Genomic DNA, 71,466 nt, shown 5'->3' on the forward strand with positions numbered 1-71,466 from the left:
CAACTATTTTCAAAACTTCAATTTCTGTAAAATATTACGAAGCAGGAAGGCTTGTGTTCTGCATTTAGTTTATAAAAGTTCTTCTTTGTTGGCCACCCCTCGCTACCTCTTTGCTCCATGATGGCCCCCCCAAAAATAATATTCTGGTTACACCCCTGGTTCCAGAACATGGTTGAACATGGTTTTCATTTTGGACCTAAGGCTTAGGTTTGGACCTAGCTTTAGGCTAAGGCTGAAAGGAAACTACCGTGAAAGAAAGACAAAGCACGCAGGTCAAGTTTGTCCATTGACGATAAAAATTATTAACATACATATTTAAACATACAAAAACAAATATTACAAGGCAGAAGGATGATGGAAGGCCCAAATCATTCCAACGATAACCACAATAGCCTGATACCACATATAGCAAAATGAGCTGAAACACGTCTGAGATGTCAGCCTGTTGGCTAATTAAAGTAGCGTCCCGCTAACATGATCACAGTCACACTTTTAATTAAAAAAAAACAACATCTGCACAGCTTCAGAGACTTACAGATCAATGGGGGATTTTTTTCTATACATGAACAGAAGTAATAATCGTTGTTATCTGCCTGCTAACTAGCTACGTCACGGAGTACACCCACGCACACTGAAGGTTTTACATACGCCGCCATCTTCTGTTCCTCAGTCCAACAAAGGCACCAGAATGTCCCCAAACAGTTCAGCAGTTATTCCATTTTAAATATCTAATTTATATAAAGTTTGAAGATTATTAGAAATAGAGGAAAACATTTAAAAGACAGGAAGTTATAAACAATTAAGCTAGCATTACGCTCAGTTTTGTTGGCTTTGAAGAGTCTTATTAGAAGATTAAATAGTTTTATAGGGATATTCCAATCTAATAAATACTGATTTAGTCTCTCAAAAACTTAAAATATCACTTCATCAAAGAGCAGGATTCTACGCAAGATGGTTAGCAAATGGCTACAAAACCTAGCTTAGGTAGAATTCTTCTGTATTTTTAGCTTTATGCTAATTGCCATGTGGTTAAAATGATAACTAATGGCTTTTATAATCACTGAAGCTATAAGTTTTCATTATAAAGGTTACAGGTTTTAAACGATTTAAATGTTATTCAGAGCAAAACAAAACAAATATGTTAAAGAAAATTTTTGACCAGCTTAATAAAAACCCTCCACCCAGTCTTTTCTATGTTAGCACACAATATTTTATACAAAGCACAGTTAGCAAATAGCTCGCTAGCTTAACCTAGCTTAAATAGAATACCTCCGCACTTTTAACCAAAGGCTAGTTCATGACGGAGTATAAGGGCCAGGCTAGAGATTGTTGTTTTGTTTTTTTAAATTCAAAAATAAAGTCGTAACATTACGAGAATAAAGTCGAAATTAAGGGAATAAAGTCGCAACAACAACAAAGTCATAAGATTATGAGAACAAAGTTGTAAAATTACGAGAATAAAGTCAGAATATTACAAAAATAAGGTTATATTTTATGACAATTCTTCCCAGAATCCCTTTCTTCCCTAAAATGAGGAATGTGGAGCATCGTATGAAGTTCTACTTTAGCATCGGTTTGATAAATCAGGAAATCTTTTAGCAGCAGCATCAAACTGGGCAGGATGTCAAAGTGGACTCTGGTTGCTGATTGGTGGGGCTGGTCGGCCGTCATCTGCTGGGCGGAGCTCCAAGCTTTCTTTCTGAAATGGGTTACTGTATGATGACTTTATTCTCGTAATGTTACAACTTTATTCTTGTAATATTACGACTTTAGCATATGCTAACAGCTGTTAGCATGTGGCTAACAGCTACACGATACTCTAAATCTACATCATGTTTGTTTTATTACAGAATCAACCATTAACTAGTGTCTGCTGAGAGTGATCTGAACATGATTCTAAATAAAGAAATATAATTAACCTCAAGGAGGATATTTTTAACACTTAAAAACACTAAAGCTCCGATTATACATTAAGCCGCGTAAAGCTGAAGTAGCACTGAGAGAACCACTAAGCTAACTTGCAAAATGCTAATTTGTGTTTAATACCACTCATTGTTTTAAAATGTTCTGATTTGGTTTAAACCGTATGACTCAAAGCTCCATCCTCTCAAGGCAAAGCTGATAGTTAGCATGTGGCTAATTAGCTTAAGTTAGCTTGTAGCTAGTCATTTTAGCTATTTAAGTTCCAAAAGCTAAAACCAAAATAATTTTAATAATCTAATATATTTCATTTTTTTCCTAATTCCATCAGTTAACCTGAATAAATAAAACCTTTGGAAACATTTTTTTTCAGATAAGCAATGAAAATCACAGAACACAGCAACATTTAATACATGCTAATTACCAACATACATTTGCTAAGTAGCAAGCTTGTTAGCATATGCTAAATATTCATTAAACTAAAACATTTGCAGTTACTGCTTAATTTTTAAATTTCCACCAATAAGCAGGATGAAGAGCTCGTTTCTCCGCAGCTTTTTGTAACCGTGATGCTAAATGCTAGAATGTTTTAAACATTAAAGGGAAAGAAATACTGTATTTAAAAGCAATTAGTTTCTTATGGAAAATAACATCAATATGGGAAAAGTTAAAAGTTCCATAGATGTTTCTTCTATTTTCTTCCATTATGTTATGCTTCAGGGATGTGATGATGCTCCTGTTTGCTATTTGCATCTATGTTTTCATATACCTTTATATTTAAATATTTTTTTAAATAAATGTTACTGTGAGATTGGGATATCCCTATATTCTACTTGGTGGAAAGATTGAAAAATATCACCTTAAAAATAAAAGATTTCAATCGGAACAGAAAACATGTTTATGGAAAACCTTCAGTCTGGACTAAATTATTAAAAAAACCCAGAAGCACATTAGTGGAAAAAAAAAATCTAAACCTTTAATGGCCTTTAATTTCTTTTGTTTACTGAGAACCTTGTTCTTCCTCTTTACATGCTGCAAATAAGAGCCTAATGAACATTTGAGGTTTACACTCCTTTAGTCGACAAATTTTATCTTTTGACTGAAACAAAAAAAAAACGCACTTTTAGAGCCAAAAAACAAAAAACAGGGACGGAACCATGATGCGACTTCCAACGTTAAACGTCTTAAACAGGAAGTGTCGCCTGCTTTTAGCTCTGATGCTCGTTTGTCTTTATTTGAATTTCCGGTGACTTCTGAAGCCCAAAATGTTCCAGAAACAACGTGGATGTTCTCCTCCTTTCCTCCTCTGGTGGATCTCTGAAGCTCCACGCCAGTCGGCTTCACTAACGATCTTCCATCTTTTCTTCTAAACGGCCCTCAGTAAGCAGGGGAGCTGAAATAAACTACGGAAAGACGGCAAACAGGCAAATTCCCGGCCTCCTTTCTCAACCCTATGATCCTTCATCGACGACTTAGAAAAGACAAACACCATTAAATTTAAAGGCTTGAGTGAAATCACAAGAAAAAAGCTGTCCCATCATTTTGAACATTAAACAAATCCACAACAAGAAGGAGACTTTGTTTTTTTTTTTGGCATCAATCAAAAGCAAAGATAAAAAATAAAAACAAAAAGCCACGTTTTTCTTCACAGTTTTTACCTGCAGACGTCTTCAAGACAGGAAGTTGTTGACTTTTTTTCTGAAGCTGAATACTTGTGACACTGAGCTTGAGTAGGTAGCGCGCTATGTGATGGAAAACGTTTGTCTGGTTTTATCTGTACAACGTCTGGATGTTTCTCTCTTCCACCAGCTGCTGTTCCACACCCACTCAGGATCCTCCACAGTTGTTGGCATCCCTGGTAAAGGTGCGGCGGGGGCCTTTAAATTAAGGCTTAGGGAGTGTTTTCTCTTCCATCGTCACTGATACTCCTGGGACCTTAACTGGTCAACTTCCTGTACGCTGAGCGTTTCTCCAATAAAACCTCCAGGTGGGTCTGGTATGAAAAAAACTAAACCTCAGTGTGAAGCTTGGAGGAAGATCTGTGATGCTGTGGGCCGCTTTCCAAAGGAGCATTGGTTAAGGAAAGAAAAAAATCAAAATGTGGAGGCCTTCCCCAGAAAACGGAGAACGGGTCGGAACAGCATCGCAGCTATTGGGAGCCATTTTGATCCGGTACGACACAGCGCTGCTAGCAGGGCCGTCGCTAAGTGTGGAGGCAGATGTTTACAGATGTTTTGGCCGTTCAGCTTCCGGTTCTTTATCCATGCATCACAGGAGCCTAAATCATTCAATCATAAAAATAACTTTAAAAAAAAAGCTAAATTTACACAACAAGCCATGTTAGCCAAAAGTTTACATTTCTTTCTGATTTCGTTGTAATTTTTCAACTTTGAAAAGAAGGACAAAGGTTTGCTTATGTAATATTTTCTGACATTTTTTTTCTATGTAATAATACTGACCCATAGTAAGATTTTTTTTTTTTTTTACATTTTTAAGTATTTTTCAGTTTTGTTTCTGGTAGAAATGGGCTTCCATATTTCTGTCCTGATTAGAGGTGATCGTAAAAGCTGCGTTAAAAACAGTAAAACTCCTCCTTCATGTCGGGGATCCAGTCTGTGCTGCTTCTTCTTCTTCTCTTTAAGTGATCAGGGATTTTTTTTTTAAATCAGGCTCCGCCCCTCGGCAGCCTCTAGCTACATTTTTTCTGCTCATTTTCTCTCTGGAGTTTCAAACGTTTTCTCCGGAAATGCTCCAGGATCTTGATGTTTTAGAAGTCGGCTACAATCGACCGAATCGGTTTATCCAACTATTCGGGTGGGAAAATTACGATTTTCCATCTAACTGAACGCCTTCACTAATATTTAAAACAAATGATTTAAAAGAATCCGTCTGATGATCCTGGAAGGTATTCCGGTCTAACACCAATCAACCAATTAAAGATGAACCTGGGTGACGTGATCGTTTCCTCCTGAGGGCTTCAGGCGGCTCCGCCTTCAAACCGTCCCGTTCCCGTTGGGAAGAATCTGAGCGTTTGTGTCGGGGATGGTCGGAGGAACGTGTGCTGGGTTAAATGCTTCAGACGCATCGACGTCAGCTGCAGTTTTTTCTTTTCCGCTGCGTCGAGGCGGCGCTGTCGGGACGTGCGCTGTCTTTAGGAAGTCTTGACCAGGTCGTAGACGTAAATGAGGAAGTCGTCGTCGAACTTGATGAAGTAGACGGACGGCTTGGCCTCCACCTGGTGGATGACCATGCCTGTTCGTTTGCCGCCGTCCTCTTTGGCGTACTCCACCTGTTTGCCCACCAAGCTGTCCACCACCTCGCCGGGCTCCCTCTCCGCCGGGACGCTGTCGTCTGCAGACGGAAACCAGACGTTAGCCTGTTAGCCGTTAACTGGGACAGCGGCGAATACGAGCGAACTCACTGGAGTCGGGCATGATGCGCAGGTCTCCCTCCTTGTAGTCGTCCAGCAGCTGGTACATGTATAGAACCGGGTCCTTTTCGTAGGTGATGTAGAACCAGGTGGTCATGATGGGGGCCCGGGCCAGAACCATCCCCCTCCACTCCTCCTTCGGACCCTCCTCCGTCTCGAACATGTGCTCCACAGCCTTCCCGATCATGGCGTCGGCCAGGCTGACGTCCGTCAGGCGGGACTTGGCTGCGGACATCAAGGTCTGTTAGTGCCAAACGTCCCCTGGGGGCCCCGTTCACTTCAGCTCATCATAAAATTAATTCACCAAAAGCAACTATTGAGCAGAGTGAAAATGGTTTAGATTAAAATTTCTAATGTCAGTTTTTCTTTTTTTGCAATAAAATAAAATAAAAATTCACATACATTTAAATAACTATAAATAAATATTGGTTTATATTCATTTCAAATATTTTTTCTGCATCCATGATAACTTTTATAAATCTGTTTTTCAAAGCATAATCAACTACTTTGGGATTTAGTTCAATATACAAAAGAATCTGGATTTAAAATATATTAATAAATAAATGAGAAAAACTTTTGGCATGTTAAAAAATAATCAAAGCATGTTTATCTAAAAATAATATTTATATTGGGTGATCATTTATATTTATATTAAATGAACTTTTTATACTTCATTTATGTTTATTTAAAACATGATAATCGTGTTAAACTAATTCTATATGAAATAATGATATAAATAATATTGATATAAATAAAGTAGCTCCTCAGGAAACTGTGTGTAGCGTTTAGCCACCAGGGGGCGGTAGACCTGTAACTGCCTGCTTAAACCCCTGAAGGAAACATGAAGAAGTTTTGTTCCACTATTCATGAAGGTCGTGTCGCGTGTTGCTACCCGATCCGTTCCAGAAGCACGATCCGTCCTGCGAACGCGCTAACAGAATAATATGATCCTGAACGCAGAAAAACTACGTAATAACCATACTGAAAAAAATACTTATTTATATACTTAAAACATTGAAGAATGCTAAACTACATCGTATAGAAAATACTGAAGACTTTCCTGGAAGTAATGGAAATGTTTTCCATTCTCGCCATTGTACTGCGTGATGTCATCATCGGACACGCTCAGAGCATCACAGTAACGTTCCAAAGAATGTTTAAGTGTTTTGCTTTTTAGCTTTTAGAAGATGCGATATTTACGCAAACACAAAAATATTCAAAGGGAATCCCGCGCCGGAAAAATACAAAAGAAAACCGAAGTACTGCGTACCCGGAAGTTATTCTGTTGGAGCGCGTGCGGGACGGATCCTGCTTCCGGGACGAATCGGGTAGCAATGGTACTACCCGATCCGTCCCATCCGCTCATCATCATCATCATCCAGATAGACATCCGGGTCGCCCTGCATTTTACTTTGTATAAAAGACCTAAATAAAATGTTTCCCTCCTTGAAAATAGTACGCGTACTAAACTATAACGTGTTAAAGGTTAATAATGTATTTCCTGAGAAAATAAAAGCCTTAAAATCCTTTCTGTTTTATCCTCTGTTCCCGATCTGTACAGGAAATGGGATGCTACGCTACTTCCTGGAGCTAACTTTATCGGCTGTGGATTTAAACAAATCTAGTCTTTGAGTTTTATGTTTTCCTTCCATGTTAACATTATGCTATATAGCGCGTAATCTAAAGAAAGAAACAACTAGAATGCAGATAAAGATGGTTTAATCTAGGGGTGTAAATAATAATCGTTTTGTATCGATGCATCGATCCAAAAGCAGACGATCCGATGCATCGACACGTCCGCAAGATAATCGATTCATGTTTTTTTTTTCCTCCGGTCTATTTTTATCCATTTGCTCCTGGGCGTAATTCTCCCTCCCGTACTGCGGTGCCGCTAAACCTATTTTGCCCTCCTACCGCGCTTCCTGGTTATACTCTTACAGCAGTGTGTTGCAGTGAGCTTGATGCAGACATTTTTAAATTATGCTCAATATTGAAGCGTGGTCTGTGCTACACGCTGTGGGTCTAGAAAGGGCCGAGGCGATGAGGAAGTGGCGGCGAGTTTAGACCGACGACGGAGGGACATGAGGGCCAAAAAGAGCGGAGATCCAGCTGGAAAAAGGGTCCCAGCGTTCTCGCACACCTCGCTCTTCTAGCGGGCCAAACTTCACGAGTTGTTTTCCGCAATTTCGGTCATAAAAACAAAACAAGCCGGCCTCCTGTCTGGTGCACTGTTTGCAATCAGCTACAATCTGGGAGAGGAGCAGCGGAGCGTCTCTCAAGGGGGCGGTGACGTCGACACTCTGCAGCCTTCTTCTTCTTCTTTTTTTTAATGGCGGTTGGCAAACAACTTATAGGTGCATTACCGCCACCTTCCAGAATGGAGTATGGACCAGACAAACTATTATATTCTCCCTAAAATACCCGTTCTTCTTAGAAAATTAAAAATACTCCCAAAAACTACATCCCCAGATGACCTTTGAAACAATTCCCTTATATGTAGTTTATTTTTATTCCTGTCTAACTCTCTACACAACATCTCTCTTTCCTGAGTATATTTATTACATTATAAAAAAATATGTTGGACAGTTTCTCTGGAGCCGAGGTATTGCATTGAAATCATTACACTGATATTGTGCAGTATTTTTTGATGCAACTTTTCTACTTCTGTTATTTGCTGTTGTTTCTAAAGAAAATGAATAATGATATTACAGCTTTCATTGATTTATTTCAAACTTGAAACTTTGTTTAGCCTGTAAGGTGTAAAAAAAAAAATAATAATAATAAAGGAAAAATTTAACCGATTAATCGAATCGAATCGTGGTCTATTCTTTGAGAATCGAAAATAATCGAATCGTTGGGTCAGGAAATCGATACTGAATCGAATCGCCATGATGGATGTGATTTACACCCCGAGTTTAATCAGATGTACTGCTCTGATCGTGATCCATGATGACGTCAGAGAAGCTGTTTGATGGAGAAAATCTAAAAAGCATCAAAATTGTCTCACTAAAGTCATAAAACATTTTTCTAAAGACGTGTATTAGCATTATTTAGTGAGTCAAGGATAGAAATATATATTCGCATCAGAGCTTTTAGAATTGTATTTATTTCGATCTCTACACGTCTTGCATTTTGGATGTCTATATATACACTATATTGCCAAAAGTATTTGCTCACCTGCCTTGACTCACATATGAGCTTAAGTGACATCCCGTTCCTAATCCATAGGGTTCAATATGACGTCGGTCCACCCTTTGCAGCTAGAACAGCTTCAACTCTTCTGGGAAGGCTGTCCACAAGGTTTAGGAGTGTGTTTATGGGAATTTTTGACCATTCTTCCAGAAGCGCATTTGTGAGGTCGCACACTGATGTTGGACGAGAAGGCCTGGCTCTCAGTCTCCGCTCTAATTCATCCCAAAGGTGTTCTATCGGGTTGAGGTCAGGACTCTGTGCAGGCCAGTCAAGTTCATCCACACCAGACTCTGTCATCCATGTCTTTATGGACCTTGCTTTGTGCACTGGTGCACAGTCATGTTGGAAGAGGAAGGGGCCAGCTCCAAACTGTTCCCACAAAGTTGGGAGCATGGAATTGTCCAAAATGTCTTGGTATGCTGAAGCATTCAGAGTTCCTTTCACTGGAACTAAGGGGCCAAGCCCAGCTCCTGAAAAACAACCCCACACCATAATCCCCCCTCCACCAAACTTTACACTTGGCACAATGCAGTCAGACAAGTACCGTTCTCCTGGCAACCGCCAAACCCAGACCCGTCCATCAGATTGCCAGATGGAGAAGCGCGATTCGTCACTCCAGAGAACGCGTCTCCACTGCTCTAGAGTCCAGTGGCGGCGTGCTTTACACCACCGCATCCGACGCTTTGCATTGCACTTGGTGATGTATGGCTTGGATGCAGCTGCTCGCCCATGGAAACCCATTCCATGAAGCTCTCTGCGCACTGTTCTTGAGCTACATGAAGTTTGGAGGTCTGTAGTGATTGACTCTGCAGAAAGTTGGCGACCTCTTCGCACTATGCGCGTCAGCATCCGCTGACCCCGCTCCGTCAGTTTACGTGGCCTACCACTTCGTGGCTGAGTTGCTGTCGTTCCCAAACACTTCCATTTTCTTATAATACAGCTGACAGTTGACTGTGGAATATTTAGGAGCGAGGAAATTTCACGACTGGATTTGTTGCACAGGTGGCATCCTATCACAGTTCCACGCTGGAATTCACTGAGCTCCTGAGAGCGACCCATTCTTTCACAAATGTTTGTAAAAACAGTCTGCATGCCTAGGTGCTTGAATTTATACACCTGTGGCCATGGAAGTGATTGGAACACCTGATTCCAATAATTTGGATGGGTGAGCAAATACTTTTGGCAATATAGTGTATATTAATTTTTTTAATAATATTGGAGTAAATTTCTCCCAGTAACTAGCAGCACTGCCCTGTCTCTGAATGAACCAGCCTCCCTCTAAGTTCTGGTTCTGGTATCAGACCAGTTTGGACCAGCAGGTCTAGAATCCTGCAGTTCCTGGTAAACATTCAATCCACCATCAGAGAACCAGAAACATGTCTGACCAGCTAACAGCTGTTAGCTTAGTTAGCTCTGGTGTTTAAGGGGAGCTCAGACTGACGAGAAGCGGCGCTCTGGGTCACATGACCCATTCAGAGACGGGTCGACCCTCTGAGGTCACAGAGGAGCATCGATACGCAGCAGGAGATGAAGATGGAGCTCAAGGATCATTGGATGGATTAAACTAATACTGGGGTCAAAGGTCACACAGCATCGCTCTCAGGAAATATTTCCATCTCATCTATTCTGCACTCATCTGTCATCATACAGTAAAACCGTTTGGTGACTCTGAGCTTCAGCTGTCGGAGCGTCGTTTTCCGGATCACGGCTCCTCCTCACCGAGTCTGTCGGGAAGAACTTCCAGGCCCTGAACACGCTCATCCTTATGGAGCTCCAGACCGTAAACGCAGTCGAATCCGTCGTACTTGATCAGGTAGAGCGACGGGTTCACAGGAACCTGGAGGGAACAAACATCCAGTTACCTCCTCTAGAGCTGCTGCTCCTCCGTTCTCCATGTTTTCCCTCCAGTCTGGGAACGTCCCCCCCCCCCTCAGTGAATGAAAACTATTTCTAAAGCAGAGCAGAGCTTATGCGGCAGCACCCTGCGGTCACCTGATCCAGCACCGTTCCCTTCCACACCACGTGCCCCCCGCCCTCCTTCCAGATGTGCTGGATCCTGCAGCCGACGATGTTGCGCCGCGGCTGGGACAGAACTTTGGTGGGCGGGCCCAAACTGCTCTTATGCTTCCTGCAGACACAGAAAAGGCGGTTAAGGCCCCAGAAGGGCCGACTCCTCCCCACGGCGGGAACAGGAGGGGGGAAATACTCACTTGTGTGGATTCTTCTTCTTCATCATGTTTGCAGAAACACCTGCATGCCCTGAGAAGATAAACAAACACATGGCGTCAAACAGAGCAGCGGCAGGCTGGACGTCAGGTTCTGGTTCAGTGGATCAGGTTCTACCGGCCCAGTTAGGAACCACTGGGAAGAAGACCGTCTCCATGGGAACCAGCAGAGTGAAGTGGATGAAAGCAGCCAGTCTGACGGTACCTGCATCGGCCGTGTCTCTGTGTCCCGGAGGGCTCTTCATTCATCTGGAGGCAGAGGGGCAGCCGGGCTGCCTCACCACAGAACTACAGCCAGAACCGGGTCTCCAGGTCTGGAAATACACGGAGAAATGGATCCATTCATTAATGGATGGATGAATGGATTCAATGATGAAACTGCTGAATTTAGGCTGTGCTTTGGAGGCACAGTGATTAGCGCACACGACCCATGTATGGAGGCCTTAGCCCTCGATGCGGCCGCCCCGGGTTCGAATCCCGCCTGTGGTCCTTTCCCGTATGTCTCTCCCCCTCTCTCATACCCCCTTTCCTGTCAGCCTACTGTCGAAAAAACGGGCCGCTAGTGCCGTAAAAAAAAAAAAGTACTGAATTTATGTAATGACCTGATGACCTCACAGCTTGGATCACTCAACCTCATCATCCTCAGCTCTCGCACTGTTCCAGTTCACAGCAGACAGAGAACGGACAAAGTCCCTGGATGTTGTTCTGGCCCCTCCCTCTTTACCCAGCATGCATCAGAGCAGACTTGTTCTCCAGACTGACAGCTGTCCCAGCATGCACTGCGGCAGCAGCAGCTTCCAGGTTAGCGCTCACAGAGCTCAGAGTATTAAGTTAAAAGTTCTCTTTTCTGTTGCTGTTGTTCAATAAAAGTACTTTTTAAGATCATTTACTTATGTAGTGCCTAATTTAAAAAAAAATTAATTCCAGTTGAGAGGACCGTGGCAACCAGCGGAGCTCCAAGGTTAACTGCAGCCAGGGCTAGCGTTAGCCTGTCTGCAGCATCCAGGGCTAACGCTAGCCCGTCTGCGGCGGCCGGGGCAAACGCTAGCCCGTCTGCGGCGGCCGGGGCTAACATTAGCCCGTCTGCAGCAGCCCTCACTCTGCATAGCCATGTGTGAAGGACCGCTGGCTCTGATGGAGGTTTGATTGTTTTATTTTTTTAAATGTTCATCTGATTTGTGTTTATCTGACTGTGTTCATTATTATTCCTCCACTAAATGAAAAAAGTCATCATTTATTATTATCTAGAGACTATTAATAACAGGAGGTGAAATGCAGCTCCAGACGAGCTTTGAATGTGGTGATGTCATCAGTACGCTTCAGTTCCAGTTGACCCAGGTTTATTCTGCTCCCGTTCTCCCAGAGTCCAGACTTTCCTGGGTTCTGGTCAAGAACGGACTTGGTGAGAACACGAGTCCGTACTGGTGTTCTAGTGAATTGAGAAACGTTATCAAGCACGGTGGTGATGTCATCATGGTTTGAATCCCTGCCATCATTGAATTGACTGATCTGCTGTCTAACCAATTAAAATAACCCTCCAATAAAACGAAGCGTGAGAAAATTCTACCCGATCTCAGGACCTCAGGATCGGTGATGCAGCCGTTCGCCTTTCCGCTCCTGAAAAAACCAGAATGAAACCTGGAAAAAAACAGAGCAGAAGAAAATGTCTTAGTTAGGCTTTAATGCCTCAGATTTTATATCTGCAGGTTTAGCAGCTGGATAATCATTTCCACTGCCACTAAAAAGCCCAGATAAACTTCTATAGATCTACTTTAAGGGGCTTCATGCTTCTGCAGAAAGTTTTGACATCAATGAAGTTAGAACTTTTACTTTTCCTGGTCCTTGTATCATGACTCCTGTTCTGAAAAATGACCCTGAAACAATAAATGTGTTTGGTTTGTCAGGCTAACTTTGATGGCTGATGTGTGGCTCTGACCCACAGAACCAGAACCAGAACACGCCTCCAAAGGCTCCACATTCATAATTGATCAGCGGAGCAGTGAGAAGGCGTCCGCTGCATTATTCATCTGCAGCTGCAGCGTTATGTAACATCTGCCTGCTCCACTCAGAGGAGCCCAGCAGAACCAAAAGGCTCGACCCGACGGAACCGGAACTCTGTAACAGGAACCAGGAAGAAAAATGAGGCAGAAACCTGACAGCTCCCAGAAGCTCTGAACTGTTTTTCCTTCCCAGTTAGAGAAGATTCTCAGACCTCAGAACATTCCGGACCAACTAGAACCTCAGAACATTCCGGACCAACTAGAACCTCAGAACATTCCGGACCAACTAGAACCTCAGAGACATTCCGGACCAACCAGAACCTCAGAACATTCCGGACCAACCAGAACCTCAGAACATTCCGGAACAACTAGAACCTCAGAGACATTCCGGACCAACTAGAACCTCAGAACATTCCGGAACAACTAGAACCTCAGAACATTCCGGAACAACTAGAACCTCAGAACATTCCGGACCAACTAGAACCTCAGAGACATTCCGGACCAACCAGAACCTCAGAACATTCCGGAGAAACTAGAACCTCAGAGACATTCCGGACCAACTAGAACCTCAGAGACATTCCGGACCAACCAGAACCTCAGAACATTCTGGACCAACCAGAACCTCAGAGACATTCCGGACCAACCAGAACCTCAGAACATTCCGGACCAACCAGAACCTCAGAGACATTCCGGACCAACCAGAACCTCAGAGACATTCCGGACCAACTAGAACCTCAGAACATTCCGGACCAACTAGAACCTCAGAGACATTCCGGACCAACCAGAACCTCAGAACATTCCGGACCAACCAGAACCTCAGAACATTCCGGACCAACCAGAACCTCAGAGACATTCCGGACCAACCAGAACCTCAGAGACATTCCGGACCAACTAGAACCTCAGAACATTCTGGACCAACCAGAACCTCAGAACATTCTGGACCAACCAGAACCTCAGAACATTCCGGACCAACCAGAACCTCAGAGACATTCCGGACCAACCAGAACCTCAGAGACATTCCGGATCAACCAGAACCTCAGAGACATTCCGGACCAACCAGAACCTCAGAGACATTCCGGACCAACCAGAACCTCAGAACATTCCGGACCAACCGGAACCTCAGAGACATTCCGGACCAACCGGAACCTCAGAACATTCCGGATCAACCAGAACCTCAGAGACATTCCGGACCAACTAGAACCTCAGAGACATTCCGGACCAACCAGAACCTCAGAACATTCCGGACCAACTAGAACCTCAGAACATTCCGGACCAACCAGAACCTCAGAGACATTCCGGACCAACTAGAACCTCAGAGACATTCCGGACCAACCAGAACCTCAGAGACATTCCGGACCAACCAGAACCTCAGAGAAATTCCGGACCAACCAGAACCTCAGAACATTCCGGACCAACCAGAACCTCAGAGACATTTTGGACCAACTAGAACCTCAGAACATTCCGGACCAACTAGAACCTCAGAACATTCCGGACCAACCAGAACCTCAGAGACATTCCGGACCAACCAGAACCTCAGAGACATTCCGGATCAACCAGAACCTCAGAGACATTCCGGACCAACCAGAACCTCAGAGACATTCCGGATCAACCAGAACCTAAGAGACATTCCGGACCAACCAGAACCTCAGAGACATTCCGGACCAACCAGAACCTCAGAGACATTCCGGACCAACCAGAACCTCAGAGACATTCCGGACCAACCAGAACCTCAGAACATTCCGGATCAACCAGAACCTCAGAGACATTCCGGATCAACCAGAACCTCAGAGACATTCCGGATCAACCAGAACCTAAGAGACATTCCGGACCAACCAGAACCTCAGAGACATTCCGGACCAACTAGAACCTCAGAACATTCCGGACCAACCAGAACCTCAGAGACATTCCGGACCAACCAGAACCTCAGAGACATTCCGGATCAACCAGAACCTAAGAGACATTCCGGACCAACCAGAACCTCAGAACATTCCGGACCAACCAGAACCTCAGAGACATTTTGGACCAACTAGAATCTCAGAACATTCCGGACCAACTAGAACCTCAGAACATTCCGGACCAACCAGAACCTCAGAGACATTCCGGACCAACCAGAACCTCAGAGACATTCCGGACCAACCAGAACCTCAGAGACATTCCGGACCAACCAGAACCTCAGAGACATTCCGGACCAACTAGAACCTCAGAACATTCCGGACCAACTAGAACCTCAGAACATTCCGGACCAACCAGAACCTCAGAACATTCCGGACCAACTAGAACCTCAGAACATTCCGGACCAACCAGAACCTCAGAGACATTCCGGAACAACCAGAACCTCAGAGACATTCCGGACCAACCAGAACCTCAGAGACATTCCGGACCAACTAGAACCTCAGAACATTCCGGACCAACCAGAACCTCAGAGACATTCCGGACCAACCAGAACCTCAGAGACATTCCGGACCAACTAGAACCTCAGAGACATTCCGGACCAACCAGAACCTGTGAGACATTTTGGACCAACTAATTAATAATCAATCTATTAGAAAATAACGATTAGCTGCAGCCCTCACTAGTTTCCCTTCAGACTCAGCAGCTGCAACAAGCTGAAAACTTTTCCTGATCCAAAGAGTCGATCGCAGGATTTAATTCACTTCTGTCCAGCGGCCTCACAGCAGGAGGTCCGTCAGCATCATTCCTGCTCTCTGACATCACCTTTCTTAACAGACTCCCTATAGCAGCTGTTTATGCTTCATTTAAAGCCCATGTTGGGTTACGGTGGTGGCAGCATTATGCTGCGGGCCTCTTTTACACTTTTACTGGAGTAAAAAGCTGAAGTTGATCCTCTAACTTCTAGAAAAGTGTTATACTGGAGGAATAAACATGAATACTTCTGACACCTCTGGAAAAAAATAAGATTAATAAATTGAATTAGAGAAAAAAATGGCATCCTGATGGAGCAGCCGACTAAAGGAAAACATTTCTATATGAAAAACTCCTGTTTTAATTTCTCTGAAATGACATCTTAACCAGGGGTGGATTTAGTAAATGTGGGGCCCTAGGCAAAGACAGGCAGGGGGCCCAAAAACATCAAACAGCCCCATTCTCCAGATAGAGAAATGTTAATAGAATAGACATCCATTATCTGTTCTAGGTTGTGTCCCTCTCTTCTTGTCCCTTTTCTTCTTGTTTTCCTCTCTATGTTTTGTACTCAGCTGACTTTTCATGCTGTCTCTAAAGGAATGAAAGATTTTTTCCAAGCACTAAGCTCACTTAGCTGATTGCTCCTTCCTGTGTTTCCAAAAAGGCCAAAGTAAATAACCCAGTCCTTCTTTTCACTGTAGACAAGCCATGATCTGCTTATCTGTTCTCCATTTTTCATTTGGATGAAATAATAGCTGCATGAATCATGACAGCAGACAAGATAGAGGAGAGCAGGAGGCGGGGTTACCAATCTACTCGCTCTGGAGAGCAGAGTTCGCTGCTTTTAGATGTTGTCTCCAAAGTCTCCAGTAGCAGAAAAAAGTCTCTAGATTTGGCGCTAGGAGCTTTTTAGAAATCAAAGTGCTAGAGGGGTCTGAAAAGTGGCTAAATATAGCGACTAAAGCGCTAAGTTGGCAACACTGCTCTTTGCATGGTTTGTTTTCTGTCTGTTTGGACCTTTCTGAACATGTGCAGCAAATGGACTGATCCAATATGGTGGACACTGAAGGGGGGGGCTGAGACACTTAATATTATCAGCGTTCTGATGGCATTTTAGCCAAAGGATTTTTATCAAAAACATAATTAATGTGCAGAAATAAGGAATAGTTTTATTAAACATACATGGAAACAGAGTTTTATGGGGCCCCCAGGAACTTGGGGCCCCAGGCAGCTGCCTAGTATTGCCTAATGGTAAATCCCCTCCTAATCATAACCTGAAGAGAAACTGAGTTTATTTTTTTTTATAAATGAGGACCTAATCTTCAAAGTAACAGAAAAGGCATCAAATATTTCAGTCTGATTTTTTCTTCCATCATATGGTGCGTTTATAAACAGGAATCAAAACCGGATTTTCCAGTTTCTGACAGATGCAGGTTTCCTTCAGTCAATCTTTAGTTTTCAGGCAGGTATTTTTGAAAATGAGCAACTATGAACTTGAACTTCCTCTCAGCTGATGTTTGGGTTCTGATCAGACCTGGACCTAGAGCTAGACCTGGAACCGGACCCAGCTGCAGGTTCTGGTCCTGGTCTCCATGGTGATCAGTCAGCCAACCTGTCCATTCTGCTGCATTTCAATGTGACAATGCACCAAAAGGCTCCAGTCTGAGACCTTCAGGGGAAACTGGATTTCACTGCATCCGCTCCGGATTCTGAAAGAACGCGGCGGCTGCTCTGACTGTTGATCCGCCTGTTTCTGTTCAGTTTGTCATTTTCTCATGAAGGTTCTGCGGTGAGAAAACCAGAAAGAGGCTCTGCAGCGTCAGCCATGTTGCTCGCCTTTTCCTTTTTTCTTTACAGTCCTTTACAAACACATGGGGGGGGGGGGGGGGTCACAGACCGCTGGACTACAGCGGTCCAGTCCGGGGGGTCTAACCGGGGCCAGGGCTGTCCCAGACAGGGGACACAGCCGGGGACTGGGTTCGGTCTCTAGCTGTCTGGCGCTGCTGCCTCTACCGCCCCTCCCCCTCGGCGGGAGAACGCAGCCTACAAAACGAACGCTCCGCGTGCTGTCGCTGGTTGTTTACCTGCAAGCTAACCGGACAGGTGCGCGCGCCTTTCTGTCTTACCGTGAAAATGCCTAACGGACCGGGGCGGGAGAACGGAGGGTTCCTGCGGGTCTGTCCACTGAGCCGCTCCGATTCACAGGAACCTCAGACACTTCTCGGCCATCTCACCTCCAGGCGTCAAGCTGCAAGCAGCGGGATGACCAACATCCGGCTGGGTCTTTCAAAATAAAAGACACGCAGCTCAGCAGGAGCTCAACTCACTGCAGCTGTTTGTATTTATTGAAACACTGATATATACATTAATAAGCTACGGAAGAGGATTAGGGCCACTGAAAAAAAAAAAAAAGTTAACTGATTTAAAAAAAAAATTCAGTTTAGTATGGTAAAAAAGTCAGAATTCTGACTCTAATCTCAGAATTCTGACTTTTTCCCCCATGTTAAACTGAAATAAAATTTAAAAATCAGTTTACTTTTTTTTTTTCTTTTAAGTGGCCCTAATCCTCTTCCGTAATACGCGGTTAATAGAGTCCTATAAAATGTTATTTATTCTTGCATTTAAAATCTATTGTTATTTATATTAAAGTAAAATATATTTTAACATTGAATGTGTGCACCTTTTCATATTTCTTGCTTAATGAAAATATATTAAATATAAATTTACAATTAATTAATTATGTAGGGTTTCTTTTGTCATTAAATTCAAATAGAATTAAACAGGTATTCTGTATAATTTTAATCTGTAATGTTTGATTTTGCTCTGCTGTAAACAGAAATTGTTTATTACAACAGTAACAAATTCTTAAAAACATAGGTATATTAATCTATAAACTGGGTCTGCATATTTTTACGATTACAATATTCAATAACAAATCCTAAATGTTTATCATGTTCTTAAAGTAATATTACATTTAGATTAAGCTCCAAAATATCCCAGTTTCTTTTAGTTTGATAAACAGAAACATTTACAACATAAAAAGGAAAATTCAGCTGCAGCTACATTTATATTAATGGAAACAAAATCAGTTATTTCTTAAAACAGTTTATTCTCAACTTGAACATTTTTTTCAACCTTTAGAATTGTCCTACATTTTCAGGGTTTGATTAAGATAAGACTTAATAAGATCTCACAATGGAGAAATTCACCTGTGACATCAGCTCTAATAAACACAAGCTGCAAAAGAAGGAAAAGATGCATCAAAGAATTAAATGTACAAAATTAAACTTAGACAACTTTTATTTTCATTTTGTATGAACAGACGGTTTACAAAACGACATTTCATTTACTACGTTCAAGTCTGACTCAAAAGAAGAATGAATATTAAATAAAGAGGCTTTTATTTTTGGTTTCTTGCGCGTATTTCCGGCTGTGGTGACGCAGCCTTGATGCCCCTCCCTCTCGCTCCCCACCCCTGCTTCCTTCTGCCAAATAGTGCGACCGAGAGGAAACACAGGAGCCTGGACTGGCGCATTACGCTGTTTTTCCTCGCTGAATAGTGATCCGTCCTTCTGCTTAATGCGACAGAGACAGACAGACAGGCGGGAGACACCCCGGGGACACTCTGGGGGACATGTCCATCTGTCCTTAGTGATAGCTGGGAAACAAAGAGAGCAGCAGAGACATAAATGCTGGATTCTGATGTTTTCTTTTGTTCTGCTCAGAGATCTGCTGCAGTGGCAGCTTCACACCTTCATCATCTGGATTCAATCACATCATTTTCTTATTCTTTAAAAAAAACAAATAAACTGTGTTTTTTTTCATAAATACATCTAAGAAGGACTTTTCTTCTCTTAAATAAGATTCTCAATTCCAAACCAGTTTCATGCATTTAATCTAATAAACCATCAGAACCTGAGAATTCAAATGTCTGTGAACTAAGATCCTGATTTTCTGTTCTTTATTGGTAGTTTTTTGTTCTCTTTTCTGCACAGAATCTAAACTGAAACAAAAAGCAGATCTTCCACATTCAGCTGATTCTTGCTTCCTAAAGCTTCAAATCAGTCCTTGTTTCTTGCTGTTGATCTGAACAACATGGAGGATCCTTAATTAACACGTTCTTTAAAGGATGAAAGAGAAAAGAGACAACAGACTCTTAGACGCAGCTTTAATTCAGTTTTTTATTACGATTACACTCATCACTCATTTCACACAAAACCGTTTATATGTAGGTTCTGGATTTTACATCAGATCTGCTCAGCTGAGCAACATCTGCTGCTCATGTGGATCCATCAAGGATCCAATCAGACGAAACGTTTATATCAGAAACATGAAACGACTGGAATGTTTTCCTGACCTTTGAACCTGGATGGATGGATGGATGGATGGATGGATGGATGGATGGATGGATGGATGATTGGATGGATGGATGGATGGATGGATGATTGGATGGATGGATGGATGGATGATGGATGGATGGATGGATGATTGGATGGATGGATGGATGGATGATGGATGGATGGATGGATGGATGATTGGATGGATGGATGGATGGATGATTGGATGGATGGATGGATGGATGGATGATTGGATGGATGGATGGATGATTGGATGGATGATTGGATGGATGGATGGATGATGGATGGATGGATGGATGGATGGATGGATGATGGATGGATGATTGGATGGATGGATGGATGGATGGATGGATGATTGGATGGATGGATGGATGGATGATTGGATGGATGGATGGATGATTGGATGGATGATTGGATGGATGGATGATGGATGGATGGATGGATGGATGGATGGATGATGGATGGATGGATGGATGGATGATTGGATGGATGGATGGATGGATGATGGATGGATGGATGGATGGATGATAGATGGATGGATGGATGGATGGATGGATGGATGGATGGATGATGGATGGATGGATGGATGGATGGATGGATGATTGGATGGATGGATGGATGATTGGATGGATGATGGATGGATGGATGGATGGATGGATGGATGATTGGATGGATGGATGGATGGATGGATGGATGGTGGATGGATGGATGGATGATGGATGGATGGATGATTGGATGGATGGATGGATGGATGGTGGATGGATGGATGGATGGATGATGGATGGATGGATGGATGGATGGATGATGGATTGATGGATGGATTGATGGATGGATGGATGGATGGATGGATGGATGGATGATGGATGGATGGATGGATGGATGGATGATGGATTGATGGATGGATTGATGGATGGATGGATGGATGGATGGATGGATGATGGATTGATGGATGGATGGATGGATGGATGATGGATGGATGATTGGATGGATGGATGGATGGATGGTGGATGGATGGATGGATGGATGATGGATGGATGGATGGATGGATGATGGATTGATGGATGGATTGATGGATGGATGGATGGATGGATGATGGATTGATGGATGGATGGATGGATGGATGATGGATGGATGGATGGATGGATGGATGGATGGATGATGGATGGATGGATGGATGGATGGATGATGGATGGATGGATGGATGATTGGATGGATGGATGGATGGATGGATGATTGTATGGATGGATGGATGGATGGATGATGGATGGATGATGGATGGATGGATGGATGGATGGATGGATGGATGATTTAATGGATGGATGGATGGATGATGGATGGATGGATGGATGATGGATGGATGATGGATGGATGGATGGATGATTGGATGGATGGATGGATGATGGATGGATGGATGGATGGATGGATGGATGATGGATGGATGGATGGTGGATGGATGGATGGATGATGGATGGATGATGGATGGATGGATGATTGGATGGATGGATGGATGGTGGATGGATGGATGATGGATGGATGGATGGATGATGGATGGATGGTGGATGGATGGATGGATGGATGGATGATGGATGGATGATGGATGGATGGATGGATGGATGGATGGATGGATGATGGATGGATGGATGGATGGATGGATGGATGGATGATGGATGGATGGATGGATGGATGATGGATGGATGGATGATGGATGAATGGATGGATGGATGATGGATGGATGGATGATTGGATGGATGGATGGATGGATGATGGATGGATGGATGGATGGATGGATGGATGATGGATGGATGGATGATTGGATGGATGGATGGATGGATGATTGGATGGATGGATGGATGGATGGATGATTGGATGGATGGATGGATGATTGGATGGATGATTGGATGGATGGATGATGGATGATGGATGGATGATGGATGGATGGATGGATGGATGGATGGATGGATGGATGGATGGATGATGGATGGATGGATGGATGGATGATGGATGGATGGATGGATGATGGATGGATGATGGATGGATGGATGGATGGATGGATGATGGATGGATGGATGGATGATGGATAGATGGATGGATGGATGATGGATGATGGATGATGGATGGATGGATGATGGATGGATGATGGATGGATGATGGATGGATGGATTGATGATTGGATGGATGGATGGATGGATGGATGGATGGATGGATGATGGATGATGGATGGATGGATGATGGATGGATGATGGATGATGGATGATGGATGATGGATGGATGGATGATGGATGGATGATGGATGGATGGATGGATGGATGGATGGATGGATGGATGATGGATGGATGATGGATGGATGATGGATGGATGGATGGATGGATGGATGATGGATGGATGATGGATGGATGATGGATGGATGGATGGATGATTGGATGGATGGATGGATGGATGGATGATGGATGGATGGATGGATGGATGGATGGATGGATGGATGATGGATGGATGATGGATGGATGATGGATGGATGGATGGATGGATGATTGGATGGATGGATGGATGGATGGATGATGGATGGATGATGGATGGATGGATGATGGATGGATGATGGATGGATGATGGATGATGGATGGATGGATGGATGATGGATGAATGATGGATGGATGGATGGATGGATGGATGGATGATGGATGGATGGATGATGGGTGGATGATGGATGGATGATGGATGATGGATGGATGGATGGATGATGGATGAATGATGGATGGATGGATGGATGGATGGATGGATGATGGATGGATGGATGATGGATGGATGATGGATGGATGGATGATGGATGGATGATGGATGGATGATGGATGATGGATGGATGGATGGATGATGGATGAATGATGGATGGATGGATGGATGGATGGATGGATGATGGATGGATGGATGATGGGTGGATGATGGATGAATTTGATTTAATTTTATTTGATCAACCAATCAGTCCGTTTCTCTGTTTATCGTTTATCTCTCAGATCTGATATTTATGTCCTATAAACTCCAAACTGCGTCTTTATTTTTGTCGTAAACCAACTTTTAAAATCTGTTACAGGTTAGAAGGAAACTGGTCAGCAGCTGATTGGCTGCTTTCTACATCCCTTTGAACTGCTGCATGATGGACAGCAGATGCTGGCTGCGTTTCTGGACGCTGTCCTGCTCCTCCTTCAGCCTCTCCTGGTCCTGCAGCACCTCCTCCTGACGATAGAAATATACACACAGAACCAATCTATGAGAAATACATCTGGAATAAGGCAGGGTTCATCATAAAACCAGGAAATGAAAGGGAAAACCTTTCATTTGTAAATAATTCAGTCAAAAAGCAGAGAGCTGAGTATGGAGCCATGGGGCCCCCCTCAAGCTGGGGGGGTTTGTGTGTTTGATTGACTGACTCGGAGTCTGCAGAGCTCCCTCCTCTCTCGGTCGTTCTCCTCTGCTCTCGCTCGGAGCCACGCCTCGTTCTGCCAGCGGTGTTTCTCCAGCATCTCCTTCAGCTCCTGATGCATTCAGGACATTTTGATTCTTACTAAATAGTAAAAGAGATGATCAAAGTTTTACTGCTGGATTAAAATGGACGTAATCTGAACCTGATAGACTCTCTCCAAGTCGGTTTGTTTAGTCTGATTAGAGTTTAGATTAGATTCTTAGTCTCTGACGTAAGAGACTGAGATTCAGTTTTATGATGAATCTGAAAACAATTTTGATGTCAAATTAAAATAGTTTGTGTCCAGATTAGATTAAAATGTTTAAATAAAATCGAGTTGTCCTGAAAGGTTAGATTCGATTAAAGTTTCTCCAGATTATATCGGAATAAATCAGTGTGGAACTTGTCTCGGTTAGACTAGATCAGATTAGACCAAATTACAGCGCTAACTGACCACATTAGTTTAAGGTTTCTCCAGATTATGACCTGCAGAGAGTCCCATTACTGTCTGAAACAGACAGCATCATGTATTCTGGAGCCAGTTTGAATTTGGTGAAAGAAGATTAAAGTTTAGGTGACCTGCTGTTTTTGTTGTCTGTGTGCTTCATGTGCCTCCTTCTCTCTTTGCAGAGCGGCAGCAGCTTTGGAAAGTTCTAACTTCTCTCTAAAGAAAGAGAAAAACGATTCATCTGTGATTCATCAGTTGCTACAACTAGAAGAAGATGAAAACCTTCTTGTACCGATCGAGTTTCTGAAACTCCTGGTCCAGCAGAGTGAAGGCAGCCTGGATCATTTTCATGGCCTGATCTCGAACTGCACTGAAGTCTCTGTGGACACGAACCTGCTGCAGGAAAAGGTAGCTGTGTCATCAGTGGGTTTCAGCCTGAGCCTGAAACAGAGATCTGAGTGGGTGTGGGGGTGTTTGCTTATGTGACTAATTAGGACTTTTTTCTGGTACTAAACCTCTGAGGACCAGCAGGCCTCATGCAGACCAGGGTCTGGTCCTAATGTGGCACAGGCCCATCTATAATGGCGTGGATTATCTTTTGGTGAGGTTAGGATTGGGAATATACTGGCATTGGATGAGGTTAAAGGAGGTGTCAGGGTCAGGCATAAAGACAGGAACTAACAAACCCCACATGGATAGAAATATAAAGTTGTTAGTGTGTGTGCTGCACCTGCACCTGTGCTGCTGCTGCTGCTCTGGGCTGGATGGACGGAGCTGAATCATTCAGCTCATAGCGGACGTTAGGAACCTTTGTGGGAGTGAAGCTGTTACCAGTAAAAACCAGAATGAAACAAAGATTTTTAAAACTGAGACTCAAGTGGAGCATGACACCCAAACCCCCCCCCCCCCCCCACACACACACACACGTTTAATCAGAAACTGAGAAACAGCTGCTGAAGCCACTGACCTGTGGCTGACTCCCTGAAGACCAAACTCTGACAGAATCTCCTTCATTACTGGGGGACAATCAATTAATCAATTAATCAACAATTAATCAATTAACCTACAATCAATCAATTAATCAACAATTGATGCATAAAAAATTCATAAATTGATCAACAAGCAATCAATTTATCATCAATCAATTAATCAACAACAATTAATTAATTAATCAGTCAATCCTACCATCCATCCATCCATCCATCCATCCATCCAAACACCCAAACATCCAACCCACCATTCATTCGTCCAAAAAACCATTCAACGAACCAACCAACCAAACATTCAACCAACCATCCAACCAATCAATCAATTGACCAACCATCCAACCAACCATCTAACCATCCATCCAAACACCCAAACAACCAACAAACCATCAAACCAATCAACCAACCATCCATCCAATCAATCAATTGACCAAACATCCAACCAACCATCCAATCAACCAACCATCTAATCATACAACCAACCATTCAATCAACGAACCATACAACCAACCAACCAACTATCCAACCAACCAACCAACAATCCAACCATACAACCAACCATCTAACCATCCATCCAAACAACCAACGAACCATCCAACAAAACATTCAACCAACCATCCAACCAATCAATCAATTAACCAACCATCCAACCAACCATCTAACCATCCATCCAAACACCCAAACAACCAACGAACCATCAAACCAACCATCGAACCAATCACCCAACCATCCATTCAATCAATCAATTGACCAAACATCCAACCAACCATTCATCCAACCAACCAACGAACCATCCAACCAATCAAACCAACCATCTAATCATACAACCAACCAACCATTCAATCAACGAACCATACAACCAACCAACCAACTATCCAACCAACCAACCAACCAACTAAACATCACTCATCTCTAGCACATCAAACCTCTTAAACAACCAGTCACTGTTCCACTATTAGGTGTAGCACTTGTATTTTAAAAATAATATTTTTTCTTAATGTCAATTTTTTTGCACCAAATCAACGTTGAAGATCAGACTTTTCTACATTTCTAACCTGAAATTTTTCTGTTTTACTGAGATTAGGACTTTGTTGCCCGAGGATCCTTTAGGGTTTAGAGGTGCATCTAATTTACCTGGTTGTCTCTCAGAAGGGTTGATGAGCTTCATCACCTTCAGGTCATTAAAATCCTGCTCCTCATTCCTCCCTCCGAAAATATAGAGCTATGAACCATAAAACAGAGTCAGGAGGGATTAGAGAACGAGTAACGTCACTGATATTGATGATAAATTCAATGCTAAGCTGACATGACTGTGGAGGATAAAGGCAGCGTGGCCATGTCGCCGGGCTGGAGGAATCCCAACATACAGTGGAACCTTCCACTTCATCTTTGCTGGAGACACACGGAGAATGAATTTAGTTTACTCTAGTGGATTTATTTACAGAAATGCGACATATCAATAACCTACGTACAAATACTGAGTTTATGGATTTCGTTGGATGATGTCACTGTTGCATCTTTATTTGAGAACTTTCCTCCAAATAGATAAATGTCCTGTAAAGAAATAAAGAACATAACAAAAAGAATTGAGAAACTGTGTAAAATAAATCACAGCATTTATGTTGCCTAATTTGACAAATATGCTTAAAATATCACATTAAGGTTACCTACCTACCTACCTACCTACTACACAAATCTTTGGCAATTGACTGTCGTTAAAAGTGGTACATCTGCAGTAGCTCCTCTGCAATATAAAAGAATAGGACGACTCGGGGCGCAGGAGAGGAGCGCCCTGAGGTGACGGGAAGTGTCGTCACAGTTGTTGTGCGGGTGATTGACAGGCCGAGTCGTGGGAGGGAAACAAACTTACCAAGAAAAGCTGGAGGTGAAACCATTTGGACTTGATCGGCCGAACATCAAAATAATCAGCAGCCCAGAGACAAATGGAGACGCTTCACTTGGTCCTTTTTCCAGGACCTGGTTTACCTTCAAGGCTAAGCTAACTGCATGCAGCGAGGCTAAGGCTTTATCCTGCTTTCCCTGCCTCCTTTTTCAAACGTCAGAATCTGAGACAGCATGGATAAAGACAGCTAGGACTGCTTTAAAGAACTTTTTAGAAAAGGCAAAGAACAATGAACAATCTGGGATTCACAAAGGAAATAATAGAATAGAATCTACTTTTTCTAGGTGTTTGTCTAACCAACTAACTAATCAATCAACAAACCAATCAACAAATGACCATCCATACAATCCATCCATCCAAATCTGGGTATAAAGACCGACATTTTAATCTATTCTAGCAGACAAGGTTTTGGTATTTTTCCAAGATCTTCATCTGAGGTACCTAAAGGATTATCTTTGGATATGATCTGCTTGTCCATCTATCTTCACTTCTGTCGCTGTTTTCATGATATTATCTGACAAACACGACAAAACTTGATAAATAGAGAAAATCCACTCAGACCCAAAGCCATGTAAAGGACTGGTTCCCCCTGTTCGTGTTTACCTTGTGGGGCCAATTTGAGAAGGAATGTTCTACTTTGCAGGGACTTACAGGTAGCCTACTTCTGGGTACCAGTCAACTGGTCCCCCTAAAGAAAGGGTCTCTTCTTGACTTGGTGGTTAGCATTTAGACTAAGGTGTGAATTGAGATTAGGTTAGGTTTAGGGTCAGGTATGTATTGGTAATGGACAGAATTAGGGTAAGAGTCAGTGGAAAGTCCCCTTAATGATAGCAGGACATAATGTGTGAGTGGGTTTGTACCTTTTCATGGTGTGCAGTCAATGTCTGTCCGGTACAGGCTGCAGGACAATCTCCCTTCACCTCCCATCTCTGCCAATGCAGCTTCTCTGAAAGCACGAAAAGAGCCCCTAACTACGCAGATCTGGCAGCAAAAAGGTCTCATTTTATTTTCTTAGTCTAAAGGTAGATGATTCAAAGGTGTTATGAAAGTTGGTTGGGAGTTTCTAAAAACTACTCTTTCTATGGTGAGTCTTAGAGCCGCAGATATTTGTTACTTTACAGACCTTTGAGGCTCAGCATAATGACATCAGGGTCTGCATTGTTAGCATTTTAGATTTAGAGGGTTTGTTCCCTTTAAGACAACAAAGATTTAATTTAAAGAAATGGAAATTATGCCTTGGAAAAGGTGAAGTGTGAAGTATAGCTTTCAATGTGCGTTTGATCATGGAAGTTAACTATGTGCTGGATAATCGCGAGTTCTGAGTTTTCAGTCTCACAAAACATCCATCTTGAAAGACTCCCGCTAACAAGTCCGTCTCATAACCACCAGCGAGTAGAACCAATGACATGCCAGCAGGGTTTTTTCGGCGGGACATGAAGTAATGACGACAGCCGGAAGGACCTTGCCGGGGCATTACAAACGAGGCTACGCTGGAGTACTCACATGTCGATACCGCAAGTGACTCAGTTTTAGCGAAAATAGTGACAATTTCTTGTTTAAAATAAGCAAAGAGAAGCACTTTGTGCATGTGTAGATGGGAAAGATGTCTGCGACAGGATTTGGGAACAACTTAGATTTATCAGCTCACTCCGCTAGTTGTGAAAACACTCAAGAACCTGCAGACGAATTATGCTGCTACGATTGGCTGGAAGCTTATTATAGAAGGCGGGTACTAGCTGGCACGTTACCCAATCAGCTCAAAGTATTGTACTTAATCCCTGATTGATAACGTAGAACTCAGTTCTACACATATTAATCTGCCTACTGCCAGGTTACATTAAAGTGGGAGTCCTTGAGGACCAAACTTGAATGAAAGATTTCAGTCTTTAGCAAAAATTTTTGATTTTGTTCCTCAGACAAAGACTTGTGGACATTTGGACAATATTGTCTTAAACATGCAGAATAACATTAAAGATCTTCAGAATTCCTCAGGGAGCAAGTGTTAGGTGGGTAATCTCTGACTGCAGAGATTGATGCTGATGCTTGAAGAAAGATCGGTTTATCCACAATGTCTATTCGTATGACGTTTCACATTTAAGACGCGCACCCGTTTTTTTGGGGGTTTTTTTGGGGGGGTTGTCCATAAGTGGGCCGGTGTAGATGGAAAAATGCCAGGGTCCGAAAATCGTTCCCAGTCCGACCCTGGGTACAGACAGCAAGAGCCACACATCTAACTTGACCAGAAGGTTCAGAATTAAAGAAATATTCTTGCCCTTTAAGCACATACATGTTTTGTAAGTTTACCTGTATTAAGAACATAAAGGTTCTTACAGAATTCCCCTCCTGCTCCATAACCTCCGAACATGAAGACCTGATCTCCAGCCTGAGCAAAGCTCTGGCCCCATCTGCAGAAAAAAGGTCTGTTATCCAAAATTCAGACTTTTATATTATTTCATTAAGGTTTGGCACATCTTGTTTCTCACAGAGCAGGAGGAGGAGATCCTCTGGTTTTTACCGGTGTCCAGGTCAGAGACACTGAAATGAAGTCTGAATTCATCACCAACGAAAACAACGTCTTTTATTCTCTTCCTGGGGACAGAAGTATAGGTTTTGGACCTGTGTTGAAGACCAGTAGGTCATCAGTAGGGTCCCCCTTCAGTACGCCTCCGTAGACGTAGATGTTGTCTCCAGCAGCGGCAGAGCTGTGGCGGAGACCTCTGGGAGCCACGCCGCTGGTTGAGAGGCATTCCCAGGTCAGAGACACTGTTGGAAACAAGGAACACCTCCATCACAGTTGTGTGAGGCCTGAAGGTGGCGATCTTCTGACCATGATGCTTGGCGTCCTCACCGACGTCAAAGCTGTAGACACCTGGGAGACATTCAGAGGCTTCAGGACGGGAGGCTCCTCCAAACAGGAACAGCTTCCCTTTGACGAGGCTGGGCAGCGGGAGGAAGACCTTCATGGAAGTCTCATTGGATTAAACAGAGTTGCAGCAGTTCTCAAGGGTTTCTGAAAGCTTTTTGAAGTTCTCTTTTCTACCCAGCTCCAGTCCTCTATTTCTACATAAAACTTTGTTTTTTAACTGAAAAACTTTGAGGAACAAAGAGGAGGAATCGGGCACCTCTGCCCAGAGCACCACAGACTGAGTTTCCAAATGAAATCAGAGTTCCTGTCTGGACTCCAGTTCATATCACATCGCTATGTTAGTCCGCATCAAATGATCAGAACTTTTCTCTGATTCTTTGGACCTTCACCTTATATCATTTACCTCTTTATGCTTGATGTCCCTCATCTTTCCTTATCCAGCAACCTAATCTCCTTCATCCTTCTTCTCTACCTCCCTCATCCTCCATCAACCCTCTTCATCCTCATCTCCACCACCCATCCTCCCATGCTAACTCATTGTGATGGCCCCATTTCCCACCTGTCTAAAGTAACATATTTACTCCGTACTCCACGACGCATCTAGATGGATATGAAGGCAAAATTCAAGTCAAAAGTGCCCATGCGTTAAAATACTGATACGAATAATCATAAAAAGCAAACCAGGAAGCACAGAGATGAGCATGGACTAATGTGTGATTACTGGGACTGCTTGGTACTCAATCTGCATGTATAGATAATTTCAAATGAGTGTGAAGATTAGTTTATGTGGGTGTGTTTCTTTGTTATTTAATTAAACATGAGCACTTTTTGACTGCCTCCTTCCACTGAGCAGTTAAAAAGACGACATGATTCACGTCCAATAGACGTCTACATTTGGTTGAAAAGACGTTGAAATCCCAGTTTTCAACATCTTTTATTGGACTAAATGGGGACAATATCAGACCAACCAAACAAAGCCCAATTTTCAAAAACTATTTCTTGGACTAAATCAAGACTGTGATGGATGGACCAGATTTAGCCTAAAAGCCAACGTCTAAATAATGTCTGGAGTTTGGTGGGGGGGTCTCTTCTTCAATGAACCTGTCGCTGCTGTGGGTGCCCCCTGCTGGTGGACATGTCAGGGTGGGATTTACCAGAGTGTGTGTCCTTCTCTGGCAGCTGGAACTTCTCCACTCTGAGGGATCTCCTCCCAGCTAACCTCGTCAGGAGTAACTGTAACCAACAAACCGGGAATCATTTCAATTCAATTCAATTCAGTTCATTTATATTGCGCCAAATTCACAACATGTCATCTCAAGGCACTTTATAGTTCAACCAGATCATCCAGTCAAATTGATACAAAGTTTTCTATCTAAGGAAAACCAGTTCATTGCATCGACTCATTGACTCAAATACAATCCCTCACACTAAGCATGCTTGTAGCGACAGTGGAGAGGAAAAACTCCTTTTTAACAGGAAGAAACCTCCAGCAGAACCAGGCTCAGGGTGAGCGGCCATCTGCTGAGGCCGACTGGGGTTCAAGGAGACAGAAGCAGACATAGAAAAAGAAGCATAGACACAAAAAGCAGCTGTAAAAGGCGGCCCAGTCCAGGAAACACACAGCCAGGCAGGCGAGCTCCAAGGCAGCTCCCATGCCAGAGGACGAAGAGAGCACATCCACTCAGTCACGGTCAGAGAAACAGGACCACACTGGAAAACAGGCCGATCTCCAGCATCTATAAACAAGGGTGTTGATGGAAGCAGCACAGCTGATTTCCAGACCACTTTTGCGTCAGACACATGGCACCTCACTGATAAAAGACAAAACCTAAAATACCATCGACACGATTGAAGAATCTGTTTTGGTTTTGTTAGCATTTAGGGGAGGAATGTTCAGTCTACAACTGAAGGGTTGCCGGTTCAAACCACAGCTCTAGCTTTCAGTTTCATTGTGTCCTTGAGCGCGACACTTCCTCCTCATTGCCCATCGATGGTAGTCAGAGGGCCCCCCGGCGGCAGCTGTAAACTATAGCCTTGTTCCTGTCAATGAGCCCCAGGGCAGCTGTGGCTACACTGTAGCTCACCACCATCAGTGTGAGTGAATGACTGAATGCACTGTAAAGGGGTTTGAGTTCCCCTGACTTCTGCACTGTAAGTAAAGCTTTTTACCATTTATTAAATAAAGAAAGACACAATATGAAAAATGTTTCAACCTCCAGAAATCATGTTAAAAGGGAGTTTTTCCTCTCCACTGTCGCTACAAGCATGCTTAGTGTGAGTGATTGTATTTGAGTCAATGAGTCAGAAAACTTTCAATCAATTTGACTGTATGATCTGGTTAAACTGTAAAGTGCCTTGAGATGACATGTGTTGTGAATTTGGCGCTATGTAAATAAACTGAGTTGAAGTGAACTGAATTGAAATCCAACGTCTTCCTCTCAGGACATTGGATTCAGACACTACTAGCAACATCTAGTGGTTCCATGACAACCTTACACCATTTTGAGAAAAACACAATGGCGAAGACAATAAAAACATTTCCAGGTTGAAACAAACGTATTTTTATACATTTTTATTTTCATAAAGTTTATGATGACAATTTATTTATAACTGTTACTTAATGCAATGTCAGAAAAGCTTAAGTTCTCATTTGAGAACATTAAAAATAAACATTCAGGGGAGTCAATTAGGGCTGCAGCTAACAACTGCAAATTGATCATTTGTCAATTATTTTTTGAAAAATAAGCGGATAGCCAAAAGGTTCCTTAGAGACGACTTTTAATGAAGTTAAACCAGGTAAAACCAAAACTTTCCCACTTGAGGAGTTCTGGATAGAGCAGATTGACAGATTAAGTCAACTGGTGTAAAGTAACTAGGTACTTTATTATTTAAGAAGCTCTTTGTGGTTTCTGTTATTTAGCTTAGAATTTTATTCTGTTAGAGATTTTTACGGTTGCTCCCTACATTTTAACACAATTATCTATACTTTCTATTCCTACTTTCTCCAAACTGGCTCATTACTTTTATACATATTATTAACAATATGATGTATCAGGACTAACAATCCTAGGAAAATAAAGAGAATCATTCCAGTTGGAGACCAGTTAGTTTATAGAAAAACCCTGTTGGAGATATGAAGGAAAATGATGGATTAGATCAAGACATTTCCCATTAGGTTCCACTTTATTACATTTTATATTTATATGTTGACCATCTTTTGGGGATTTTCTAACTTTAATTGCTTAATTAGTACTTTTACCTGCATCCTTTACTTCAGCAAAGAATGTTTGACACCCCTGCAAGGAAATGTTTAAAAAAGCCCCATCTAGGGCAAGAGTTCCACATCTGTACTACTTTAAAAGACCAGCAGGTATGCTCTAGGAGCGCCGACCACCTTTTCATTAAGGTTTCCTGCCACCTATGTCTTTGGAAAGCTCTGCTAGTTGCCTGAAATTCATAATTATATATCTTTTTAAGTAAACTGGTTTTTATCTGTTACTAATCCCATGTACAAAAACTTGGATCTCAGAAGATCAACAAAAGTGTTTTTAATGGAGGAAATAATTTATTGAACAGTCTCTTTTAAACCTAAAGCTAAAGAATGAAACCCTCTGAAGGCCGTATGTTTATGGTCATCCATACCTGTCAGCATGTGGAAGTCAGAGAAGTAAACAGGGCTGACCTAAACAAAAAGAAAAAGTTTAGGATTTAATGTATGTTACCAGTTAGAAAAAGTATTAAAACGATTCATTATTGATATGAATAAAGGTGATTCATGCTTCAGATAATGATCACCACCTCTGGGCTGATGCTGCATGATCCGCCAAACAGGAAGGCGACGCTTCCAGCCACAGCCAAAGCGTGACCATGTCTGCAAAGTTCAAAGACAAATGCAGCCAGTTTTATAATGTACCACACAGCTCAGTATGCTGTAGCTGCTCCTTTAGCCGCGGCTGTAGTTGGGCCTGTAGCTGCTGCTTTAACTGTGCCTGTAGCTGCGGATGTAGCTGTACCAATAGCTTTGCCAGTAGCTGTAGCTGCGCGTGTAACTGTACCTGTAGTTTTGCCTGTAGCTGTGCCTGTAGCTTTGCTTGTAGCTGTGCCTGTAGCTGTGCCTGTAGCTGTCCCTGTAGCTGTACCTGTAGCTGTGCCTGTAGCTGCGGCTGTGCCTGTAGCTATACCTGTAGCTGTGTCTGTAGCTGTAGCTGTGCCTGTAGCTTTGCTTGTAGCTGTGCCTGTAGCTGCGGCCGTAGCTGTGCCCGTAGCTTTGCCTGTAGTTGCGGCTGTAGCTGTGCCTTTAACTGTGCCTGTAGCTGTGCCTGTAACTGCAGCTGTAACTGCGGTTGTAACTGTACCTGTAGCTGTGCCTGTAACTGCGGTTGTAACTGTGCCTGTAGCTGTGCCTGTAACTGTGGTTGTAACTGTACCTGTAGCTGTGCCTGTAACTGCGGTTGTAACTGTACCTGTAGCTGTGCCTGTAACTGCGGTTGTAACTGTACCTGTAACTGCGGTTGTAACTGTACCTGTAGCTGTGGCTGTAGCTGCGGCTGTGCCTGTAGCTGTACCTGTAGCTGTGTCTGTAGCTGTAGCTGTGCCTGTAGCTGCGGCCGTAGCTGTGCCCGTAGCTGTGCCTGTAGTTGCGGCTGTAGCTGTGCCTTTAACTGTGCCTGTAGCTGTGCCTGTAACTGCAGCTGTAACTGCGGTTGTAACTGTACCTGTAGCTGTGCCTGTAACTGCGGTTGTAACTGTGCCTGTAGCTGTGCCTGTAGCTGTGCCTGTAACTGTGGTTGTAACTGTACCTGTAGCTGTGCCTGTAACTGCGGTTGTAACTGTACCTGTAGCTGTGCCTGTAACTGCGGTTGTACCTGTAACTGCGGTTGTAACTGTACCTGTAGCTGTGGCTGTAGCTGTGCCTTTAACTGTGCCTGTAGCTGTGCCTGTAACTGCGGTTGCAACTGTACCTGTAGCTGTGCCTGTAACTGCGGTTGTAACTGTGCCTGTAGCTGTGCCTGTAGCTGTGCCTGTAACTGTGGTTGTAACTGTACCTGTAGCTGTGCCTGTAACTGCGGTTGTAACTGTACCTGTAACTGCGGTTGTAACTGTACCTGTAGCTGTGGCTGTAGCTGTGCCTTTAACTGTGCCTGTAGCTGTGCCTGTAACTGCGGTTGTAACTGTACCTGTAGCTGCGGTTGTAACTGTACCTGTAGCTGTGGCTGTAGCTGTGCCTTTAACTGTGCCTGTAGCTGTGCCTGTAACTGCGGTTGTAACTGTACCTGTAACTGCGGTTGTAACTGTACCTGTAGCTGTGGCTGTAGCTGTGCCTTTAACTGTGCCTGTAGCTGTGCCTGTAACTGCGGTTGTAACTGTACCTGTAGCTGTGCCTGTAACTGCGGTTGTAACTGTACCTGTAGCTGTGCCTGTAACTGCGGTTGTAACTGTGTCTGACACGTCATCTCACCTTGGACTTGGAGGTTCCCCCCTGACTTCTTTCACCAGCCAGTGACCGCTTGCTAAAGCCATCTTCACCTCGCGTTTCCCTTTTGCTCTTGTTCCTGTCAAACATTCATTTAACAGATACACAGAGAGCTACGCCACAGATGTGGTACCATTATGTTCCTGTTTCCATAGAAACAAAGAAGGAAAGTGTGAGCCTGCTGCTGATGATCGCTGAACAGGGAATGGAAAGGAGTAAAGTAAAGAAATGAAACGTAATGAACGACGCAAAACAGTAAAGAACAAACCAGAACCAGGACCAAGACCTCAGGGTCATAAACCCCTGAAAGCAGAGACTCAGACACATCAGGGTCCAGTTAGCAGGGTGAGGGTGAAGGAAGCTTTTTGGTGTGTAGAATTAGTTCTATATAAATATAGCGACAGAAAAACAATTTCTTGATAAAATTGTGCATTTTAAAATTAAAGTATCTTTAATGATGAAAAATGATTATTTATACAGGATAGAAAAATAATAATAAAATTGGTTTGGGGTCAGTGTGACAAATGGACAAATGGACAAATGGACAGGGAGGGACCACTGTGACCTCCTGAGCCAACCTTTGGAGAACAAAGGTTGGCTTAATATTTTATGGTTTATTTAGATTAATTATGTCTGTTTATGTATAGTTTATTGAACCAACTTATTCAAAACCTTTTTTATTTCTTTGTTGTTCTGTCTCTTTAGGGGACATTGTGTCATGATCTGCCCTGATAGCTGGCCTTAATTGTACATGTCATTCACCTGCTTTAATCTGCCCGGTCGCTAATCATCTCTGATCTCATCCACCTTTATATTCGGCTCAGTCCAGCTATCAGGGCTACATCATTGTCTGTCTGTGTGTTTATGCTGGTTAGTTTTTCTGTTTAGTTTATTCCATGGTTCTGTCCTGGTTCCTGGCGGCCAGTGGATTGAGAGTGCTTGTCTTGTCTTCTGATTGTGCACTGGTCCTGCTCCGCGGAGCCCTCAGGGTTTTGGCTGAGGATGCGGGGAGGATCACTTTTATTCCCATAAACCTGGCTCCTTGGAGGAGACTAGTTTAAAGTCTTGCAGAAATCCTGGTACCATGATTGTCTCTGTCCCTCAACCACTGAGCCTGCCTGTCTGCACCTCAGCGTGTTTGTGTGAACACGTTGCTGGACTCTCTGGAACCCCGTTTCTGTTGGTTTCCTGTGTGGATCGGAACCCCTGTTGGGCCACGGACCAGGTTCTGACCTGGATCGGTCTCCTGTCAGCTGTCTGTGGATCAAGCATCAGCGCCAGTCGGGACGGCTCTGCGCTGGATCCCGTTCAGCAGTCCATCAGCTGGATCCTGCCTTCCTCAGAGAGGATGGACTGAACTTTCAAACCAGGTAAGTGACTCACTTGGATCAGATCATCGTGGTCACCTATCTGTATTTCATCCTCCAGAGTGTCAGTGATTGTGCGGTGCCCCGCCCCCCTCCTGCAGCCACCATGATCTGCAGTTTCTCTGCAACAACTCTACTGTTAAAGAACTGCAAATAAACTCCACGCAAATGTATTTGATTACTTGTAGTGCAGGGACGTGGCTAGACCTATTTTAGGGTGGCTGAAGTCATCCCTTCGTTGGTATTAGCCACCCCATAATTATTTTGCGATTTTTATTGTTTTTTTTTATTTATTGATTGCAATTGCAGTAAAGCACTGAAAACGAGCCACCAAGAAGGCAAGTTAATCTGAAGATAAGTTCCTGTTAGTTTATTTACAAACACAATTATTTATACAATTATTAATATCGTTAGGATATTCATTTCCTTCATTGGCTCCGCGTCCAGCGTCACGTCACGTGGTACACGGCCATCAACTGGACCATAGCAGCTGTGCAGTGCAGCAACAGCGCGCCCTTTGAATCTCCACACAGTCATCGAGCTTGATTAGGAAAGTTATGGTTGCGTGCAGATACATACGGTGAGTTTGCCATTTGATGTCAGCGGTTTACATTTTCTTCACTTTACCTGGAGTGAGGAAAGAGACAATATAGGCCTAATAGCTTGTCTGATTCAGTAGGAATTACGTTACCATGGTGAACAAAGTCAGTGGTGTGGGAAAACACGATGTTGTTGTAGCCTACTAGCATCATTATAATAGTTTTGTCACAGGAGCAGTGATGGGCAGTAGCGCCGCTACATGTAGCGAAGCTATTAGTTTAACTACATTTTCAAGTAGCTTGACCGTAGCGTCGCTGCTTTATTTATCAAGTAACTTTCCTGTAGCGACGTTATTGTTTTGATCAAGTAGCGACGTAGCGTCCACAAACGCTACAAAATCCAGGGCAAAACTAAGAAATGAAACCAGGTTTTCTATTTCTAAACAACAATCAGCCACAAAACTACTGTAAATAGCAGTTTCAGCTGACGCTTTATAAGTGGCGTAGTAGCACAGGCACACTCCGTAGGGTTAAACAAGCGCACCTTTTCCGAGGCTGTCGTTCTATTGGCTGGAAAGGTTGCTAGGCAACGATCCAACTGCAGTCTGAGAGAGCAAAACAAATCCGCAAGCAGAGCGTAACTGAGACCCGTGCAGAGCGGAGATGGAGGCAAGCGAGAGGAAAAAATATCTGTGATAATATAGAAAATATCTGTTTAAATCTGAGAGAAGAAACAAAGATTTTTGAGAGAAGAGAAAATATTTGAGAGAGAGCGCATGTTTTGAGTGTGAGCATTATAAGTTTTGAGTGCAAGAAGATGAAATTCTTTTCTCTAATTGAAGTTATGTGCTCTTGCATTATGGCAGGATAATTCTCCCATATCTATGTGCCACCAGTCTGATAGGGCGACACTGTGTGATATGGTAGTGCTTCCTTGGGTTGACTATAGTTCTAAGTTGTACGTTTCATATACTGTTGATTTTGTGTTTTCATTAATACATTGTACTTAAAAATACTTCCTTTATTTGCATTAAAACTTTGTCAGACTGATGTGAAAAAGTCTCAAGGATATCCTTCTTTGCAATGATGCTATTGCCTATTGCCTACTGTCCATTTATGCAACTTGTATTTTGTGGTTAAACTTTAGATTAAGCAGAAATCGATCAAAGATAATGCTGCATTTATTGTTAAGTTCCTCACATATATGTGTTTCTCTCTGTGCCAGGTGTAGAGAAAGACATGCCAAAGTCCAGGTCACACACACACACACCAAGCACACACACAGAAACAGGGTTATTGCAAAGCAGACAGGGGTTCCTGACAGGTTGTGGGTGCAGGGGAGATGGGGAAAGATGAATGGCCAGGTTAAGGGTTTATGAAGATGTTGGGAGTCTGTTGGTTAGACAACTGTCTTCTGTAGAAGGTTTCCATTATGATGAGTGGCGAACCACTTGCCTTCTTCCATTTATGCAGTAATGCATGGCACCTACCATTTACTCTTTGTAATTTAGCACATTTTAACTGGTGTAGTTTAGTTGGTGAAGTAGCATTAGTGAGGGAAGTGTTTCCCAGGTATGTTGCTCTTAAAATAATGAATTTATAGACAGCGCCTTAGAAAGTGCACTGAAAACATTTCGGCGCGCGCTGCGCGCGCAATATCTTACCTAGGGGCTAAGCCACCCATGTCTCTCAAACCTAGTGACAGCCCTGTTGTAGTGACACTATGAGACAGTAAACAGCAGCGCTGCAGAGAGTTTATAGTCTGAATGATCTGATCATTGTTGACTGCAGAATGAATAAATAAATTAAGATTATTTATTATTAAGATGAATAAATCCATCTTAATATGTTTATTTTCTGGAATTTAATTTTTAATTATGAAAAACAACTTAAAATATATTTTTAAGGACGTCCTGATGCAATAGAAACCCAACATTCATGTCAAAGGACACTTTCTTCTGCATCTTTAACGAAGCATTGATACTCTTTGTCCACTAGGTGGCACAAAAACCTAAACAAGGTCCAATAATCGCGTTTATCTCAGAGATAGACAGTTTCAGAGGTTGCAGCTTCATCAGATGAAAACTCACCTGCTGAGGTTCCCTGGAAGCAGCGTCTCTTCTCTGCTGGTTCTTCCTGAATCCACTGATCAGTAACTCTCTCACAGACCAGCAGCTCAGCTTACAGGTAAACCTACACCTGCCCTGTCTACAGGCACACCGTTGCCTGGCAACCGCGTCCAAGCAACGAGACGCCATGCAGGAGGACAAGGGACAGCTGTGTCACTACCATCACACCTGGGCTCTTATTTTCCAAAGCTCTCGTGCTTCATCTCAGCTTATTATAGAAACAGATCATTTAGAGACGATTTTTCTACATTGCAGAGGAGCAGACATGCCACCCCCTCCCCCTCCATATGAATAACGTCACCTGGTTCACATGAGGTAGAGCGAAACAGCAAACTCACTCGACAGAAAGAGGCTCAAAGGGGATAAAATATAGAAATGTAGCCGCCTCAGCTTCTATATCCACAGATCTAGATGGCTTTTATATCCAAGCTTTACATAAAATAGCCTGATTATTTTCAGTAAGTAATTCCAAATCTCCCTTTAAGCTTAAAACAAAAAGCAGTAGCTACTGACTATCAGTGATTGGATGTAAACATAATTACAGTTACGAAGTATTGTAGTTAATTTTTTAATTTATCTGTATGTATGACATTTTTCATAAAGTGAAGAAAGCAGCCCTTTTTTTAGGTCTTCTGGACAGCAGGGGGCGCTCCTACAGACCTTCTCTGACCCTGCTGCACATCTCTGATGTTGCTGCTATTTTCAAATTATTATAAAAATGCCCATAGCTGCATATTGGTTATTTATTCTCCAGGTTTATATTGCTAAAACACTTTACAGTGCAGGATTTCATTGTTTATCTTTTAACTCTTCGCTATTGTTATTCCGATACATTTTTCTAAGGTCCACATTTGTGGTACCATTTTTTCTGTAATTGTTTTGTTGCTTTAATCACCAGGATTTCCCCATTTATTGGGACAATAAAGGGATTTTCTGTTCTATTATTCTATTGTAAAATTATGGACAACAGTGAGCCTCCTCTACAGAAGATTTTTAAACAACAAATAATCTTCAGTCAGAGGCTTTTCCAGATCTGGTGCAGGACAGACCTCTACAGGAGATCCTTCCTGCCTACAGCATCAACACCTGTTTAAAAATATAACGTATGAGATACTGCAACATTTAATTTACCTTTTGGAGTAATAAAGTATTCTTAAATTTGTAATGACCACTGTTAATAAGTATACTGATTTTTTTCTTTATTCAATTTAATTTTTTAGATATTAAATGTGTCCTTATACACAGTCTCATATTCTTATTTTCTTGTTTTTATTTATGTCCTCCCACTGTGGAACAATAAAGGATATTTCTATTTGATTCTATTTTGTTCTATATTATCCTTATTATTGCTGCTGAATGTGGCTCTTAAAGGCGCTTTGGTCCTGAATCTAAAGAGTTAAAATGTTTAATTTCTGTTCCATCTTTTAAATATGGAGATTTTTTGTTTTTCCTCCTGTTGTTGTGAAGAGGATGTTGGCCGCAGCTCATTTGACCTTTCAGCTAAAAGAGACACCATGATATTAGTTATCTGACTGTGAAGCAGATGATGAGGAATCAGAGGAAGCAGCTTCTTTCATCCTCTGCTGATGGATGACGTCAGCAGACAGCTCACGTGTTCTTCCGCCGCCACCTCTGGACCATCTTCTCTGCACTCAAACACACAGCAGCAGAACCACAGCCACCCACACGTGAGCCGCTCATCTATTTATCTCCATCCTGCGCTGTCAAACCAATCGGGACGCAGCAGGATTTTCAAAGTAAGAAACAGATAAAGAATATTTCTAAGCAGAGGTGAAAAAACCGCGAGTAGACGCGCTGATTTATAGCATTTAACGTTTGAACGAGGAATAATATGGAAATATATGAAAACAAACATTTTATCAGCCGTTTTTTTCATATAATGAAGTTTTATTATGAAGGCGTGAGCTTTCCATTTCCGGTCTCGTGTGACAAATAGTTACATCACGTGTTGATAAAACGCGCTGCAGACTGATATTTAGATAAACATTTAGGGAGAAAAATGACTCCTTCTGATACAGACTTCATGTTAAACTGATGCTGGACCCAAACAGTAAAGAAATGAAACAGAACCGGGCCAAAACCGGACCGAACCGGCTGGTCAGGTTTGGATCAGCTGGAAAGCATAGGATACAATTTCAAAATAAAAGATTTTCAATATGTAGACAGGCAGAAAAAAAGCTGAAATGTTCCATCCATCCATCCATCCATCCATCATTCATCCTTCATCCATCCATCCATCCATCCATTATCCGTCATTCATCCTTCATCCATCCATCCATCCATCACCCATTCATCCTTCATCCATCCATGATCCATCCATTATCCATCCATTATCCATCATTCATCCTTCATCCATCCATCCATCCATCCATCCATCCATCCATTATCCGTCATTCATCCTTCATCCATCCATCCATCCATCCATCCATTATCCGTCATTCATCCTTCATCCATCCATCCATCCATCACCCATTCATCCTTCATCCATCCATCATACATCCATCCATGATCCATCCATCCATCCATTATCCATCCATCCATGATCCATCCATCCATTATCCATCCATTATCCATCATTCATCCATCCATCCACCCATGATCCATCCATCCATGATCCATCCATCCATCCATCCATCCATCGATCCATCCATTATCCATCATTCATCCTTCATCCATCCATCCATCCATCTATCCATCCATCCACCCATGATCCATCGCCCATCCCTCATTCATCCTTCATCCACCCATCATCATCCATCATCCCTCATTCATCCTTCATCCATCCATGATCCATCCACCCATCCATCATCCCTCATTTATTCATCCAGCCATCCCTCATCCATCCATCCATCCATCCATCCATCCATCATCATCCATCATCCCTCATTCATCCTTGATCCATCCATGATCCATCCATCCCTCACCCATCCATGATCCATCCATCCCTCACCCATCCATGATCCATCCATCCCTCACCCATCCATCCATCATCCCTCATTCATCCATGATCCATCTATCCATCCATCCATGATCCATCCATCCATCCATCCATCCATCCATCCATCCATCCATCCATCCATCCATCCATCCATCATCCCTCATTTATCCATCCAGCCATCCCTCATCCATCCATCCATCTATGATCCATCCATCATCCCTCATTCATCCTTCATCCATCCATCACCCATCCATGATCCATCCATCCATGTATCTGTAGTACTTTACTGTAGTAAAACCAGCTATCGCTACTTTTACTACAGTAAAGAATGTGAGTACTTTTGACAGATCTGTACTGGATCCTTTGCCAGTATTAGCATAAATCCCCGGCTCTTATTTTGTAAGGTGACCGGAAGTGTCGGAAAGGTTGAGTGTAACTTGACAGCGTCAATAAGCGCATCAGTGCTGCGGACTGTGTGACTGAGCTGGACGTCTTTCTGTGAGACAGAGAAGGAAAAACAAGCAGAAATCCTCCAGGTTTACTTTCTCATTTATCGCTTCGGCCTCTTCGGGGCAAACACTAAGAAATCCTGGAAGCACCCGGAGAACCGCGGATATCCACGCGGCAAGGATGCTTCATGACCCCCGGCAGGTGTGAGGAGATGGCGGCGGAGCCTCCGGCGGCCCCCGGCCGGGTGGTTCTGGTCAAGAAGATCATCATGAAGGACGGAGCGGCGGTGAGTCCGAGCCGCCGTGTTGGAAGCAGACACCTGCTTCACGGTGAAACACGGTGTCCTTTCTGGAGCTGCTGCTCCGGTACTTAGCACTACTAATGCCTGACAAAATGATTCAATTAAACCTTCACAATTCTGCTTTAACACATATTTAAGAGATAAAAATCAATCAGAGCCGCCAAAACTGGGTTTATTCGACAGTAATTGAGAAGAGCGATGATTAAATTCCGTTATTATTGATTCTTTTCAATTAATTCTCTCAATTTATTCGATTTCAGAATCAAATTCATGAAAACAGAAACAATAAAAAATAAAATAATGAAGGTTCTGATTGCGAACATAGCGGGTCCGGTCCAAAATGGCGGTGTTCTGTTCTGCTGGTCTGAATGATCCATGATGTTACATAACCCCCCCCCCCCCCAGCCTCCATCTTAACGCGCAGATCAGAGCAGCATCACTGAGGATCACAGAAAATGTCTGAAGACATGAAGAAAATTAGTTTTTTATTTATTTTATTGGCCTTCATGCTTTGATCATCTGTTTAAACTCACAACATAAAATGTCTGTTTTTCTCCAGAAAGAGCAAAATAATTTAGATTAAACCTCCTAACGTCTCCAAAGAGTTTAAACATTTTATCATCACGTTATAAACCCCAATTACGGCCTTATTAATCTGCAGCAGTGATGCAGTCAGTGTTTAATGGAAGAAGGAGAATGAAGAGGTAAGTATAAACCGGACACACTTCATATTAGCAGCGTTCTGATGGCATTTTAGCCAAAGGATTTTTCTTTTTATCAAAAACTTAATGTATAGTTGTCTTGAGTTTTATGGGGCCCCCAGGAATGTGGGGCCCCAGTCAGCTGCCTAGTATTGCCTGATGGTAAATCCCCCCCCCCCTGCCTTTGAGCCCCTTTATTCTGAGAGTCCTGAATGAAATCCAGCTCCATTATTTCTTGGTCTCCAGGAAGAACAGGCAGCGTCATAAAGACCACACTGTAAAAAAAAATCTGCTGTTTTTACGGAAAAAAACTGGCAGCTGTGGTTGCCAGAATAATCCCGTAGAAAATACAACAAAACTGTTAACAACATTACGGAACAACTTGTACATTTTACTGGGATTTAATGTACAATAAATAATGACTAAATGTACATTTTGCAGTTATTCAGTGTACAATAAGCAGTTTTAGGACGTGAAATTTACAAGTTGTTTCGTAATGTTGTTTACATTTGTACTGTATTTTTAACGGGGTTATTCTGGCAACCACAGCTGCCAGTTTTTTTCCGTAAAAACATTTCTTTTTAAAGATGTTTACATTTGTACTGTATTTTTAACAAAATCATTCTGGAAAAACAACAGTAAGTATATATATATATATATATATATATATATATATATATATATATACAGTCTTACTATCTACATTGCTTCAAATTACTTCTAAATGAAAAGTCAAGCTGTAACAAACCACTCATCAGACAATATACAATTCACAATAACGCAAATTTATTGTTGAAAAAATAATGAGAACGAGATCATTAAAGTGTGTTTGTGTGTGTGTGGTCGCACTTCTGTTTGTGAGAGAGAGGGATTGTGAGTGAATAAATGTGAACCTTGTTAATATAGAGCCACGAAAAAAGGTGATATAGGTGTTCATCGGCTCCATCACTTTGAAGTAACACCTAGGGGAATAGAGAAGAGAAACAAACACAATAATCTCCATTAGTTTAATTAGCAAAGTCAACAATAATCAAAGATAACAGTAGCACTAGCACACACACCTTTTTAAACAGCTCGCCATTCATGGAGAGCTTGTGAATCATGGTAAAGGCTTGATTAACATGCAACTGCATTGCTTCTGGAAGAACATCTAGAGAAACATATGGGTGTTCACTGTCGCGGTCACTTGAACAACTAATGGAATTGAGAAGAGAAAGAAATACATAATCTCCATTAGTTTCATTAGTAAAGTCAGTCAATAATCAAGGACAACAGTAGCATTAGCACACGTACACTGAACACGTGGGAATTATGTACAGTACATCCTGAAAGTATTCACACTCCTCAATGTTTCACAATTTGTTGTATTGCAGTCATCTCCTTCAGTCAAATAAGTTAATTTTTTTCTCCTTGATCTAGACTCAGTGATCCATAATGACAGCAAGAGTGTTATAACATAGGGTGTGAATACTTATGCCCATGTGGATATTTCAGTTTTTTTAATGATTTGCCAAAACTTCAACAATTCTGTATTTTGCTGTCATTATGGGGCACGGATTCTAGATCAGGGAGAAAAAAATGAACTTATTTGACTGAAGGACATGACTGCAATGCAACAAATGCTGAAACATTGAGAGGGGTGTGAATACTCTCTGGATGCATTGAACATAATTCCCACGTGTTCATTCATAGTTTTGATGCCTTCAACGAGAATCTACAATGGAAATAGACATGGTAATAAAGGAAACATTGATTGAGAAGGTGTGTCCAAACTTTTGGCCTGTACTGTACCTTTTCAAACAGCTCGCCATTCATGGTTGAAAAGGTCATGAACCAAGTTACAGAAGCTTAGATTAACATGCAACTGCATTGCTTCTAGAAGAACATCTAGAGAAACATATGGGTGTTCACTATTGCGGTCACTTGAAGGAACATCTAATGGAAGAGAGAAGAGAAAGAAATACATAACCTCCATTAGTTTCATTAGTAAAGTCAGTCAATAATCAAGGACAGCAGTAGCATTAGCACTAGCACACATACCTTTTTAAATAGCTCGCCATTCATGGTCTGAGAGGTCCTGAATCAAAGTAAGGACTCTTGGATTCACATGGAGCCGTTTTGTTTTTGTTTGTTCCACTTTCGTCCCCTTCTCCGGATTAATAGAGAAGAAACATCTAGGTTAACAGAAGAGAGAAGAAACACATATACCACTATAAATGATACAACCATCTCAACCAGTCAAATCAGTACAAAGGAAAAGACAAAAAAGGTGAGAATATGGGTTGCAGTTTTCCATTACTTAAAGTTTAACTGGTAGGCGGGGAGCTAAGCGGCCAACCGTGAACCCCCCACATAATCCAACTTTTTTTATTTTTTTATTTTTTTAAAGGTCTCATCATGCTTAACATGAATCAGAATGTTTACATTGAACATTTTGCACTACATGTTTCAGGTAGTCAGTGTATTTTCCAAACATTGCAAATTGCATTGCACCTTCCCCTAGCTCATGGAGAGTCATGTTCCTGTAATGCGTTTCCATTGCATTTTCAATATATGGAAATACATTGACTACCTGAAACATGTAGTGCAACCCAAAATGTTCAGTGTTAACATTCTGATTCATGCTCAGTATGATCAGACTTTTAAAAGAAAGTTGGTTCCTTTGAATTATGGGAGGGTGCACCTTAAGGCCTATAGACATTAGACACTACACTCTGCCTATTGACATATCAATGTCTTTTTTTTCCCTCTTGATGCCAGACACCTTTGGTATAATGTATAGATTCATCAGTTAAAGGACAACTTCGGTCAATTTCAACAAGAGCTCTATTGCTCAAGCTACTTGAGACTTGCCAGGGCTGAAGACGTGAGAAATTTTGGTCTAAATCCTATAGGTTTCCTTGAACAGAGAATTAGCACTGACAGCTAACCCATGGGGACATAACTTTAAATTGTGAATTTAACGCTCCAAATGTCAACGCCAAAGCTATGCAACACCAGCCGACACAATACAACACGACACTGTAATGTGTATGACTAGAAATGCTTAAAAAGTGGTTAAAACAGTGTGTTTGTGCAAGCAGCCATATACAAAATTTAAACAAATGATATGATAAAACACAGTGTAAAGTTCTGCCCCCATGGGTTAGCTATCAGAGCTAATTCTCTGTTCAAATAAACCTATACAAGTTGGACCAAACTTTTTCGCGTCTTCAGTACTGGCAAGTCTCGAGTAGCTTGAGCAATAGAGCTCTTGTTGAAATGGACCGAAGTTGTCCTTTGAGCAGAACATGTCATTTTGCCCATGAAATGAAATCGTTTTTGCTAAAAAATACTCAGGCAATTAGTTTAACAAGGTGTCAACATTATTTGATACATGTTATTTGATACATTGTATTTCAGTTAGCAATGCTACAGAGCAGTTATCTTGACTAAGATGGTGGTGGCGATGGGGTAAAGAAACTTGGTTATCATGCCAGTAGCCACAGAAGTCAGGGGTTGAAGCTAGCCCCTAGCAAGGCACTTAACCCCATGTTGCTAAATAGAACAATAGAAATAAATAGAACAAAACAATTGTACAAAATAAAATAACATACCTCTGTAGAAATTCCAGGGTCGATGCAAGCGTGGATGGGTAATGAATGTTAAAGCAGTAATAGCTGCCAAACATCATGCACAAGGCCGAGATGAAAGAAGAGATGTTCTTGTTCACGATGACTTGATCCATACTCAGCATCCGTCTCGAGGAATAGCAGGACTACCCTATTTAAAAAAAAAAACAACAGCAGCAATTTAGGTAACATTTCAACATGTCAGTAACTCGTAGCTCAAGTGTAAAAACAAGTGTGTGTACTATATGTATGCGAATGAAAAAAAAAAACTCATCTCAAAAAAACTGAAACAAATAAGAGATAGAGGTCAGTGTGAGAATGAGAGAGCATGTGTTCAGTCTTAGGAAGGCAGGTGTGTGTGTGTGTTCATGTGAATGTGTGAGTGAGTGTGTGAGAGAATGAGTGGGGGTATTTGAAATTAACAGCTGAGACAAAAACAATTACAGATGCTGCATGAACATAATTTAAATTAGAAATTAAGAAATTTGGGATATATTTGTGAGTGAGGTTAACTTACCACATACAACAATCGTGGGAGTCAAGGGAACTCTGTTGATGTCCACTTCTCTAGCCAGGCAAGTGTCCTCCACATAATGGAACATCACAACCCTACAATGCAACACAGAACCATTTAACGTGTGCAATGTTCTCCCGCAAAAATGACAATGAATCATGTCGTGGGGAGCTTGAAACAGGCAAAATAGCTATTAGCTGCTAGAAGCCACTAGCAATGTGAAGTTCGCCTATCAGCCAGTGAAATAAAAACAAAAAAACGCGCCTTTTTGTTTCACAAAATTGTCTTTTGACTTAACCTGATGCTCGAACCAGAGACATTACTTACTGAATCATGGCGTGGGGAGCTTGAAACAGGCAAAATAGATATTAGCTGCTAGCAGCCAGTAGCAATGTGAAGTTCGCCTATCAGCCATTGAAATCTATAAAAACGCGCTGTTTTGTTTCACAAAATTGTCTTTTGACTTAACCTGATGCTAGAACCAGAGACATTACTTACTCAAACTTGGTGTCTGTTAAGTGCAACTGCAAGAGAGCCGAACACGCACGTGTTACCAACCTAGCTAGTAGCCACTCTGTGGGACGTTGACGCTGATACGCAAATACAGCCTGTGAATGGGCGGAGCTAACATTTGAACCAAAATAATTTGATATTCTCCTGCAAAGAACAAATTATTTGTAAAATAAACTATCCTACATAGCAGGAATAAACAGAAAATAGAATTGTTTACTTACCAATGATTGGTTTCATGAAAAATTCCAATATATGTAGAGCAGAGAATCGATTCAATAAGTCCTCTTCCAGATGGCCATGGTTTGATTCAGCTGCGTTTTCCATTCAAATATCATCATGGATAGGCATCCCGTGTTAACTAGACCTACAGGTGCTGGTCATAAAATTAGAATATCATGAAAAAGTAGATTGATTTCAGTAATTCCATTTAAAAAGTGAAACTTGTATATTATATTCATACATTACATACAAACTCATATATTTCAGATGTTTATTTTGTTTAATTTTGATGATTACAAATGACAACAAATGAAAATCTCAAATTCATCATATCAGAAAATTAGAATATTACTGAAGACCAATAAAAACAAAGGATTTATAGAAATGTTGGCCAACTGAAAAGTATGAACATGAAAAGTATGAGCATGTACAGCACTCAGTATTTAGTTGGGCCTCCTTTGGCCTGTATTACTGCAGCAATGCGGCGTGGCATGGAGTCGATCAGTCTGTGGCACTGCTAAGGTGTTATGATAGCCCAGGTTGCTCTAATAGTGGCTTTTAGCTCTTCTGAATTGTTGGGTCTGGTGTATTGCATCTTCTTCTTCACAATACCCCATAGATTTTCTATGGGGTTAAGGTCAGGAGAGTTTGCTGGCCAATTAAGAACAGGGATACCATGGTCCTTCAACCAGGTACTGGTAGCTTTGGCACTGTGTGCAGGTGCCAAGTCCTGTTGGAAAATGAAATCTGCATCTCCAAAAAGTTGGTCAGCTGCAGGAAGCATGAAGTGCTCTAAAACTTCCTGGTATGTGGCTGCGTTGACCCTGGACCTCAGAAAACACAATGGACCAACACCAGCAGATGACATGGCACCCCAAACCATCACTGACTGTGGAAACTTTACACTGGACTTCAAGCAACGTGGATGAAGTGCCTCTCTTCTTTTCCTCCAGACTCTGGGACCTTGATTTCCAAAGGAAATGCAAAATATACTTTCATCAAAGAACATGACTTTGGACCACTCACCAGCAGTCCAGTCCTGTTTCTCTTTAGCCCAGGCAAGACGCTTCTGACGCTGTCTGTGGTTCAAGAGTGGCTTGACACAAGGAATGCGACAGCAGAAACCCATGTCTTTCATACGTCTGTGTGTGGTGGTTCTTGAAGCACTCACTCCAGCTGCAGTCCACTCTTTGTGAATCTCCCCCACATTTTTGAAGGGGTTTTGTTTCACAATCCTCTCCAGGGTGCGGTTATCTCTCTTGCTTGTACACTTTTTTCGACCACATCTTTTCCTTCCCTTCGCCTCTCTATTAATGTGCTTGGACACTGAGCTCTGTGAACAGCCAGCCTCTTTAGCGATGACCTTTTGTGTCTTGCCCTCCTTGTGCAAGGTGTCGATGGTCGTCTTTTGGACAACTGTCAAGTCAGCAGTCTTCCCCATGATTGTGTAGCCTATAGAACTAGACTGAAAGACCATTTAAAGGCTTTTGCAGGTGGTTTGAGTTAATTAGCTGATTAGAGTGTGGCACCAGGGGCCATCAATTTTGAACCTTTTCACAATATTCTAATTTTCTGATATGATGAATTTGAGATTTTCATTTGTTGTCATTTGTAATCATCAAAATTAAACAAAATAAACATCTGAAATATATGAGTTTGTATGTAATGTATGAATATAATATACAAGTTTCACTTTTTAAATGGAATTACTGAAATCAATCTACTTTTTCATGATATTCTAATTTTATGACCAGCACCTGTACATAAAGCTTCACTTTCCTAATTTATTCTTAAAAAAAAAGTATTGTCTTTTAAACACATTAACAGTTTTATTTGGTTTAGAGTTTTACGAAATGGTAAACAAAATTAGGTTAGGGATCTGTCGAAGCGCAGCCCAAAGACCCCTTATGATGAGTACCATTAATGGACTCAGTGCTCCCTGCCTGTGGGATTCCAGAGGCAGCTGATGGGTATCAGCAGTCCAAGCGACAAGCGGCTCGGGCGGTTGCCGAGGCAAAAACTCGTTTTATGAAATGTGCCAAAGAGCTTAGGCTACTGACTTTTTTTTTAACAGGGCAATGATGTAATTTTAACTGTATGACTTTTTTTTGGCATTACAGTTAATTTGTGTTTAAATTACATTAATTTGCTAATTATACAAAAAATTCTGATCTATTCAACATATTCTTACTGTAAAATGAACAGTTTTATTTGGTTAGGAGTTTTACAGTTTATCATTGTAAATTACACAATGCTTCATTGTTTTTGCATCTACAGTTTTTTTATGTCATGATTTTACAGGAATTCACTGTTAATTCTACGGATATTATTTACAGTGCAGAACCCAGCAGTCGGGTCAGGCAGGGGGGGGATTCTGGTCCAGGGTTAGTTTCTGAAAGTATCCCAGATCTGGATGGAGCAACATCAGACCCAGCGATCTACCAATATGGCAGATTGCTTCACTTACCCGATCAATTCAAGGGAAAATACGCTCATTTCAAGAAACCTTCTGTTATTTCTGTTTCCTTGAAGCAAGAAGGTCCTGGGTTCGATTCCCAGCAGCCTGTCCAGGATGGACCCCGCCTTTCAACCAAAGACTGCAGAAGATGGAAACAAAGATGGATGTTTCAGTTGTTTTTGTTAAAACACATGATCCTGAACACACCACCGCGGTGGGACACGACGATGGCAGTGTCATGGTGTGGGGTTGCTTTTCTTCAGCTGTTCCGAGCAGACAGCAGAAGGATGGAGTTAAATGTCCCGTTTTTTATTTCCGATGCAGTACAGATATCAGAGCTTTCATTTCGGTCGAACCAATTTAACCCGATATCAGGACTAAACCGGCTTAAACCAGGGATGTAAACTAATAATCAATTAATAATTGTTGATTAACGGCTTATAAGATCCAATTTTTTTCCAACAGACTAATTAATAACGTCCCGTTAAGGTGCATTCACACCAAACACTAAACCTGGGAACAATTCTCCAGTTTTTCTGCTTTTACTTGCCCTGAAATTCACCTGGACGAAGGCTCCTACATCATGGCGGGTTTTTACGTTCCTCAGTTCACTAGATTCTCAGAGACAGAACCGGTTTGGACGGAACAGGCCCCGGAGGATCCCTCTGGGGACTCGGCACACTAGAGAGTGAAGGGAGAGAGGGGCGATGGGGACAGAGCGCCAGTGGGGAGAGGCTAGAGCTGGCTGGGGCTAGCTCTAGAAGCTAACTGTGGAAGAACAGAGGAGGATAGCAGTAGATCGGTCCACCGAGGAGACAGAACATTGAAGGCGGGTTAGAGACTATTGCTTCCCGGGAATAGGTTCATCAGAGAAGCCAGCCAGGGAGGCAGAGCTTGGGGAGGCTACGGCTAGCTGGAGCTATAGAGGCTAATTGCAGGAGTTGAAACATCTATTCCCCAATGTAAACAACATTTTCAGCTTCATTTGTTGGCAAGGAGGCGATCAAATGTCATAAACATCGCCATAATCATGCCGTACGCCTCCCTAAGTTCGCCTCGTTTCGCTTCAGGTCTGGCCTTTATGTAGAGAGAACGTGGGAGTCTTTTGTTGCTAAATTTGTGTTCATTGTGAACGCACCTTTAAAGGAAAAATCCGCTCATACATGAAATGATTCCATCCTGTTCAATAAATGATCAGTGTTTTTAATTCAGAGTAATTTTCATGTGAATGTGCTTTACTGGAGGCATCCATGTTTGTCAAAGAACACTACTGCCACCTACTGGTTAGTGACGTCACGGTGCGGTATCGGCTGTTGATCAAGTCCCAGTGCTGTATCTGGTGTTTGTCACAATGCGCTATTATCCAAGTCATCTTGAAAACATTCTTCTTCCAAATGTTGGCTACATATTACGGGTTTTTTCACTTTTACCCGATGTATTCCAACATCCAGCTGCCATGCACGTGGGCATTGTCATGCTGCTTTCACACCGGACGCAGCTGGCGCGACAGAAGCAGCGAGTTTACATGCAAAGTCAATGGTTGACGCGCATCAAGGCGCAGCAAAAGGTCCCGCGGCGCGTTTTGCGCAGCACGCGCAGCGCGTCTGAGCAGCTGAAGCAGCGCGTTGGGCGCGTTTAAGCATCTGACGCGCGCAACGTGCTCCTGCTCGAGATGGAAAAATTGAACTTTTGCTGCTCGACGCGCTGCGTCAACCAATCAGAGAAGCTGATCTGGGAGCTGGCAGGGAGACAGACACATCGCTGATGATGCACATCGCTGTGATCACTCCTCTGAAACAGTTTATTGACGCATAAAGTAATTTAAAATGCAGAAATCTGCCGGCAGAATATGTTGGCTTTTATTATCCTGCTGCCTGCAGATCGGATTATTTAGATGAAAAACACCTACCAGCTGCTGCGGTGAACCGCGAGGAGGCGACCTGGCCAGAGGCTGCTGATGAAGGGATTCCTACTGTCGGCGCACCGCTGGTATGTGGGGGTCTGAGCGGCTCTGACAGAAAAAATATTGAAGGCAGGATGGTAATCTGAATGAACTGACGGCACTGATGAAATTTTCAGGTGGATTTTCTCACTTAAAAACATATTAAAACTACTTTATTCCCACTGATCACAGCAAATATAGCTGCAAGGCAGAGAACGGATAGAGTAGCTCCGCCCACCGCGCGTCAGACACACTTTTGCACCGCGCAGCCAGAGCAGCAAAGCTGCTTCAGCCGTGCGTCACAACTAACTGGTACGAGCAGCAAAAATTATTTTTGCTGCTCTTGCTGCGTCCGGTGTGAACGTAGCAACAGTTTCACTATAGCTCTGGTGAATTTCAATGGTGAAGTCCTCTGGAAATCTTCAATAATTGTTGTTGATTGCAGATGTGTCTAGTAGTTCCCATTGATTTAGCTTGGAAAGCGGGGAGAATGGCGCTAGGCTTACCGCACCGTGACGTCACTGCTGGAAGATGGCAGGAGGGAGGGGCTACTATATTTGGGCAAAGATGGCCGCTCCCAGAAAAAAAAAATTGTTTTTAATTTTTACTGATTAACACTAAATTCATTAAATCACTGCGAACGTTTTAGTTTTAGGTATAAATAATGATCAATTGATTATTCCTTGCTGACCGGACTTTTCCTTTAAATTTCCGCCTAATAATGAGACGTTTCTGTGAAACCAGCAGCAGGGGGGGGTTCTAAAACCTGCCCAGCAACAGTCGCCTTCTTCATACCTGGACTCCACATCAGCTTTAATGAAATAATAATATTTCTAATGACCGAATTTAGATCCAGGAAGCAGAAGAACTCATTGAATGACTCTGCATTTAAAACCTTGGAATCATTTCTGCCATAAAGCTTTAGCTCTCCATGGTGATGATCAATATGTTTATTTTTTAAAATAGAAGCTCCCTATTGTGGGACAATAAATGGATTTTCGCTTCTATGTTGTTTTTGCTATCAGTCACATTTTAACCGGTTCTAATGAGCAAAGCTGCAGCAGGGCAGCACATATCTGCAGGTCTACCATTTTCTGCATAACACCGGTGTGATAGTGGTCCTCTGCCCCCCTTTCCCAGCCTGACTGGATCTGTTTAAAAATACTCCTGTGTTGCTAAGAGGTTGAGGACTGGATGGATTAACCTTCAGGATTACCTGTAATTTATGCCAGGTGGACTAATGGAAGCCTTTCAGACTAAAGCAGCGATCAGAGCAGAAAACAGAAGGATCCTTTTTAGCTTTTCTCCCCAAATTCAGCTGTTTTCAAACCTTTGCATCACAGTGAGGTCATCAAAAAGGGCCTTCTCAAAGCAATTGAGTTGGAAACAGACAAAATGGACGTTTAATGACTGCTGGACTAACATCAACAGACCATTAAAGATAAAAATCCCAGTGAACAGCTAACTGGGTTTACAGGCTGTACAGCTGAGCAGCAGCTGGGAGGAAGGATCTGTGACGGTGCTGCTTGGAGCATCCAGGGTACCGCTGGCCCCCTGATGGGCCAGCTGCTGCTCCAGCAAAGCCAAACCATAGAGGTAGGCTGATGTGACCACAGAGGAAGAAGGTCCTCAGCAGCTGAGGCTTCCTGTGAAGAGCCTCGATACGGTTCGGGTCCAGTCTAAAGACTAAAGAGACGACGGGAAACCAGTTAGAGATGTCTGTCAGAAAGTTTCCCTGAAGTTTTGCTGGACTCCTCCGTCCCTCCCTTCCCACCCTCTGCACGCTCCCATCAAATAAAACTTAACTTTCACCTGAAGAGAGAACGTTGGACCCCAGAGCAACAGTAAAGTTCTGTTGGTTCTCAGCCAGGCAGGAACCTCCTGATGGTTCTGGTTCAATGCAGGATTAGATGAGACCCAAATCCTGGATTTGATCGGCTTTTAAAATTATTCTGCATCTTTTTCTATGACACCTTTTTTTTCTTCACTAAATTCTCCATGCAGCCATATTTCCTTTAACATGGTCTGACTACCATGGTTGATACTCTCTGTTCGCCGCGGCTGTCTGACGGACGGCTGCCGTAACCAGAACATCACGTTTCTGCTCAAAATAAATGAAATGTCATCTAACCTTTGGAACCGACCCAAACTTTTCTCAGTCAACCACCACCGGGAAACGCTCCTGTAACCCAGAGCCTCCTTTCTGAGTCCAGTTCAGTTCTATTCTGTGTATTTCTATAGCTCCAATTCACATCATGTCATCTCAGGTCACTTTCCAGTTCAACCAGATCATCCAGTCAGATTGATTCAAAGTTTTCTATCTAAGGAAAACCAGCTGATTGCATCGACTCATTGACTCTTCAGCAATCCCTCACACTAAGCATGCTTGTAGCGACAGTGGAGAGGAAAAACTCCCTTTGAACAGGAAGAAACCTCCAGCAGAACCAGGCTCAGTGTGAGCGGCCATCTGCTGAGGCCCACTGGGGTTCAAGGAGACAGAAGCAGACATAGAAAAAGAAGCATAGATACAAAAGGCAACTGTCAACCAGCTCCACAGGCGGCCCCGTCCAGGAAACACACAGCCAGGCAGACGAGCTCCGAGCCAGCTCCCATGTCAGAGGATGAAGAGAGCACATCCAGTTAGTCACAGTCAGAGAAACAGGACTACACTGGAAAACAGGCCAAGCTCCAACATCTAGAAACAAAGGTGTTGATGGCAGCAGCACAGCTGATATTTCTCTCCAGGATGGAGTCACAGCCAAACAGGAACAGACCAGATGAAGCTACTATGAGAAAAAGCAGAGAGAGCAGAACGTTAGAGATTGAACTAACAGATTCTGCAGAGTGGGAGAATAGAGATAGAATGAAGCAGAATGATGAAAAAGGGGTCCCTATGTCCTCCAGCAGTCTAAGCCTATAGCAGCAGAACTATAGAGATAGCTCAGGATAACCTGAGTGTTTTGGATGAGGTATTAGAAAGGTGGATCCACAGTGTGACCAAGTTTATATATGTGAAGAATCAGATGCTAAGTGGGTCAGACGTCACCTCTGCCACACCTCAACGCCTGCAGCCAAGGAAGACCTAATTAATGCAGCGCTGTGAATCTCTGCTAATAGCTCAACTAAAGATGGAAAACGGTTAAAACCTTCGTGTCTGTCAGCTTCTAGTTCTCCTCTTCATCAGGAAGATGGTTTCTAAGATAGCCTGATATTTTCTCTGATTAATCAAAGATACCAAAAGAACATTTATCTTTATTAAAACCATCATTCCAACTGAGTTTGTTCATTCCTTTAGTTTCTGGCAGTATTAGTGAAATAGAGTGACATGTTCCTGAACATTTAGAAGCAGGTATGAGCTCCAGGTTCTGGTGGTTTGTTTGAGGACGGATCATAACGTCTCATTTTGTTTACAGGGATGCAAAATCTTTGGCTCGTATGAGTGCCAAGAAGACTCGTTTCTGTTCCAGTTGTCGTCTTTATCTGGGGGCTTTTGTTGGGTTAATGGTGGCCTCAACATGTGCCGATGGCTCACATAAATCTCTAAGTAAGATGGCTACCAGGTAGGTGGAGAAACGATGACAAACACTGGAGTTGGTAGATCTGTGTAGACTGAGCCCTCCATGTTCAAACCTTTCATTTTATGTATGAGTAGATTTGATTAAATGGAAGCCAAAAGAAAAGTGGCGCCTGAAAGGAACGGATGGATTCTGGTGGATTCTTTGGAAGCAGTAAGCTGCGATGAAACGGAGTCAAACTGTTAAAGAGGAACTTCAGGTCGGCAGCTTTTTAAAGCTCAGGGTTGAACCTTAGATGCTGTCTGACCCATAAGAGCTCACCACTGTGGTGAGACCACATTAAGTGACTTTTCACATTGATTCACCGCGCTGCAAAGAATGATGTAAAACTGCTATACATCTCCTAAAAAAAGTGACCTTTATGAGAGCAGAAAAATAAGATCTGAATTCAGATAATACTGGAAATAAAACTGTTTTTGAAACCTCAATCATCTGATTCCAAAGGCAAGTAGTCTTACTTACCTGCAAGAATCACGTATAAGAAAAATACATTTATTTGAAGAGATTGGACTCGGTTATGTTTCTGCTTTTTGCAGTTTTATAAAAGATAACCTCATCCTGCTGGCATCTTATTTATTTTTGAGCTTTACGTTTTATCTTTGCTCAGTTTGTTAGTAAATTAGGTGCATATTTACAGTAACAACACTTATTCTGAGTAGACTCCTTTCAAAGAAGATTAATAATCCAAAAAAATCTGCTCTGGATTATTTAAATGAATCTCAGAACAAGATCAAAGTACATTACAGCTGGATCTAAGATGGTGAGACTTGGTTAGATGATTAGAGAGGCACTAATGTTCCGCTCTAATATGAGCTCATCAGCAATGACTCTGAGATGAAGATTAAAATAATCTGGTTAAATGAGCTGGATTAAGGTGTGGTTTTACTTTCTGAAGCTGGATTTACCCGCCTCAGGTTCTGATTGGACGTCCTGGGGAGGATTCTGTAGAACATAGAGTTCCTCTGGATCAGCTGAGCTCTATTTAGTAGCTGCCTCCATTTCCACCATCTGGTTTTTTTGGTAGTTCTGCAGGTTTGCCAGCAGATGGCGTCATATCTGTTTATGGCTGGATCCTAATGCAGCGGCTGCGTCCTCCAAGGGCCCGGTCTACTTGGACTGGGTCCTTGAAGGTCTTTGAAAATCAGAAGGATGGAAAGGTTTGGCTATGGATTCAAACAGGTCCAGCCTTCTCCGGCCGAGCAACCTAACAGTTGACACACAAAGCAGGAAAAGAACAGATGGCAAACTTCTCACTACTATCCTAGGTGCTAATAACATTTTTGAGGAGCTTCAGCGGCAGTACCGTCGCCTCAGATATCAGATTTATGGTCCCCAGACTGCAGAGATGTTGGAATCTGAGCTTAGATATCGCACCATGTTTTATTTGTTGTTGTTTTTTTTTCTCCCACTCTTTACATTTAACAACTGCTGCGCCTTATGAAATGGAAAATTGCATTTCCTGTCTGGAAAGCTGTGCTGAATGAAATTTTGTTTTCTGAACACGCTCAGTCTACAAAGTGACAATAAAAGTTGTCTAAAGCCCCGTTTACGCTAGGCTCTGAAAACCGATCCGTGCCGAGCTCTGTTCCTTACGAATGTTTACGCTCCACGCTAGCAAGGTAGCACGGTTCCCCTCCTCCTAGTGGCGATCTACAGTACTACTTCTCTCTCGAGGGAATCACGCAAACCAACATGGCGGTGCCCGTAGAACTCAGGAAGTTTGCGGAGAGTCAGGCGAAGAAGGCAGCCTTTGGTGAATTAGCTTGACAGAGTCGGATTTTAGGAAGTGGATACGACAAACGATAGTCTAATCAGGGCTTCCAGACGCAGGAAACAATGACAGACATTGAGGTTCATCACACTGCTGAGCAGAATCATCACTGGAAATCATGCGACACGGTAGGGAAGCTAGGATTTTTATGAATGTCTGAAAGTTCCTGATTATGGAGGCTGACGGTAGGAGATGACGCGGTCTGGACAAGCACTCTTTGTTATCAGAGAACCGAGCCAGAACTGAACCGCGTCGAGCCCTGCTGAAGAACTAGTATCATGTTAGCGCGGTTCGGTTGTGTCTGGTTTGGTTTGGTTCAGTTGTGCGTGCACTCATCAGTTATCTCAGTTACCGTGCTCGGACCGATCTCGGCAGGGTTTCAAAGGGTAGTGGAAATGGGGATTAAGTCTAAGCTTAAATCACATAACCATTAAAACAACTGTTTCCATTCATGTCAGACAGAACTATTCACAGGCTTGGATTATATTAAACTGCACTTCCAATATTCACCACTGTTCGGCGCCATTTCCTTTTTTCCTCTGAGCGCGAAGCAACCGGCTTGATTTGATTTGCAATGAATCCTGGGATTCCCAAAGCTGTGGAGGATACAGCAGACCGTCCTTCAAAACGGCCAGAAAGAAGGACGCATTTGTCGGCCGCGTAACGAGGAGTCTTCCGAACAAGCCTCGGCGCCACGCTATGACATCATTGGCCGAACAATCTGGCCGTCAGAGAACGCAGCCGCCGGATCCAAACCCGCATAGATCTGCTTATTTTAAGAATTGCTGTCTAGACGTCACCTGGTTTTAGTGACGGGTTCTGGATTATTGTTCACTGGAAGAGGAACAGATGGGTGGCGCCCCCTGCTGGTGGCAGTCCTCTTTCATCCTGTTAGCTTTTCCACCTGGTCCGTGTTCTCGCGGTACAGACCTGAAAAGCGGTACAGGTCTCAGTCCTTATGGGTCAAACTGCATCGTTTCCGTCTTCATTCCAGGCTTGTTGCTGCCTGATGTTTTCAGCTTCATCCTGCTGACCTTCCTGGAGTTCCTCTTTAGCTTCCTGTCAAACTGTCACTGCCTGAGAAACCAGGAGAAAATCAAATGTGTTTCTGTGTTTGTTGTATTTTGCAGCCGCAGCAGGGCATCGGCCGGCCCAGCGTCTACCACGCCGTGGTGGTGATTTTCCTGGAGTTCTTCGCCTGGGGCCTGCTCACCACGCCGATGCTCACCGTGAGGAGACGCTTCATCCCCTGCAGGTTTCCTCTGGATATCTACCGTTTATGTGTGATATTTTCTGTGTTTTTTGCAGGTTTTACATGAAACGTTTCCCCAGCACACGTTCCTGATGAACGGGCTGATCCAGGGGGTGAAGGTAAGAGCAGGAGGCGGATCCTCAGCAGCTTTCTGTTGGTCCTCTGCTTCTCCCTCACTGAACGAGGCTTCTCCTGTGCAGGGCCTGCTGTCCTTCATGTCTGCTCCTCTCATCGGGGCGCTGTCCGATGTCTGGGGTCGGAGGTCTTTCCTCCTCATCACAGTCTTCTTCACCTGCGCTCCGATCCCTCTGATGAGGCTCAGCCCCTGGTAGGACGTCATGCCTTTACTGTCTTAGCTGCTGGGTGGGGGATGGACGGCGTGAGGTCCGACGCTGCGTTCACGCCGAAGGCCTCATGGGCGTCTGTATGCTGGATCAAACAGCGGTCAAGCTGCTTTGATGCTTCTGTAGCTTCTGTATTATTTACTTTATAAGATGGAAAAATGTTTCTCGTTTAAAAACACATTTTAAGTGAGAAAGTCCACCTCCAAACATCCTCTATTCATCAGTTCATCAGGATTATGATCCCACTAAACTCCGCAGCTCTCATTCGGAGCGCCAGACCTCACGTGTCCCGCCGCTGTAGGAACCACATCTGCTTCCTGCCGGTAACGTTACGCTACTTGATTGGCTGAAAGTTGCCACAGGATGTGAAACATTGTGGTTGCCCAGACAATGATAACATCATGCAGAGTCCGTGTGTCGAGTCTGGAACATCGGTAGCGTTAGCGTGTCTAACGACCAAAGAAGTTTTACCTGATCGATAACAAAACTGGAAAAAAAAAACTGTTTCTGGTGAACAAAGTAACTTTTAGACCATTAAATAAAGATGTGTCTAGCTGCGCTCAGTAGCTAACAGGTTAGCCTCTTTTAGCTCGCTCAGTTAGCTAGATTGAGCTATACCACTTTAACTTTGTGTCAACAACAACCGTTTGTTTTCTACAAGTAGAATAACTGTTTTATTCATCTAAAATCTATATGAAAGTCATTTTTTAGATGTTCCATTTGTCCTCCTCTGACCTCAGATCTTAATGAAAGAATAAAAATAAGCTGGGAATTTCTGTTAAATGGCAGAGTTTAGTCTGTCTGATCCTCTGCTCCTCTGGGGGGCGGGGCTTTCCTCCACAGTCAGGAGCCAAGAACCCTTACTATTGGTCAAGAACGAGCGTCTGGATTGGGCTGGAAGTGAAGAAAATGTGGCCGTAAAATGCCATCTTTAAAAATGCATTTCCTAAAACTCAGTTTGAAAAAAATATCAAAAATTTAAACATTTTTAAAAATGACATGAAAAAATAAAAATTAAAAAAATGGATTTGAAAAATCGAAGGAAAACAGCATTTTTTTTTATTAAAACGTTAAATAATGCAGAAGGAACAATAATGGAACAAAATAAATTAACGTTAACGTTATCGCTGCATAGTGACATCACAGAGCCATTGGGGAGTGGCGGCCTACTGGTTAGGGCATAGAGCTTTGAATCCAGAGGTTCTGGGTCTGAGTCCCACAGACTGCCCAGTCCCTGTGCAAAGACCCTTAACCCCACACTGCTCCCTGGGCGCTGCACAATGGCAGCCCACTGCTCCTCAAAGGGATGCAGAGAGTTCATTTCTCCAGTGTGAGATCAAGAAAGTATTAATATGAATGAAAGGAGGCAGATGGAGGCAGCAGCGATGCAGGAGCTGCACCTCCTCTGAAGACTCCTTCTGTTTATATTGAGTGTTTTGCTCAGTTTTTAACCCGCCTCCAATCTTTGTAGCATTTAAACAAACAGGAGGTGGTGCAGGGGTTAAGCGTGCCACCCACGTCACAGGGTGGTGTCCTAACCTGGTGACCCTGTGCTGCAGGTCCCCTCCATCTCTCTGATGCCACTTCCTGTCTGCCTACTTTATAAAATGACAAAATAAAGGCCAGTTACAGACTAAAAATGAACTTTTAAAAAATCTGTCTACCTTAAATCATTAAAACTACTGGATTTAAAGTCCAATTATTTTAAATTTGTTATCAAAAAGTTGGGTAATTTAATTAGTTAATGTCAACCACGCCCGCTGTTACTACGCTGCAGCATCCCTAGGGGGCCCCAACAGAACACCTAACCTATATGTCTCTGGACCAGAGTGAAGGAAGGGACTCGCTCCGTACATTCAGGTCGGCCATGTTGGGGTGGAACCGGCGGCTATAGAGCTTGGATAGAAATATAAGGCTGTGTGTGAGCTGGGTGTTTAAAATAGAAAATCCCTGAAGGTCTGTTCTTCTTACTTCCGTCTGTTCCTGCTTCAGGTGGTACTTCGCCATGATCTCCATGTCTGGAGCTTTCTCCGTCACCTTCTCCGTGATCTTCGCCTACGTCGCTGATGTGACGGATGAGCGAGAGAGGAGCACGGCCTACGGTCTGGTAAGACCTGGTTCTGACCGGTTCTAGCCGTTTCTCGGGGTCTTCGAACGTCGCCAACCTCGGCTCTGGTCCCTCCAGGTCTCGGCCACGTTTGCAGCCAGCCTGGTGACGAGTCCGGCCATCGGGGCGTACCTGTCGGCCTGGTACGGAGATAACCTGGTGGTCCTGCTGGCCACGCTCATCTCGCTGGCCGACATCTGCTTCATCCTGCTGGCCGTCCCCGAGTCGCTGCCGGACAAGATGAGGCTGAATACGTGGGGGACGCCTTTCACCTGGGAGCAGGCCGACCCTTTCGCTGTCAGTAACCAGAACCTCTGAGCGCTGTGTTAGATCAGTTAGTGGCTGAATGAGAGCTTTGTTTCACCCTGTAGCTGCATGATTTTAACCTCCTGTCTGTTTTTGGACGCAGTATGTTGAGTGAAGACGTGGCCGAAGGCACCAATGTTCCTCGAGGCAGTAACTCCTCTTAAATAATTAATTTCTAATATCTGCTAAATGCTAAGGGCTCTGTAACTCTGCAGTTCCACCTTAAATCAGAGCAGTTCAGTGCTTTAGTCCAACCCTTTGAGTTCCAGACGCTAACTGGAGGCTAACTGATGGTCTGACGGCGCCGCTGGTGTATTTTCTGTCCCTCTCTCTGTCTGTCTCTTATTCAGTCTCTGAGGAAGGTGGGTCAGGACTCCACAGTCCTGCTGATCTGCATCACCGTCTTCCTGTCCTACCTGCCGGAGGCCGGCCAGTACTCCAGCTTCTTCCTCTACCTGAGACAGGTGACGAAAGATCTTTCCTTTGGAAAAGTTTTCATTTGATATAGTTTGAAATGTATGTTTACATCTAAAACTAAAATGTTTAAGAGCTTCATCTGGATTTTCTATAAAAAGCTGTAATTCCATTCCAATGGTGAAGCACGGCAGAGGCAGCGTCATGCTGTAGAGATTCATTAAAGAAGGTTTTAAAACTCCTCGTGGATCTGTTTCCCTCCAGGTGATAAACTTCTCCTCCACGACCATCGCCGTGTTCATCGGGGTCGTTGGCATCCTGTCCATCGTTGCCCAGGTAACCAACCCCCCTGCTGCGTCACTTCCTGCGTATTTTGTTCAGGTTAAAACCGTAACCACGCCTCCTTTCCCCCTCAGACTCTCTTTCTCACCCTGCTGATGAGATACCTGGGAAACAAGAACACGGTCCTGCTGGGTCTGGGTTTCCAGATCCTCCAGCTGGCCTGGTACGGCTTCGGATCAGAACCATGGTGAGGCTGATTTCTTTTATTTTTTGACTAATGCAGATTTTATTGATCTGTGTTTAATGTAGAATTCATAGTAGATCAGGAAGTGTTTGCTTTGGGATGGAAACCTTGGATGTCTAAAATTATTCCTTTATTGGACATTTTGTCTGTCTGCTATATTAACCAATAGAATGTGTTGAACTAGATCTGCTATTTTCACAGCTTTTGGGAGAAACTTTTTTATAAAATAGGGCATTAATTCATATAAAAGTTTATTTGAATTCTATAAATCAAAGTTTTCTGCCCAGCAGCAATGATGATCTGCACAGCAGCATTCTATACCCAGCTATTGTAGCATCTAGGATAGAGCTGTCAGTCTGGGAAAGAATGTGGTCTGTATTATAAATTGTAAAGGTTCATTTTTTTTGCAACATGAAACCGACTAAAACTTAAAAAGGTTTTAGTCTGTTTTATGTTGCAATGACTAAAATGAGACTAAAACCAATAATAATTTTCGTCCTGAAGACTAAAACTAGATCTAAGATGGCTGTCAGAAACAACACTGGCGACGACCACCTCGGTCTAAGGAGGCTCCACCACGAGTATCTAGCTAAAGGTTCAGGGTGGCGCTGTGGGAGGAGCTTTTAGAAAGATGCCAGCCGCTCATCCTCTGCCATGTTTCTGTCCCAGGATGATGTGGGCCGCCGGAGCCGTTGCAGCGATGTCCTCCATCACCTTCCCCGCCGTCTCCGCTCTGGTGTCACAGTCGGCCGATTCCGATAAACAAGGTGGGCGGGAGGAGCCCCTCCATCGGGTCTGCGGGCGCAGCGATCATCCAGGGTGCGGATTAACGAACGCAGCTTGGTTCTGTCTGCAGGGGTGGTCCAGGGGATGATCACCGGCATCAGAGGTCTCTGTAACGGCCTGGGCCCAGCTCTCTACGGATTCATCTTCTTCCTCTTCAACGTGGAGTTCAACACAATGGATCCCATCCAGGAAGAGTACAGCATCGACCCGCTGCCTCTGCACGGCCCCACCGAGGTAAAAACTCCCACCCCAGCCGTCCTGCATGCTGGCTGGGAGCAGGTGGGTCCAGTTCTGTTAGAGGGAACCAATGAGCTGTGACGGTCTGATGCTAAAGAACATGGATCTGATCTGCTTTACTTCTTAAAGAAAAACTAACTTATTAAGAGTCAGAACCTCGTATTCACTGATTCAATCTGTCAGAAACTGTCTTTAAATTCATTTTATGACAAAAAGATTTAAATAGAGATGATTCCGACTGTTTTATTTTAGTGAGGGTATGCAGGAGCCTTAGCAAATTAGCATTTATCCATGCTAGTTTACCATCATTTCCTGGTTGCTGACACAACAGGTAAGAAGATAGCGAGTAGCAACACTAATGATACATGATGTGTGGAACCTCAGCCGTTCCTCAGTTCCTCTCCAAGTCCGTTCTTGACTAGAACGCAGGAAAGTCTGGACTCGGGTCAACTGGAACAGAAGTGTACTGATGACATCACTAGTCTGGAGCTGCATTTCACCTCCTGTTATTAATAGTCTCTAGATAATAATAAATTAGGACTTTTTTCATTTAGTGGAGGAATAATAATGAACACAGTCAGATAAACATAAATCAAATGAACATTTTACCAAACCCTCTCTCTATGCAGAGAGAGGACTACTGCAGACGGGCTGCAGTTAGCCTCCGCAGACGGGCTGCAGTTAGCCGCCGCAGACGGGCTGCAGTTAGCCTCCGCAGACGGGCTGCAGTTAGCCGCCGCAGAGGTGCTGCAGTTAGCCGCCGCAGACGGGCTGCAGTTAGCCGCCGCAGACGGGCTGCAGTTAGCCTCCGCAGACGGGCTGCAGTTAGCCGCCGCAGAGGTGCTGCAGTTAGCCGCCGCAGACGGGCTGCAGTTAGCCGCCGCAGACGGGCTGCAGTTAGCCGCCGCAGACGGGCTGCAGTTAGCCGCCGCAGACGGGCTGCAGTTAGCCGCCGCAGACGGGCTGCAGTTAGCCGCCGCAGAGGGGCTGCAGTTAGCCGCCGCAGAGGGGCTGCAGTTAGCCTCCGCAGACGGGCTGCAGTTAGCCTCCGCAGACGGGCTGCAGTTAGCCGCCGCAGACGGGCTGCAGTTAGCCGCCGCAGACGGGCTGCAGTTAGCCGCCGCAGACGGGCTGCAGTTAGCCGCCGCAGACGGGCTGCAGTTAGCCTCCGCAGACGGGCTGCAGTTAGCCGCCGCAGAGGTGCTGCAGTTAGCCGCCGCAGACGGGCTGCAGTTAGCCGCCGCAGACGGGCTGCAGTTAGCCGCCGCAGACGGGCTGCAGTTAGCCGCCGCAGACGGGCTGCTGTTAGCCGCCGCAGACGGGCTGCAGTTAGCCGCCGCAGAGGGGCTGCAGTTAGCCGCCGCAGACGGGCTGCAGTTAGCCGCCGCAGACGGGCTGCCGTTAGCCGCCGCAGACGGGCTGCAGTTAGCCTCCGCAGACGGGCTGCAGTTAGCCTCCGCAGACGGGCTGCAGTTAGCCTCCGCAGACGGGCTGCAGTTAGCCTCCGCAGACGGGCTGCAGTTAGCCGCCGCAGACGGGCTGCAGTTAGCCGCCGCAGACGGGCTGCAGTTAGCCGCCGCAGACGGGCTGCAGTTAGCCGCCGCAGACGGGCTGCAGTTAGCCGCCGCAGACGGGCTGCAGTTAGCCGCCGCAGACGGGCTGCAGTTAGCCTCCGCAGACGGGCTGCAGTTAGCCTCCGCAGACGGGCTGCAGTTAGCCGCCGCAGACGGGCTGCAGTTAGCCTCCGCAGACGGGCTGCAGTTAGCCTCCGCAGACGGGCTGCAGTTAGCCTCCGCAGACGGGCTGCAGTTAGCCTCCGCAGACGGGCTGCAGTTAGCCGCCGCAGACGGGCTGCAGTTAGCCGCCGCAGACGGGCTGCAGTTAGCCGCCGCAGACGGGCTGCAGTTAGCCGCCGCAGACGGGCTGCAGTTAGCCGCCGCAGACGGGCTGCAGTTAGCCGCCGCAGACGGGCTGCAGTTAGCCGCCGCAGACGGGCTGCAGTTAGCCGCCGCAGACGGGCTGCAGTTAGCCCCGGCTGCCGCGGACGGGCTAACTCAGTTAAAAATCGAAATGGTTACAGATGACTCCAGAGAACCCGACTCGGTTCCTGTGATGAAGCTGAAATCTCTGCAGCTGTAAATATTATATTATTGTTTGAAAGCATTCAGGACAGATTGCTTGTAGGAAAACTGTTCCAGACATTTTCTTTTCTTTAAGACATGAGATCTAGATAACATGATGGGAATGTTCTTCTTTCCTACCAGCATAATATCTGCTGCTCAACATTATAGGAGTAATATTTGTTGTTTTTCTGCTACAGCGGCGTTTTTATGACAGTCTTTGTAGTTAATCTGCATCAGCGTTGGAATAACTGACCGCCTGAGATTAACAGATTATCAGGTATATATGTTGACCTTGGATGTAAACCTCAAACTGAAGCGTTCTCTCTGCAGCACGGCCATCATTCAGCTGTAGAGAACAGCTGTGAGTCACACTGCACACCCCCACAACCGGTTTCTATAGCAACAACTCAATGTCACATAGAACAGCTTGATTTTTATGCAGATTCTTAGCAGGACGGCGTGTTCCTGAAAGCTCTGAGCAGACGTGTCGGGTAGATGTCTGCTCTGTCTCCTTCAGCCGCCATCATAAACGTCTCCATCGACGGAAATGTTGGAAACATCTGAGTTTTCTACATGTAGCGTAGCGCTGTTAGCTTGCAGCCAGTGGTACGCGCCCCCTAAAGTCGACCAGATTATTAGGTACAGTAAGAGTGTGTATTCAGGAGGAGGAGGGGCTAAGATGGAACCTCACAGTCCTACAATTACTGTTTTTATATTATTTTACCGAAGACTAGATTCTCTGGAAGTTAGACCTTCAACTAGCCGTTGTTTTGCTAATCGATTAATCTTATTTTTAACGATGAATCGATTAATAATTGGATAGCAAAAGTTTCCTTAAAGACGCTTTTTTATTAAAGAATTAAACTAGATGAAACTAAAAGTTTTCCACTTGAGGAGATTGAGCAGACTGACAGATAAATGATTTTAAAAGCAACATATGTAAAATAAATACATGATTTTACAGCAGCTGCTAAGAAGGCGTCATGGATCACGACCACAGAACGGCTGGTTCTGACGTTTTCTTCTCACTGTTAATATTTAAAAAAGATTTCAGAGAAAATGTTCCTGAAGTTTCTCCTATTCTCTGTTCGCAGCAAGCGCTCATTCCGGGTCCGCCCTTCCTGCTCGGGGCGTGCACCGTGGTCGTCGCCTTTCTCGTCGCCCTCTTCATCCCTGAAAAGACGTCCTGCTCCTCCTCCGAGCTCTCCCTCAATGACAAGCCCCTCCCAGACAACAAAGAGGCCATATCCTCGCTGGCCGGCGTCCACATCAACACGCCGCTGCCAGGCAGCGACGAGGAGACCCCGCCCTCTGCCAGCGGCGAGGACGAGGAGCCGCTGCTGCACGACAGCATCGTCTGAGGGAGCCGCTGCGGCGCCAAACCACAAAAACTTTGTGTTTGTTTGTTTTTAGCCAGAAGTTGGGACAGAGCGCCGTTTTTTGCCTCTCTGCCGAACGGCGAGATGAACGTTTGATCAACAGAGGAAGCATCATCCCGACCAATCAGGACCCGTCTTTAACGAGCGGGTTCAACCTGAGCCGGCGGCCCTCAGAGAACCAGGAGCTCTGCTTTGATCAGTCTGGGTGGACGGATGTAGATCCTGAAATCTAGATGTTTGAGGCTTTTTGGACGATTTCACTTCTTTTATTTTAAATCTTTCATCTGTTTTAATTGAGAAGTTAATTTAAACGTCAGCCAAACATCCGGGTTTATTTATACTCATGTTTTATCCATCAGTGTTTCTGGAGAACAGATTGAGATCAAATCTAAAATGAATTATCCTTCTTTAATCTCATGGTGAGATTAAACCAAAGCTGATAAATTAGGAGGCGGGACTTAATTCCGAGGTTAAAGAGAAACAGACATGATGGATTCTGGTGGGTCCTTCTACCTCTCCACCTTTTTATTTTTATATCAAAGTCACTTTATTTCAGCGCTGCTGGCGGAGGGACTAACCTCCCTTCATGTTGCAGCTGGGCATCCCGTGGCGGCCCCCCAGGGCTGTGTCTAAACGCTGGAGGCACCGCTGACCTTCCTGTCAATGAATTCATACTTGAAGCATCCTCTATAGCCGTGGAGAAGGTCTAACAGTATTTAACGGCCACACTGTACATAGTTTGGCTTCGTGGTGACTTTAAAATGTAGAAGCACTTTTGAATGACAGCCTGGTTTGTAACCGCTGCGGGTGTGACGTGTGTTCGGCCTGGTTTCCGGCTGCTTCCGGCTGCTTCTGGCCAGGTTCAGAGGGCACACATCATCGTGGGCTTTTCACGTGTTTACAGACGTGTAGTTCACGATACACGCATTTATTTTCCACGTCTGAAACCAACAAAATGCAGAGAGAGAAAAAAAAAGTAAGAATAGAGTGAAAACCTGTCGACGGCATTAATGTACGTAGCACATTGATCAGTCAGGAAGGAAGGAAACCAGGAGGGATGAATGCTGGAGCAGGGAGACCTAACAAACCAGCACCACAGGGAGGAATGTAGAAGCTTCAGTCAGCTCACTTCTGACCAAATACTGGTTAAAATACCGAACAGGAACAGGAAACATCTGGCAGGTGGAGCTAACGCTCATTAAACATGTTCAGCAGGTTGGTGCTGATGGTGGAAACGAGGTGAAAGCTGCTCTAAAGCTAAACGCTTTGGATGCCTCAGTGGTCCGGCTGTTGACTCCCTGTTCTTGGTGTGATGTTTGATCCTGGACATGGTTCTGATTGAGGAGCTCGTCCATCTGTCCTTCAGTGACGCTAGCGCCATCTTTGAGCCGCCTCTCATCGCTCAGACCGGAGCGAGGGATGGCTGCTGTTAAAGACGCCATGTTAGCTTCCATACCTTCATACTGATGGGTTCATCTGAGCTAACAGAACCGTTTCTCTGATGCTTCTTCACTTCCTCCAGTTTTTTCCCAAACAGCAGAGGCCTTTCAGATGGAAGGAGAAACATCTTTAGGAACCAAACAGAAGTGCTGTTCTTTTCAGGCGGGGATCCGTTTCCTGGAACATTTCCGTCGTTGCTTCGGACGGGCAGCTAATTCCTATTCCGGTGTTTTTTGTATCCGATCAGATCAGCCCAGTCTCGGTATATTAACACACAGACTGAGGCTGAAGGTCTCGTTTTTCCGAAGTCGTCTTTTTAAGGATTGAACGTGCTCAAACATTTTTTTAGATCTTTTACTAAACAAATGATCGGGTCATTTTTTTTCCTGAGACCAATCAATGTTCCTTTGGAAATATTCCCAGCTGCTGTAAATACTGATCCGAGCGGCGACTCGGTTCGACGGCTCATCAAACCGACCTGCTGCTGTAAATACTGTACATGGATTGGATGTCTACACGTGAGCTGAGATGTAAATGAGGTTTACTGTCGTCTGTACCAGCCATCTATTGATTATTGATATTAAAACGGTACAACCACATTTCATTTCTGCTTCATGTCTGTTTAACCCCATCCCCCCAATGATAAGCAGGTATTGATTGTCTATCAACACTTTCATAGATCCTGAAACTTTTCCATCCAGTCGTTGGTTTATCCATTATTCCGTCTTTTCTTAAATCCACCCAGTCTTAACTTCCGGTAAATCAGTTTATTGTTTTTATTTCTTAGAGCTGAAACAATAACCTTAATTGATCATTTGGTAATTAAATCGTTAATAATGAGACTGAACAATTTGCTGAAAGAAAAACGGCGCAGTTCCAACAAAACAAAAAATAAATGTAAACAAATACTTTCTATTTAACATCTTTAAATATATATGTGTATATATATAATTACATGCCACTCTGGGTCCCTGAGCAAGACCCTAAACGCCCCCACTGCTCCCTAAGGGGAGGGGTTAAACTCAGAGAGGGAATTTCTCCAAAGTGGGACAATAAAGGGATTTACATTACATTACTTTCCTACTATTCTCTTTGCCATTTATAATTTATTAAAAGTTTGCTTTTTTTTTCTAAATGAGAAATATTTATTTCTACAAAACTTTATTCACCTATTAAATGAAGTCTTTTATGTTGATCAGAATCTGAATTACTTTATTAATCCCTTCTAGAGATTAATTAATCACTCTTGCAGTGAAATCGTTTACAGAAGAAAAAAAAAATAAGATTGTGAAAACAATATAAGTCAATAAAATAAGTAAAATTACAACCTTCACAGTAAAATGACACCTTTCCCATATAAACAGTGTGAAATAAGATATAAGAATAAAATAAGGATCTCAGTGTAAACAACAGTATTTATAATACTGTGATGGAGAAGAGACCTGTCCAGGGTGGACCCCTCCTCTCACCCGTAGACAGCTGGAGATAGACACCAGCACCCCTCGCCACCCCACTTGGGATATAAGAGTGTTAGAAGATGGATGGATTATGGAGTGATGCTGCAATGAGTTAGGAAACTGAGGCGGAGGTTTTTCTTGCGAGAAATAATGATCAAATATATTTAACATCCTCAGACGGAGAGATGGAGCTCTCTGACTGCAGCATTTCAGTACGAACATTTATACCTTACAAAATCACCCCCCCCCCCCAGGGGAACGAACCCACCCCCTGCATAAGGAAACTTTTTCACACTTGAACATTTAATTATTCCCAAGAAAAAAAAAATTAAATTCATCAAGGAGATAAATTTTAGCCAAATAAAAATTCAGTAGATCCTTCCCTTCACCCTTCTCTAGAGGAGGGAGGCATCTGCTTTCTGGCCCCCCCACCTTAAACATTATCAGCATAGAGGCTGATCCAAGATATCTCTGGACTCACTTCTATTCAGGCAGGCACACTCAAAACATTTTATCTCACAAATAGGCCAAAGAAAAATATGGTTCCAGCAGATGATATCCTACACTGAAAAAAAAATAGAGGTTGACAGAACTTACATTTTCTAGGCAACGTGATGCATTTGGTTTTTTGAGTTTTCCTTACTTAAATTCACTGTGGTTGAGTTTACAAAGATTTTTGAGTTCTGCCAACTTAGGTTTTTGGAGTGTTACATAGAAATTTTGAGTTCTACCAACTTAGGTTTTTGAGTTTCACCTTTAAGTTCTGAGTTCTATCAACTTTGTTTTATGAGTTTGACATATAGATTTTGAGTTCTACAAACTCAGATTTTGTAGTGTTATCTGCAAGTTGAGTTCTATCAACTCAGTTTTTTTAGTCCTACCAATCGTCTTCACTACCAATCATTCAACACACAAAAAATTATGTTAATACAACATTTTTATTGCTTCAAGCCAAACATTGCATCAATAGATACAGTATAAAACCATGTTCAACAACATAATCTTAACTGCACAGATCAAAGTAACCTGACACTGGACCAGAATGTTCTAGATTCGTAAGAGTGATGATGAGGGAAAAAACAGTAAGACACCATTTTAGTAAGAGGAAAACACACAGGTAATTTTTTGTGAAGTAAGTGTATTAACATACA

General features: G+C 43.4%; 3 protein-coding genes and 1 long non-coding RNA gene across 5 annotated transcripts; 1 reads left to right on the forward strand and 3 right to left on the reverse strand.

Moving 5' to 3' along the window:
• Positions 1–4,418: 4,418 nt before the first annotated feature.
• Positions 4,419–17,685, reverse strand: LOC119784886 (spindlin-1-like). Its single transcript, XM_038287148.1, has 8 exons — positions 17,537–17,685; positions 12,335–12,405; positions 10,973–11,081; positions 10,753–10,801; positions 10,535–10,670; positions 10,262–10,379; positions 5,342–5,575; positions 4,419–5,271 (listed from the first exon to the last, which is right to left on the reverse strand). The coding sequence occupies exons 3-8, from the start codon at positions 11,010–11,012 to the stop codon at positions 5,072–5,074; spliced, it is 777 nt and encodes a 258-aa protein (XP_038143076.1). The 5' UTR covers positions 11,013–11,081; positions 12,335–12,405; positions 17,537–17,685; the 3' UTR covers positions 4,419–5,071.
• A 5,076-nt stretch (positions 17,686–22,761) lies between these two features.
• zmp:0000001301 (acyl-CoA-binding domain-containing protein 6) lies at positions 22,762–38,994 on the reverse strand. The gene is made up of 19 exons (XM_038287180.1): positions 38,892–38,994; positions 34,881–34,974; positions 33,221–33,293; positions 33,065–33,104; positions 30,577–30,655; positions 29,405–29,493; positions 29,173–29,319; positions 29,040–29,091; positions 28,861–28,961; positions 27,417–27,502; positions 26,126–26,207; positions 25,960–26,045; positions 25,788–25,875; positions 24,635–24,683; positions 24,398–24,491; positions 23,960–24,060; positions 23,799–23,883; positions 23,188–23,292; positions 22,762–22,993 (listed from the first exon to the last, which is right to left on the reverse strand). The coding sequence occupies exons 2-19, from the start codon at positions 34,940–34,942 to the stop codon at positions 22,889–22,891; spliced, it is 1,524 nt and encodes a 507-aa protein (XP_038143108.1). The 5' UTR covers positions 34,943–34,974; positions 38,892–38,994; the 3' UTR covers positions 22,762–22,888.
• A 3,325-nt stretch (positions 38,995–42,319) lies between these two features.
• Positions 42,320–69,457, forward strand: mfsd14ba (major facilitator superfamily domain containing 14Ba). The gene is made up of 12 exons (XM_038287135.1): positions 42,320–42,625; positions 59,075–59,173; positions 59,253–59,315; positions 59,397–59,524; positions 61,533–61,647; positions 61,726–61,944; positions 62,304–62,417; positions 62,632–62,703; positions 62,784–62,896; positions 63,563–63,660; positions 63,750–63,913; positions 67,134–69,457. The coding sequence occupies exons 1-12, from the start codon at positions 42,527–42,529 to the stop codon at positions 67,398–67,400; spliced, it is 1,551 nt and encodes a 516-aa protein (XP_038143063.1). The 5' UTR covers positions 42,320–42,526; the 3' UTR covers positions 67,401–69,457.
• LOC119784875 lies at positions 44,189–47,834 on the reverse strand. 2 transcript variants are annotated; one of them, XR_005280992.1, is made up of 6 exons: positions 47,794–47,834; positions 47,470–47,561; positions 45,382–45,515; positions 45,133–45,276; positions 44,403–44,535; positions 44,189–44,303 (listed from the first exon to the last, which is right to left on the reverse strand). It is a non-coding gene; the product is annotated as an uncharacterized LOC119784875 (long non-coding RNA). The 2 variants fall into 2 exon arrangements; XR_005280993.1 differs by lacking the exons at positions 47,470–47,561; positions 47,794–47,834 and adding an exon at positions 46,938–47,071.
• Positions 69,458–71,466: the final 2,009 nt, after the last annotated feature.

This window comes from Cyprinodon tularosa, unplaced genomic scaffold, assembly GCF_016077235.1.
Source record: "Cyprinodon tularosa strain WSP-4 unplaced genomic scaffold, ASM1607723v1 ctg236, whole genome shotgun sequence".
Taxonomy (NCBI): Eukaryota; Metazoa; Chordata; class Actinopteri; order Cyprinodontiformes; family Cyprinodontidae; genus Cyprinodon; species Cyprinodon tularosa.

Coding starts and splice junctions, on each gene's coding strand:
- mfsd14ba (XM_038287135.1), top strand. CDS start 42,527: ATGACCCCCGGCAGGTGTGAGGAGATGGCGGCGGAGCCTCCGGCGGCC. Junction 59,174..59,252: donor TCACCACGCCGATGCTCACC/GTGAGGAGACGC, acceptor TGTTTTTTGCAG/GTTTTACATGAAACGTTTCC. Junction 62,897..63,562: donor GGCTTCGGATCAGAACCATG/GTGAGGCTGATT, acceptor TTTCTGTCCCAG/GATGATGTGGGCCGCCGGAG.
- LOC119784886 (XM_038287148.1), bottom strand. CDS start 11,012: ATGAAGAGCCCTCCGGGACACAGAGACACGGCCGATGCAG. Junction 10,802..10,972: donor CAGAGACACGGCCGATGCAG/GTACCGTCAGAC, acceptor TTATCTTCTCAG/GGCATGCAGGTGTTTCTGCA. Junction 10,671..10,752: donor AAGAAGAAGAATCCACACAA/GTGAGTATTTCC, acceptor CTGTGTCTGCAG/GAAGCATAAGAGCAGTTTGG.
- zmp:0000001301 (XM_038287180.1), bottom strand. CDS start 34,942: ATGGCTTTAGCAAGCGGTCACTGGCTGGTGAAAGAAGTCAGGGGGGAA. Junction 29,092..29,172: donor CCTACTGGTCTTCAACACAG/GTCCAAAACCTA, acceptor ACTTCATTTCAG/TGTCTCTGACCTGGACACCG. Junction 23,884..23,959: donor GAGTTTCAGAAACTCGATCG/GTACAAGAAGGT, acceptor CTCTTTCTTTAG/AGAGAAGTTAGAACTTTCCA.